Here is a 63,481-nt window from a genome sequence, read left to right on the forward strand (position 1 = left end):
AAGAAAATACTAGAATGCAACGCAATATAATCGCTACAAATAAATGGTTTGAGTCAAATTCAGTACACAATAAAATAACTTATTATTGAGTCTACAGTTACGGCACGGGTTATATCCTATCTAAGTGATCTTTTTTTTTCTTTTTTATTCCGTATTATAAAACAAAGTTGGCCGAAGTTATTCAAAATAAAGAGCGATCTTGATTTGCCCTCCAACTGATAAATTCATGGTTTTGGTCGATTCTATAAATACACGCTTTATTTGAGAAATAATTTGTTACATGTTCTCTTTTTCCCATCTCAAAAGTCAGAAGCAAAGCGGAGAATTTGATCGACCGAAAATAATAAACCTACATTCCCATAAAACTAAAAATTTGATTCTCTCACTCACATCCGGTAGGAAAAGTGGATTAAAAAACTCTAATTCCACTTTTGTACAAACCTAAATCAGAAATAAATTTGGGAAGGAGATATAGAACAAAAAAACTTAGATCCAAGAACATACTTCCGCTTAACCTTCTTTCCTTGATGATTTGGTATCATCCTCCAAATATTTGATATTTATCTTAATTTATTAAATTTTTTTTTTGTGTTATCCTCGAGATTTGTTTAGGGAGAATATAAATCAATGGTTCTTAATGCAAGTGTCTATAAGTGATTGTATGATTGGAAGTTAAAAATTCACCTCATAATAAATGTCTTATTAATTATCATAGTAAATATATACTCCCACTAAACAACTTTGTTAATAATACCATCAACAATATTAGGGATCTATGGTCAGTGGTATTTGTGAGTGGTGATGCATGGAGCTAGTAGCGATAATGATACTGGTGGAATAAGTAGTGGTAATTGGTGGTACCGCAGTTGGTCAATGTAGTAGGGTGCAATGTTTATTCAATGTCGCTATGATATAAGAAACACTATATTATGAAAGTTGTGCTTGAGTTTTTTAGTGTTAAAATAATCTCGGTTATTATAAAGTGTAATTGTGACTTTATAGGGTAACAACAAAGTTGATATAAATTTTCTTACTTATTTTCGAAACCGTGTCGTTACGGCACGGGTCAAGTTCTAGTTTACTACATGACAAAAATAAATAAAGGTAAGACTCTTTACCTAAATTTCATCTCCAATCCCTAAGGTATTATCTAACACCTTTTGTTTAAATTTAGAGACAAAAAATGATGTGGATTTAAGACCCAAGGTCATGAAGAAAGTCTTATTTAGACTTTTCTCCTTTACCTCCACTTAGGCATGTCATCTTTATTTATGACCTCCACCCTTGCATTGGAGATGAAAATTTGATGGACAGAGTCCTAAATCCTAAATGTCATTGCAATTTTTAGACCTTGACCCCTTTGCATTGGAGATGCTCTAACAACTTTTAGATTAACATAGAGACAAATTGATGATGTGGACTTAGACCCAAAGTTATGGAAAAGGTTTTATTTAGACTTTCTCTTTCACCACCATATAACCATGTCACGTTTCACAAGGGCCTTAACCCTAGCATTGAAGATGGAATTTTGGTGGAAAAAATCTTAAATCTTAGGTGGCATGCTTTTTTATGACCTCCACCCCTAACATTGGAGATACTCTTTTTTTTTTTTTTTTTTTTTTTTTTTTGCTTCCAAAGAATGTGATTTATTGTTAATTTGAAACTGAAGCGCTGTCTGCTAATAAAAGACTCTCAATAATACTTGGGGGTTTATCAGACCACACCCTAGCGACTCCATTTCTCCTGTTGTGTTTAGCTAATTTATTAGCAGGTTTATTACAACTTCTAGGAACAAAATGACACTCCCATTGTGGGATACTTTTAAGACAATCAATGGCATCAAGCAAAATATCCCCATTCTCCCAGGCTATCACTGGTGCAGAGTTATTGATGTAGCTTTCAATTCCTTTCAGGTATGTTTCGAGTACTATGTGTGTATGCTGCATCTCACTACTCCATTTAACAGCTTGATGAAACGCCAAACATTCTACTTGCTCGGAACTTCTTACTCCTGCATAGCATTTTATAGAGCATCCCCTCCAATTTCCTGTAAAATCATGCAAGACAAGAGCAATCCCTGTCGGTCCAGAAACTACATCATAAGAAGCATAGCAGTTGATAACATAAAATGGTGACGCATGTGGTTTCTAATACAGAGATGATGTTTTATAATATGCATCAACTGAACTATGTTCACTTTTCTCATTCAGCTTTTTTATGTAGAGTGCAAATTTTATGGCTTTTCTGGCAACTGTCTGAGGAATGGCTTACTTTTGTTGAAACTTAACCTCGCATCTTTCATTCCAAATGGACCATGAGACAATCATGGCAGTGGTTAACCATCCTGTTGGCATGTTGTGTTGTCTACTAAGATGCATCCAGTGTTCAAAGATGTCTGCTACGTTTATGTCACTTCCTGCAGGAATACATGGGCCGCCTGGAATGAGCATCCAAACAGCTCTGGAAAAAGATCATGTGAATAAAACATGTAGTACATCTTCATCATGTTGGTTGCATAATGGACATTGTCGACTGATGTAACCACATGATCTGGATAGTCTTTCATTTGTAGGCAGTATGTGTGCAACACATTTTCCACCAGAAATGTTTAACACGCGGCCATGTTTTAATCTCCTAGAAGCTCTTCCAAGTTATTTCCGTGACTTGAATATTTAAAGAAACTTCAGTATCTCCTAAACTGAGCTCATGAAGTTTATTATATGCTGATTTCAAAGTAAAGCCTCCATTGTTTGTAAGTGTCCATACGAGCTTATCTTCTGCGGCTGCAGAGATTCTCATATGCAAGGTTAGACTTGTGATATTTAGTTCAAATAGCTGATGTACAAGTGATACATTCCACTGCTTTTCATCTTGATCTAATAATTCATTAACCCAAATAAAGTCTTCACTGTTTGTTATATCATGTTTTGGAATTGATGGCTCATTCATACCTGTTACCTCCAACCAAATTTTGATTTTATCTCCTTTGCCAAATCTCCATCTACTATTAGCTTTAATAAATAGAATTTGTTTTTGTACTCCCCTCCAAGCTCAAGAACAACTTTTTTTAGAGCTTGCATGTATCATGTTGGTGGAAGGAAAATATTTCGCTTGGATGGCTTTAACCCATTCCTCATCTGGATTGCTACATATTCTCCATGCCGCACGAACTAGTAATGCCTGATTAAGAGACTCCAAATCTCTGAAACCTTATCCTCCAAGATTCTTGTGCAAGCCTAGTCTTTTCCAAGAAGTTATATAGGTACCTCTTTTTTCAGTAAAGCCCCACCAGAAATACCTTTGTAAAGAATTAATCTGTTTGATTGTATCACATGGAAGTTGAAGGCAGCTCATAGTATAAGATGGAATAGTGTTTGTCACGATCCTTATCATTAAGGATTTGCAAGTCTGGGACATAGAATCCCCATTTCACTTAGAGAGTCTTCCCTTAACTTTGTCAACCAATCCTTCCAGACAGTCAATCTTCTTTTTACCAATAAGCAATGGTAATCCTAAATACCTTTCATTAGATTTCATTTTTGGGACCTTCAACCTTCTTGTAAGAAGTCTGCAAAATCTATGTGGAACATGCACATTGTAGTAGATGCTTGATTTGTTAAAGTTTACTGATTTACCAGAAACTTCACCAAATTCTTTAATAATGTCAAGAAGATTGTTTACATTATGCATATCAGTACTTGTAAACAGCAGGCAGTCGTCCGCGAAAAATAAATGGGAAATAGAGGGTGCACCAGTCGAAATTTTTATACCTTGTATTTTGTTATTCTGCTTCGCATGAATTAATTGTCGAGAGAAAGCATTCATGACGATAATGAACAAATATGGTGATCGCCTTGTCTAACCCCTCGAGATGGCTTATAAGCATGGCAAGGACTGCCATTAAGAAGAATGGATATTTGAGTGGTGCTAATGCACTGCATTATTAGATTACAAGACTCTTGGCTAAATCCCGTCTGTGTCATAACATCCATAAGAAAAGACCATTTGATCCTATCGAATGCTTTTGACATGTCAAGTTTCAATGCCAAATGTTTTTATGTCTCTTTATTATTGTTCATAGTGTGAACAATTTCTTGTGCAAGGTGGATATTATCATATATTTGGCGCCCTGGAACATTAGTTGCTTGTAGGGGAGAAATAACTTTCTTCGTGACTTTCTTCATTCTTGTAGATAGAATCTTGGAGATGAGTTTGTATGAAGTGTTGCATAATGCTATGGGACGAAGATCAGCTGGGAACTGTTGTTTTTTTTTGGTATAAGAGTAACATTTGTGGCATTAAGACTTTTGAGGATGTACCCAGTTCGAAAAAACTGCTTCACCATTTCAATCAAGTCTTGACCAACAATCTCCCAATGAGATTTAAAAAATCCGGGTGGGAATCCATCCGGACATGGTGCTTTCTAGGGTTTCATGTCCTTTAGTGCTTTAAGAATTTATACATCTTCAGGAACTCGTGTCAGTTCAATGTTTTCTTCTGTTGTAATTACTTTGGGAATGCACCACAGAATGTTCTCATTCTTTTCTGGAGAGGTAGTGGTGTGAAGTTTACTATAATGGTTAACCATAAGGTCTTCAAGATCATTCCTAGTGGTGCACCAGTTCCCATTTTTATCTTTCAATGCTGCAATATTATTTCTTGAACGTCTTCTATTCGCATTCGCATGATGATATTTAGTGTTTCTATCCATTTCAAGAAAATACTCATCTCTAGATTTTTGACCCCAAAACTCGCTTTGAATTTGATGCCATTGTTCTATCTGATTTTCTACTTCTTGAAGTTGAGAACTAGTATTCTGGTTTGGAATAGTTGCTTGAACGGCCTCCAATTATTGATGCAGTAAAGCAATGTTACTATGGATGTTCCCAAACTTCTCTCGGTTCCATTTTGAAACATACTTTCTAGTAATAGTGAGTTTTTTTGAAAATTTGAAGGCATGAGATCCATCAACAGGTTGTTCCCAAGCAGCAGCAACTTCATTCTTTAGTGTGTTATCTTTCTCATAACATTGGAAATACTTCCAATTTCTTTTAGTATCACCATTAGAAGAAGAAGAAACCCACATGATTGGACAGTGATCTGATCCCAACTGTGGAAGATGAATAAACTTTGCATCTGGATAATGAATGATCCATTCACTATTAATTAAAGCTCTGTCAATCCTCGATCTTCTAACTCCCGTACCGTGGACATTACTTGACCAAGTAAAGGATATACCTGTGTAACCAAGATCCTCTAAACCGGCTTCATATATTAATTTGACGAAAGGTAAATCTCGTGAAGAAGAAGTAACTGCAGAAGAAGTATTTAAACTCCTCATGGAAGGATAAGAAGTATGTATTCTGTCTTCATCTTTGAAAACCAAATTTAAATCCCCAATGATTACCCACGGTTGCTGGACAGTGTCACTTAAGATCTTGATATAATTCCACTCCTCGTTATTTATGTAAGAAGAACCGTACATACACGTGAGTAGAAACTCCGGCTTTGATGGATCACCCTGCACTTTACAATTGATAATCCAAGACTCTGCATTTACAATTTTAAAGTGGAAACCATCCTTCCAAAGTAATATTATTCCTCCAGCACGACCAATGGAGGATATGAGTTTATTGTTAGGATACTTAAAGGGTTTAATAATTTTCCTCATTTTATCATCAGCTAATTTGGTTTCTGATATAAAAATAATATACGGGTTATAATAATAAATTAAATCCTTTAAATGGTTTCTGGTGGTTTTGATGTTAAAGGCTTGGCAGTTCCAGGCTAGAACTCTCATGGTTATTTCTAGGAAGGGTTTGCTATGTAAGACTAAACAAATTTTAATAATATGAAAAGGCCAATATGAACAAATTTTTTCAGAACAAAGTTTGTAATGGACAGAGTATAGACAGATAAAAGTTTGGAAATAGTGATTTATTACCCCAATTGCGTGGTCCTCCAGGTTTAGCACATGATTTTTAGTTGCATCAGCACTAGTCTTATCCTTTTCTCCAGTTTCCACCCCAACCATAGTTTCAACATTTGAGTTTATGGTTGTATCATTCATAACCCCACCATGTTGAGCTAGTATTGGTCCTTGAATAGAAGGAAGTGATCTATTATCTTGCAGAGTTTGGTTTCGAACTCTTTTAGCAGTTTTCTCTTCCTCGGCTTCACTCATGTTCACGCTTTCTGGCTCAGTGCAATTTTGAACAGTTTCCAAATCTGCACTTGATTTTTCCGTGTTCTTACAATGCTCTTCGTATTCTTCAACTGTCATTTCCCTTTCTTTTAACAGCTCAGCTACTTCTTCACAGATAATATCATCATGATCAATAATATAACACTTATCACAAAGGCTATGAGGTTTCTTTAGCTAATGGTATCTCATCCAAACAGGTTCACCATGGTTTGAATTCCACCATTCTCCTCTCTTTAATGGTTCCGTTAGGTCAATCTCGATTCTAGCAGTAATCCTGTTACCTGATCTTGGCCTGCAGTTTGTTGGATCAGTTGATATCTTTTTCCCCAAATCCTCAATAGCCTCATTAACTACTGCTACATGATGGTTTTCTAGCAATAGCCCTTTGAACGGCACTACTCAACGCCTGTTTTCTGAAAACATAATTTGTGTACGCAACTCCAGTTATGTAATCTTGTAATGCAAGCAAGCATCTCTGAACATTCCATGGTGACTTATTCAAGACATCATTTTTATCTTTTTCAGAGTGAAACTTAAACACAAACAGATATTTTCCAACGATCATTGTTTCTCTCTTCTTGTAATTTTTCCATAGGGTATTCAACTCTTCCTTTATATCAACAGTTTCAATCTTATCATTTTTAGTGACTAACTTTCCAATAAGACTGTTTGACCAAAAAGTAGCAGCCTCATTTAGATTCTTTGCAGAACCTATAGCACCCCTTCCCACTTTGATGGATGTGTTTTTCATCTTTGCAGTGATAATTTTGACACAATTATTATCAGCATTGTTGTTGTTACTTGCCTCCATTTTTTCCTTGAGGAACTCTCTTCTAGGGTTTGAAGGGTTTTTTGCTATGTATCGACTAACCCGTTTAGCACTTTTTATATTTGAGTAGTTTCCTAAAGATAAAAAGTAGAAAATATTATGTTTCCTTACAAAGTGAACAGAATTTTTTTGAAGAATAAATGAGTACTTTCTGTTATTTGTTTGTTGCATGAGCAAGATAGTCAATATCGGTTGTACATGCCGATATTACAGGTTTTTATCGGATATCGGAAAATACCTATACGATATCAAAAATATCGGCGATACAAAGACGAAATGATATTATCGGTTGTACAGGCCGGTACAGACCGATATATCGGTTTTACTTGTACACAGATAATATCGGTTTCGTGAATAAATTTTTCATCAACATGCATCTAGTCTTTACGGACAAGTACAATGTCAATTGGAGAGGGTAAAAATCCCTAATATATTTATAATATAAAATCAATGAATATATGGTAAGATATAATATGAAAACCATATTTTGATTGCAAGGCAGAGAAATATAAAAGATAAATATGAAGGATAATAGAAAAGATTTACCGACATAATGGGACAACACAACGTTGGCTAATAAACCATCTTGTATTTTGGAAATTTGATATATGTGTATGATTCTTATTATTTTTTACTTTGGTTTTATAATTATTTGAAATTCTATATTAAATGATGTATCGCCTGTATAAACAGATATTATCACTTGTATAGGTGTATAGGACCCTACCGATACGATACCGATACGCGATATTAACTACCTTGTGCATGAGATCCGAAGAATGTTGATGACTCCACAAGTCACGGGTTTGAATAAGAGGAAACATTGGTGTTTGAATTTTTTGTGTATGGATCGGTAGGTGAACCCAGTAAGGGGACTGAAAGATCATGGCTTCAAAAATTTGAATTGGGGGAGAATGATAGCTCTCATATTGAGGAATGCTCAAAGCTGAAACATGTTGAGATTGCAATATAGAAATATAGGGTGGAACTGTGATAGGCAATATAGCCAGTGGTGACAATACTGTCTTGAGAATCAAGAAAGTGCTAAGTACAAAGATCCAATATAGGAAAAAATTCATTAGCAAACTGGAGGTACCTGCAAAAATCAGTATACCATTCTAAAATACATAAAAAAAAAGGATAGAAGAGTAATCTGTGGAGTATAGCTAAAAACTAATCACAAGAGTTTAAACTCTATCAACCATTAGTGATTTTATTTGAAAGAGAAGAAGAGATAGAGAAAAAATGCCAGAAAATGATAAATAAAGGTCAAAATTTAAGTAGAACAAACCATCTAAAATCATAAGAAAACATGAAGGATAAGATTAAACTGATCAAAACTTAATAGATTACGATGCAAAGATTCAAAAATGAATTTTTCTTAAAAAACTGGGTTGTCTCATTTTTCGCCGATTTGCAGAGCTCCTATGTTACCATTACACTGGAGATACTTTTACGTGTGTTTTTTCTTCCTTCACTATTCACTATATAATAAAGCTCCCTCTCAATTTCTTATTTTTATCTCTTTATTCCGTGGAAACAACGGATTCTTCCCAAAATTGAAGAATCATAGAATTTCTATCTCTTAGTCACTATAAATCCTAAGAGAAAGGGCTATGAGTAGTGTCACCCTTTCAAATGAAATAGTGCACTACCAATTTGAGCAAATTAGGCTCTCCTATGGGTAGGTTTCAACCCACTTTTCCCCCAAATCCTTCCACGGGGGAACGAGTGGTTGGGAGTTTCACACTGGACGAGGGACTATCCCCGTAAGAAAAAATAGCAACAAACGGGAGACAGTCTCCCGTAAGGTTTTTTTTTCTTTACGGGGGACACTCTCCCGTTTATTTTTTTTTTTCTTTACGGGTGATTGTCCCCTGTTTCATGAGTTTTTAAGATAAAAACGGGAGACTGTCTCCCGTTTGGTATTTGAATTTTTTTCCCCCAACGGCTACATTTGAGCCTATAAAACTAACCCATAAAACTCTTTTCTCTTCATTCCACTTCAACTCCAACTCAATTTCATTCTACTCCATTTTAGTTTTGAAGTTCTCTTCTTCTCTTTATCCATGTCTTCTTCATCAACACCGACCCCTTCAACTCAAAAAGCTCAAAAAACTCGTAGGAAACAACAAATTAAATTTACCACGGAGGAAGATGTAGCTCTTTGCGAAGCACATATAGCAATAACGGGTGATGGTAGTGTTGGTGTGCATCAAGGAAAAACCAAATATTGGGATCGTATTATTCCATTATTTATCGAGAAGATGAAAGGTAATCCAAATTATAGAGACAAAACTAGTTTAGAAAACCGAATATATGCTATAAATAAAGACATTAAGCTATTTGTCTCCATTCTTGAAAAATTATTTCGAGGAGGACGAATAAGTGGTTACGGAGCCGAGCACACAGTAAGTATTTTTGTTTCGTACGTGTTGCTCGTTATGTTTGTAAAAATGAATACTCATATGATAAGTTTACATTGTGGATGATAGGTGGTCGGTGTGACTTCCACAAGCTACATGGGATACCCTTCATCCTTGATGAGTGCTACGAGTTATACAAGAATGAACCCGGTTACGATTACACCAAGTATGTTGAAGTACCCCAGCTACCCCCACCACCCATGGTCCAAGTTGTTGATGATGATGGTGCCGAGGGTGTCGATGGTGTCGAGGAGGAATGGTGTTGAGGAGGAAGATACGGGAGTCGATTGTAATCTAGCTTTACTCCTTTTCCTACTTCTAAACCCGTCAACCAAGAGAAGTCATTGGGTGTGAGCCCTATTTCAAATGTAGGAAAATGAAAAGTATATGTATATTTCCAAAACCGCTCAACAATTACGTGTGTGAGTTGTTGATCATCTTTTGAAACATTTATCTCAAGTAATCGACCCAATCCACATTGGTCTACAAACAACTTACATTTTTCATTTTTACATACAATTTCATACAAATTATGCATATTGCTCCATCCACCTCTAAATCTAATTAAAGGTTCACCATCTACAATGTCAAGAGTGTTGCACATTGCATATATGATTTTCTTCGCCTTTAGAAGACAAAATAGTATAATCCATTGTTCTCTATATGAACCTTAAAACAAGTGTCATTAACCATCTATCAAAATTAAGTTATAAATCAATCAAATCAAAATAATAAAACAAGAGGTAAACAAAATTAATTCGCTCAACATTAAGATTAAGCTAAGAATCATACCTTTAATTCGCTCAATTATCCCAATTAGCTCAACACCTTCAAGAATTTAGAAAAAAATCAAATTAGGGTAACTTTTAACCAAAACCTAAATAAGATGATGAAATTAATATCAATAAACGATTTTTTTGTTAGAATAAGATTTACCTCTACTCGTTAATCAATGGGATACATTTATTTTTGCAAGAAATCGGATTGCTTATCGTTTTTGAAGATTATAGTGAAGGAGAAGATGAAAAAACCATGAAAATGTTGAAGAATAATGAAAACATCCAGGAGAATTGCTCCTGATATCGACTTCCTACACAAACGGGGGACCGTCCCCCGTTTAGATTTTTTTTCTTCTAGACGGGAGACTGAGCCCGTCAAGAATTCTTTTTATTTCTTACGGGAGACTGTCCCCCGTAAGGTTTCAAAAAAACTATTAAACGGGGGACGGTCCTCCGGCTAGTCCTTCTTTTATATTTGCCCATGGTGGCCATACTCGTTCATATGGGCGAGTTAGTCTCCAAATGGAGACTACCCATAACCTTTGCTCTAACTGAAATAAAACAGCGAAATTTCAGAAATTTCAGAGATCATAATCCAAAACTTTAAGAACACTTGAGCTCACGTTTTTTTTCAAAACCCAATTTTAAGTTTCAGAATTTGTTTGTGTTTTCCAATTATGCACAAGACTTTTTTTTTTTTTTTTTTTTTTTGACATTGTAAGTTTGGTGGGATTCTTTGACTGAGGTGGAGATCCAACTCCATTATAAAAACCTACTCCTATCAACGTATATATTATAGGTTCACTAATCTCTTTCAATTTAATTTGAAAAAAAATACATGAATCCATCCAGAGACCATTATTAAGAACTAAATCTTTTTATGGTGATTGGTGATTAGTCAGTAGCACCAAAATCAAACCCTCTTGATATCCTATATAAATCCCAAGTCTAAAGAACACATGAAACGTAAATCATATCATAAATTTAAACAAAAACAGAACAAGCATTATAACCATTAAGAAAAAGAAAGAACAATTCACAATTAGGATATTTGGATCTTAAATTTCAATTAGGATTATGCTTTTTCATGGATGATCAATCAATTTACAGTGTTGGCTGAAAAAATTTGAAATTTTTAAGGTTCTAGCATATTTAATATATGTTTCACCAAGGGAAAATAGAGAGGAAAGGGGAGGGATAGAGTTTTTCTTTTTCAGTCGTTACAAAAAAATAAAATATATTACAAAAGAGAGCAAGATAATCACGTGATTTATGACAGCTAAGCTTGCCACATCGGTTTGGGAGCAGACTTGGACAGAGAGTGGGGTACGGAATAGCATTGCAGATTCAGTAAATATTTCGATATATTTTTTTTTGTTTTCGAAACAAATCGAGAGCTTTGTAAATTCAACAAACTTACATGGTAAAAAACTGTAAAGTATCGTTCAACACATTTTAATAGAAAATACCAAGTGATGGTATATATTTCTATCAATTTCCAAATGAGAATCTAAAGTTTTTTTTTATAATCAAAAACGATTTTAATGGTAATTCGAGGTTACAATAAGTTTAAGAGTGAAAATAAGAGGATACAAAAAAACAAGTTCATACCGTAAAAGTATAACACCCGGAAATCCGGTTAGAGAAAGAGAAAAGATTACTGAAGTTAGACCAATAAAAGTATGACAACATCTGGAAAAAGAAAAAAAAAATTCGGAGGAAGAATGGTTCTTCCCGGAATTATTATCCAACAATTTTGGTTGCTTTTCTTCTTTAGAAAGATGTGTTTCTAAATAGGAGTGATTTGCTAAAATCTCTTGTAATTAGGGATAAATATTCAGTCGTCAAAAAATCATCGATGGAGATTTCATCGTCGGATAAATTAGTGATGAAGATTTCTCGAAAATGGGGAAATAAATTAACTTACAACTGGGAAAACCGAACTGTTACATAATTACAAATTGTAGAAAGGATACAAAAAAAATGGTATTTCACTAACTTAGAAAAGAAAATGGAGAAGAATGGGGATTCTTGGCTTCGTCTGCTCGATCCTCACACCTCTCCTTGGGAAGTAAATTAATTCACAGCTGGGAACACCAAACTGTAACATAATTACAAATCGTGGAAAGGATACCAAAAAAATGGTATTTCACTAACTTAGAAGAGAAGAATGGGGCTTCTTGGCTTCGTGTGCTCGATCCTCATACCTCTCTCATGTTAAGGGAGTGTTGTACCATCTGACGTGCATCCCTTTTCCATCATGACTTAATTGGTGAAACAGAGGTCAATCAACGATATCAAACTCACACGAGGAATTTCTTGTCTGTACATGTAAGAATGTAACCCCTGGAGAAAGTAACACAGGTGTCACTATAACATAGTGATAAAGTTATTAGCTGGTAATACGAACTATAACAAAAAAAAATACTACAAAAGAGAGAGCAAGATAATCACGTGATTTATGACAGCTAAGCTTGCCACATCGGTTTGGGCGCAGACTAGGAAAAAGAGTGCGGTGCAGAATACCATTACCGGTTCAGTAAATATTTCATTATAATTTTTTTTGTTTGCGAAACTAACAGAGAGCTTTGTAAATTCAACAATTTATATGGTAAAAAACTACGAAGTATTGTTCGTCACATTTTAATAGAAAATATTAATTGATAGTATGTATTTCTATCAATTTCCAAATGAGAATCTAAAGTTCCTTTTTTTTTTTGATAATCAAAGAACGTATTCATTAATGGTAATTCGAGGTTACAATAAGTTTAAGACTGAAAATAAAAGAATACAAAGAAACAAGTTTATACCGTAAAAGTACAACATCGTAAAATCTGGAAAGAGAAAGATAAAAGATTACTGGAGTTAGACAAATATAAGTATGACAACATCTGATTAATTCGGAGGAAGAATGCTTCTCCTAGGAATTATTATCCAACCATTTTGTTTGTTTTTATTCTTTAGAAAGATGTGCTTCTAAAATATGAGTGATTTGATAAAATCTCTTGTAGCTAGGGATAAATATTCAGTCGTCAAGAAAATCACCGATGGAGATTTCGTCGCCGGATAAATTAATGATGAAGGTTCCGATGAAGATTTCCCGAAAATGGAGAAAAAATGGGGAAGTAAATTAATCACAGCTGGGAAAACTGATCTGTTACATAATTACAAATCGTGAAAAGGATGCCAAAAAAATAAAATATGGTAATTCACAAAGATATTAAGGTTCCAACATGTTAAATTTCTGTTTCACCAAGAGAAAAGAGAAGAAAGAGAAGGGATGGAGTTTCTTTTTTCAGTCGTTACAAACAAAAAAAAAACTATAAAGAGAGAGCAAAATAATCACGTGATTTATGACAACTAAGCTTGCCACATCGGTTTGGGCGCTGACTAGGACGGAGAGTGGGGTGCAGAATAGCATTGTCGATTCAGTAAATATTTCCTTATATATTTTTTTGTTTGCGAAGCAAACAGAGAGCTTTGTAAATTCAACAATTTACATGGTAAGAAACTACGAAGTATTGTTCAACACATTTTAATAGAAAATATTAAGTGATGGTATATATTTCTATCAATTTCCAAATGATAATCTAAATTTCTTTTGTATGTTAATCAAAGAACGTTTTCATTAATGGTAATTCGAGGTTACAATAAGTTTAAGACTGAAAATAAGAGAATACAAAGAAACAAGTTTATACCGTAAAAGTACAACACTTGGAAAATCCGACAAAAGAAAGAGAAAAGGTTACTGGAGTTAGAAAAATATAAGTACGAAAACATATGATTAATTCGGAGGAAGAATGGTTCTTCTCGGAATTATTATCCAACCATTTTGTTTGTTTTTCTTCTTTAAAAAGATGTGCTTCAAAAATAGGAGTGATTTGCTAAAATCTCTTGTAACTAGGGATAAATGTTCAGTCGTCAAAAAAATCACCAATAGAGATTTCGTCGCCGGATAAATTAATGATGAAGATTCCGATGAAGATTTCCCGAAAATGGGGAAGTAAATTAATTCACAGCTGGGAAAACCAAACTGTCACATAATCACAAATCATGAAAAGGATACCAAAAAAATATGGTATTTCAATAACTTAGAAGAGAAAATGGAGAAGAATGGGGCTTCTTGGATTCGGTTGCTCGATCCTCATACCTCTCCCATGCTAAGGGAGCGTTGTACCATCTGACTTGCAACCCCTTTACATCATGACTTAATTGGAAACAGCAGTCAGTCAACGATGTCAAACTCACGCGACGAATTTCTTGGCTATACATGTAAGTATGTAACCCCAGGGGAAAGTAATACATGTATCACTGTAATATACTGATAAAGTGATTAGCTGGTGATACAAACTACTTGAGTTTGAAATTCGTCATCATTGGGGTGGGAGGTATAAAAATCAGTATAATTTAAATGGTTGTCTAGTTGGCCTTAATATTGGTGAATCTAATTAAATCAGTAAGTAATATTTCAGATTTTGAAATAATGATTAAGATTTTTTGTTTTTTCAAATGCCTATATTGTTAATAGTCGATATGGGATGGTGAACTTTTGAAAATAACAATTGCAGAAAAGATAGATCATATTGATGAATCTAATCATATAAATAAAATACTGGATCAGATCTAAAACAATGACTATGATTTTATATATATTCAAACTCTTTTTCTTTTCAATATTTAAATTTAGCTGCTACTCGACGCTCGAAGAACTTTGATAACTCATGGTCAAATTAGAAACTCATAAAATATGTCTATGTCGATAAAAAAAATGTGATATCCTGATTCGGCGGTAGGTTCGCTGATTGAAATATAGGTAATGGTTTTTATTTTTCCAACACCAAGTGTTAGAGCACTGCTCGGTCGAACTCGCAAGCGTTGCTATCTCAATCTTGTTTGTCAAGTTTAGTTGATCAAAACTATAGTCTTGATTTCTAGTCTACTTATAGGAGTTTCACACTAAAATAGATTGTGTAGTTGAGCTTTAGACTTCACGACGCTTACAACTGAAGACGAAGATCTACTGAAAAACTCGGGGGAACTTCATCAACAAAAGGTATGTGGCTACTAAAACTTATCTATCACTCAGAAGTCTATTTTATTCTATCCTATCTCCTATTGAGACAAAAATCGTATAGTCGTATAGACTTTCATATCATACACATTTGTTATTTCGAGCTGAGTATAACTCGCTTATCTATTTCTCGAAGTATGTGTTGGTAGATTTTTGCTTTAGCTACATTTATCATTACTCTTTATGAGTTTAGTTGGAAACAATTTATTTGTTGGAAACTAAATAATAAGTCAAAAGATGATCATGTGGAAATTGCCGAATTGGAAACAATGAAACATCTTACATGATTTGTGTGAGACAATCATTTGATGTCGACTTGGAAAGTTCGTATTGATCATTCGATCACTTGGAAATTTCTTATAAGCTTATGGTTTTTGTAAGACATCCATTGACGTCTTCTAAGAATGTTTCAATGATTGAAATGGGAGTTTGGAACTAAAACCCTTGTTTGGAAAACATCACAGTATGCGTACTTAGTGTACAAACTGTGTTGGTATGATTTAGGTCCGGAAACTAAGTTTGCATACCAGTATACGAACGATTTTAATTGAGAAGTCCAGGAACCAAGTTTGCATACCAGTATGCGAACGGTTCTGTCTGAGTTAGGTCCGGGACGACAGTTTGCATACCCGTTTGCGAACTGTTGGGCAAGACCATAGTACAGAACTTTAATCTGCATACCCGTTTGCAAACTGAGTGGTTAAAATTCTAAAATCGGATAAGTATGTTCACATACTCATGAACAAATACATTTATGAAATAAAGAATGCAATCTTTGCAAACCGTGGCTTATGTTCATATTCTGATTCTTGTATTTTGTACATTACGAATCAATCCGACTTTGCTTCAATTGGATCATATATACTTCTATGTGATTGCCAACAATTGAACAACTCTATGTAACACAAATATATTCATTTGATTATTTTTCATGATTTATTGATCATCATAATTGATCTAGATGTGTTAGATGAATGTGGTTAAGACAAAAGTGTTCATATAGGTAACTCTGGTTAACTATTATTGAGCCAACTCAATATACAAGTTTAGGTACAGTTACCCATATCTAAATGAAAGTATATTTTATTTGTGTGCGACAAGATAAGACTATCTAACAGTGTAGAGATATTGCTTTGGTTTCAAGCAAACTTAGCTTGTATCTTAAATCAGATTTTCATCTAACAGTGAATATGAAATGCTTTGTTTCTAAGTTAACTTAGCAAACCCTGATTTGAAAGGTTATACAAATAAGAACTCTAGAAACTGGGAAACCTAATCCGCGCACCTCCTTTGTGATACTAGTTTCGACTAGAGTCGATTCTCCTTTAACCTAGGTTTTTCCTAAAACCATTATAGGTTAACGACTTGAAGACTTCATTGGGATTCTGAAGCCAGATCCAACTATTTTCTATGTAGTTGCATATTTTGATCTTACTTTTTCTATCGTATTGAAAACTATCTTCTCTAAGATTTGCACGAGATTTATCTCTGATAGGTAAGATATAAAAAGTAATCACAAAGCTCTTCATCTCATTCTTTGTGATTCCACAATAACTTTTTCTACTACCATATAGTTAAGTTAATTGTGAGGTGATTGATATTTCTAGGATGTTCTTCGGGAATATAAGACCGTATTATCAGTTGGTTCATGTGCACCTTGATTTATCATAAGACGGAACAAAACTTCATAGGTATTTCTGTGGTAGGAAGATTTATCTATCAGAATAGACATTTCTGTGGGAGACAGATTCTTTTAAAAGTCTTTGACTTTGGGTCGTAGAAACTCTTCGTTGTGGGTTAGAGCATCTAAGGGAATCAAGTGCGTAGAGTCCTTCTTGGATTCAGAGGCATAAGGAACGCGATTGTACCTTGATCAGTGTGAGATTGGTTATGGCTCAACTACATTCCAGTCCGAAGTTAATTTGTAGTAGGCTAGTGTCTGTAGCGGCTTAATATAGTATGGTGTTCAAATCTGGACTAGGTCCCGTGGTCTGCATTTTCGGTTTCCTCATTAACAAAATTTATGGTGTCTATGTTATTTAATTTTTTGCATTATATTTGTTTATATAATTGAAATATCACAGGTTGTGCGTAGTTCAATCAATTTGGAAATCCGACCTTGTTTATTGGGTAGTAATTGATTAACACTTGAACATTGGTTTTTGACACTGTTCAAGTTATTTATCATATATCAATCGGGCTCACAGATTCCTATCTGTTCGATTGCATATTATATTGTGAAATAGAGATACAACTCTTGGATATACTTCCTTGATTGAGTCTGACTGTCTAGTTGATTCTCACGGAATTATATTGGAATTAGTCCATACAGATTTCCGAACGAAATATTGGGTGTGGTTGTTAGACCCCCGCTTTTTCACCAAGGCCTTTTAAGAATTGGCCTCAGAGTTGGAAAAAAAACTCTGCAGTAATACCTGCTCGAACTGGAAGCAGTCCAGGGAGGGGTGATATCCTGGAAAGTTTTTGTTGGATGACCGCATTGGCTAAGTATGGACAATATCGGTGGAGGGTCAGTCATTACGACAAAATTAGATATAAAATAGAAATTGTTAATCAATCAGGACAATTGTCTTTTCGTAGTTTACCCTTATTTATTTGTTTTAATCGAAGATCATAACTTAATAAATAATTAGGAGGACAGAAATATAAACTAATTTTAAAGTCTTATTTTTATTACATTATTTTATTTTTTTTATTTTTATACGAGATTTTTTTTATTGATTATGATGATGAATTTCATTCATTTCAGTTCTAAGTTTAAAACTGATGTCTTACTAATTTAGAAAGAATGTCTGTAATGTTTTTTTTTCTTTTATAATATAGTGATATATCCAAGTTTTTTATTGATGGAAAATCAAAATAATATCCCTAATAAAATTGTTGAGCCTCAAAGTGGTATCGTGGTATCCTCTAGTAACCGCTTTTAGCCACCGACACAAGATTGTTGTCCAACTTAAAGTTCATTACCTACAACCTGAGATCCCTTGCCCATTTAACTACCTCCCGTAATCCAAGACCTTTAACATGGTTTGGACTCACTATTGCATCGATATGGATACACCTTGATCCTCGACAGTTACCTGAAAAATTATTAATTATTAGTACAATGCATTTGTTCGTGCTCAAGTGATCAAAGCTATTGTTGTCCAACTTAAAGTTCACTACCTACAACATGAGATCCCTTGCCCATTTTACTACCTCCCGTAATCCAAGACCTTTAACATGGTTTGGACTCACTACTGCATTGATGTGGATACACCTTGCTCCTCGACAGTTACCTGAAAAATTACTAATTATTAGTACAATGCATTTATTCGTATTCAAGTGATCAAAGCTAGCATCATAATTCATATTTAAAGCTTTAGTGGCATCCATCTTGGATGATGTCTATTCTGGGAGATTTTTAATGCATTATGAACTGCTGCATTCTGATCATAGTCATAATTTTCCCAGCCAAATTTTATGGAGTAATATTATGATTTTGAAAGACTCTTTTTCACATCTATAGTTCTATATGGACCAGGAAATAATAACTCCGTGACCAACTTCTCAAGAGGTTTTGACCGCATCTAAAAAATTAAATTCAACCAGTGATGCATTGCTGCAAAGTTAGTTGGGGACTAAAAGAGATGCTCTTCAGACCAAACCATACTGCTCTAGAGTAGTTGCACTGTAAGAAAACATGGGATGAGAATTCATGATCATAAGAGCAAAAAAGACAAGCATCCATGAGAACATGAGCTAGCTTGTCTCATGGGAAGGTAGTTGTTAAAACATTTCCACAAGAAATGCTTAACACCATGAAATATTAATAGCTTTCTATATTTTTCTCATTTCTTGTTGTATATTATCTATGTTATACTTTTCTTCATACATTTTCATGTAAATCGATTTAACAGAGAAAAAGATCATTCTTCTCTAATAGCTAAACCGGAATATCATCTTGAATAATGTAAATTCTAATAGTAGAAATATGACAACTTCCAAATAGAACATGTTTTGAAGAAGACCTATACCCCAACCATCTCCGTTATGATTAAAAAGATGTTTAACTTTTGTATAAGGACAAATAACATCATACTTAAGTTCAGGAGGATGAAACAACTTTGATATCTGTTTATCATGTCAGTTTCCTATGAATTCCCAATTACCTAGCTACTAGTATATATTTTCCTATATAAAGTTCATTTCAGAGCTGAATATTCTTCCAAGACCATCAATGTGACGGATCGGGAAATTTCACCTCCACTGCTATGCTCAGCAGACTAAAACTCCCCGATGTATCACTCAACTACATAACCTGAATGTAAAATTACACTTTTGCTAGGAAAATGCATGTCGATTTGCCCTTACACACATGATTTGCAAGCATGATACTTTAAACATAGTTCCACACCATTTCAACTTACTGTAATTGGAAATGGTAGCATATTTGGCAGGCACCACTGACTTGTAAGTATTGTTCAGGCCTTGGTCATTCCTTGAAGTAGCACATAGATTCTTGTAACCTACTTGTCATGTACTTACTACGCTTCGTCCATGCGTTGGGTGCATACATTGATCCTGATCTTGCTAAGGGTTCATCAGCCAAGCACATGTCATCCTTGCCTTGCGCCATCCTTGTGATGCAAATAACTTACGCAGTATCCCGTAACTTGTATTCTGGTGAGCTTCATTTTTCATGATCATGCCTAATTCGCAACTGGTGCATGCCAACATCGTATAACTTGATAACAAGCATGAATACCCAGTGAATAAGTAGACAACAAATAATAGAATTGAAGACATTAATGACCATTTGGTGGATTTTAAAAGGGTTTACAGAGCGCTCAAACTTAATGCTTGTAGTAAAGAGGCAAATCATGTCGCAATTACATTGCTAAATTTTCACAGTGGAAATGCATCCTGTAACTTTACAACTATCTCCTGGTACAATTTTCATTTTTTTAATTGTTGACAAACAATGGCCAACATTGGATATCTTTTTCGTTCACGTGCTGCTCGCGCATCCTTTTACCTAACAGCGTCGCAATCAACCATGAAAAAATTTGAACGGTATTTAATGAATTCATTTAGTTTAGACAAGTTTTTTACTTATTACTAAATGAATTAAAAAAACTCAATTTCCAGTTATTAAATGTCAAATACATCATCAGACGACAAGAAACTAGTTGGAATCCTAGCGACGAGCTGGACTCCGACACCTTTCTGAATCACAAACCCTAATCTGTGAAGAAAGAAATAACATTTCTTTCCACCAACATTAAACCTAGACAAATGATTATGCAGCCTCTTAAGCAAACCAACCGTATCCTCACCAAGCCCACCAAACGTCGTGAAAGCCAGGGTACCAAAGCCATAATTTTGAGCCAAACACTTATCGAAGTATTTTTTCTTTTTGCTAAGTCGGAACGAAAATTCCGGACCCCCCACCAGAAAAAGGCGAGACCCCAGTCACATCCAAGCACATATCTCGACCACTTTCCCAGTTGCAGACAAAAATATCCGCAGGACGTAATGCGCTACCATCATTATCCGTAAGCCCCAAAGTATTTTAGCAAGTACCATCACAACCATACATATGTCTAGTAGTTAGTTCTGATGTTTCTAGATCAAAAAATGTTTAAATAGTGTGCGAGCATAAAAGTTTTCAATGCGCTGGGGCAAGACGAAATCTCAGACAGGCTATGTCATATGTGAATGCTAGTCTTTTGGTTACCATAATAGTCTTTTGGGTGAACTTGGTATTGAAACTATTGAGTTTTTGAAAAAGTTGAAGACCTACATAGCTAGGCATGATGTAAATATAAAAGTTGGTAATTTTTTTTCGTTCGAATAGTTTAGCTATTCAACAAGGTGTCGGAGCCCAACTTATTGTTAGGCTTCCTACAAATTTCTTGTAAAAACTTTTTCTTTTCATCAAATAAAGTGCTTTGTTTTTATGGATTAAGGAAAAAAAAAAAAAAACCTATGTATCAACCAAAAAAAGAAGGAAACGGGACAAAAACTCGTCGTTGTTGTTCAAACTTCAAATAAACAAGGCAAAATCATTTCTTGGGGTAACTGTTACGTTACAATTTCTCAACCGCTACTCGCCAAAATAACAGGTACATGTTTTAAATGCTCACGACCACCTTCTTCCCACTTCTCCTTCTTCGTCGTCGTCCTTGTTCTCCTCTCCCAATATTGTGGCGCACGTTAAATCACATACCTATTGTCTGCACGTTAACTATTTCCATTCAAAATATCACTCTCTCTGTATCTCTTCCAGAAGGTCGGAGAAATCTAGAGAGAGAAAAAGAAAGAAAGGAAGAAAGAAAGAAATAATGGAGGGTCTCTGTTTCAAACCAGGGATGATTCATGGAATCCATTCCTTCGGTGGTGTAGGAAGTGTAGAGAATCGAACGCATGCGGCGCACATTAGTGCATTAGGCCGTTCATCCTCTTCTTCTACTTCTTCGATTTCTTCTGATTCTACGACCACTAATGGGTTTCTATTTACAAAACCCTTGAAGTCTTTATGGACCAGAGAAAGAGGAGGGAATGAAAGCGGAGCTGATCATGAAAACCTGGATGATAAAAATGGAGTTAATTTGATTAGAGAAGAAGAAGCAGAAGAAGAAATTGAAGGGGAAAACGAACCAATACGTACAGAGGAGCAACGTGGAAACTGGGGTTTAAAGATTTTACAAATTAGGTCTTTATGGAGATCTAAAACTGAAAAGGAGTACAAAAAGGATGAAGATTTATCTACAAATGATGAAGAAATTGGGGATTGTCCTTGTTCTGAAGACGAAAGATCTGAAATTGGTCAAGGAAGTAGTGATGAAATTGTTGAGTTTGATAGGGATTCCTTCTCGAAATTGCTAAGGAAAGTTACATTATCTGAAGCTAAATTATACGCTAAAACGTCCTATTTGGGGAAATTAGCGTATTCTATACCTAAAATTAAGGTACCCTCTCTGGAAAAATAGTCTATCTTGTCATCAAACTTTTGATATTGATCTGAATAAAACTAAATTAGGGAAAATTATCATCAGCACTTCAAATTTAGTTGGTGATCTGCATTGTATATATGCAAATATCTTTTAGTTCTCCCTGCGCTATTGGTGCAGTGCAATATACCCAGGCATGGGCACTGATTGGTGATCTGCATTGTATAAGATTTGCTTACCCTGCTTGAAACTTTACACATTTGCTAGTGACTGTTGTTTCTGCATTAGTTGTTGTTTCACGGAGAAAATTTTGTTGTGTCAGCCAGAGAATCTCTTGAGACGACAAGGATTGCGTTTCGTTACTTCTTCGGTAGAGATTAAAGCAAATTCTATTGAAGCTATTGGAAAGCCAAATCCAGTGGATGTTCAAGATGCAGAACAGACAATAGAAAATGAGGTAAAGGAGGAGGAGGATGAAAATAAGAAGAGTGGCTACAGGGTAAGCCCATCTATTGCTTATCATATTGCTGCTTCTGCTGCTTCCTATCTGCAATCTCGTATTCCGGTTAAATCCTCTAAATCGGAGACAAAGGAGGAGCAATCTGAAGGAAGTAATGAAACTGACGAAGAAGCTGAATTAACAAGTGCAGAAGTTGCTTCTTTTGTAGCCACGACTAATTCTTTGACAGCAGTAGTTGCTGCGAAAGAGGAAATGAAACAAGCTGTAGCAAAGGACTTGAGTTCACTGCATACATCACCATGCGAATGGTTCGTATGTGACGACGATCAGAGTGGGACAAGATTTTTCGTAATTCAGGTAAAAATATACTCACAAAGTCAAAATTATATCTCATATGTATAGGCTGATTATAAAATTTAGGTACCTCTGATGCGTATGATGATCACCTAACATATGATATTGAATGTCTTGTTGTTCAGGGTTCCGAGTCCCTGGCTTCTTGGCAAGCAAATCTACTATTTGAGCCTGTTCAGTTTGAGGTAACTTTACAGTGTACTTGCCAAATCTATCATTTCCTCTTTAGCCTGCCAGAGTAAATTTCACTCTTTCTCATTCAGGGATTAGATGTATTAGTGCATAGAGGTATCTATGAGGCTGCAAAAGGGATCTATGAGCAGATTTGCCAGAAGTCTGTGCCCATCTGAAGACTTGTGGTGACTCTGCAACTTTTCGTTTCACTGGTCACTCTCTTGGGGGAAGCTTGTCGCTGCTTATAAATATCATGTTACTGTTACGTGGTGAAGTGCCGCTTTCATCTTTACTTCCTGTTATAACCTTTGGTGCACCATCAATTATGTGTGGAGGTGACCAGCTTCTCCGTAGGTTGGGATTGCCTCGGAGTCATCTCCAAGCCATTACCTTACACAAAGACATAGTACCGCGAGCCTTCTCATGCAGTTACCCTGATCATGTGGTTAAGCTTCTCAAAGCTGTCAATCGCAACTTTCGAAATCATCCCTGTCTCACGAACCAGGTATAAGTCTCTCTCTCTCCACCCTTGCCTTTAAACAAGCAGCAATATGATTGATGATTTTTAAACCAATATAGGTTGCTAACATTTTACTTATTTTCTAGAAATTACTATATGCGCCAATGGGTGAGATGTTAATCCTACAACCAGATGAGAAACACTCCCCACACCATCATCTTCTCCCATCTGGGAGCGGCTTATACCTTTTGAGCTGTCCCTTATTAGATTCTAAAGATTCAGAAAAGCAACTCCAGGCAGCAAAAAACGTATTCATAAATTCGCCGCATCCACTTGAGATCCTCAGTGATCCATCTGCATATGGTTCTGACGGTGCTATTTACAGAGACCATGACATGAACTCCTACCTAGGGTCAGTGCGCAATGTAATCCGACAAGAACTAAACCAATTAAGAAAATCCAGGAGGGAGCGACGTCGCCAATCTTGGTGGACACTGATTTCACCATCAGGTAACCACAAAGGAATCTTTGAGAGTGGAGAGGTGGCACAGAGCAATTTTTCTAATCACCAAGTTCGGTTTTCAGTCATCTTCAGAACTGGAAGAGAGTCATTGAAAAGGCTAAGTAGATTTGTTGCATCACAAAACATACACCTGCTTGTCGTGCTCTTATTCCCTGCTCGTTTATTGACTTATGCCGTTGTATATTTCTGCTGAAAATCTGGAGGTCGTATTTTGTTCTTGTGGTATACAAAAGACATGTAGTGGGAAGCTCTACAGGCAAACTAGACTGCCTGCCTGGAAGATGAGCTGGTGATTCTTTTATTCCTTAGTTTAACTGGTTACACATACCTCCAAGTTTGAGGTTTGGAAAACGTCAAACTACTGTATAGAAAGAAAAGTAGTCTAGGAAAGAAAAAACACCCTCTATTATGGGGGAATGGCAAATTACTTTCTTTTAAATGTTTCAGAGCTGTTGTAGCTAAACTACTCTGCATAAATCTGTATGTGATTGTATTCGTTTTAAGAATTGGAGACTGTGCTACTGAACTCTAAAAGATTGTAAGTAAGTTCAGAGGTGTAAGTCCTGTATTAAGGAGAAGCAGTGATTACAAGAAAATGTGTTCATTTCACCTTGTAAGATGCGCAACCAAATATAGCTTGCTCCATTTTAGGATTGTCCAGTTGTTTTAATTTACACCTCTTTTTTTTTCAGCTTCTAATGTTAGCAGAACACTTTCAGTTTTGAGGAATCTAAAAGGTATAGTGATCCTCTGTAGCGTTGCGTCCAAGAGGATCGAAACACTGTGCTTGTGTCTCTTGGATCTGTATAGCAACAGAAAAGCACTGAAACACTGTATCGGAGAAATTGGAATTACAGGTTCTCTGATCTTAAAGAATCAGAATGAGAAGAAAATAAGAGTTGGATGGTAACTCTCAGAGGACCTGTAACCAATGGGAACCCTGTGAACATATTCTAACACATTGCTCTTATAATCAATGTTCAATATTAATATACTACTCCCTCCGTTCCATTTTAGACGATGTTATAAGAGTTTTCACGTAGATTAAGAAATAGAGAGAGGTATTAAAATTTTCCATCAATGTCCTTGAGAAAAGTCTTTAAACATTAAATGTTATTAGTGCATTTGAAAATAAATTTATAGTTCCAAGATAAAAAGTAAGAGTGTTGTTGGTAGCTTTTTGGAAAAATATGAAAACCTTAAGTATTGTGGAACAAAAATATAACCCTAAAACATCACCTGAAGTGGAACGGAGGGAGTACTATTTTATTAGTTCGCCCAATAGCGATTTGGCAAACTGCAAATATTCAGGAATAAGTCGTAATAACGTGCTTTGCAAAATTGTCTTTTTGGGCTTTCAACCTTTTTTATCTGGCATTTTCCGGGGTGACCCAAAAAAATTTAGGGGCGGCTAATAAAACAAAAGATAGGGCTACTAGAGCCGACCCTTTATCCACACATTTTTCGTAATAACTAATTTAGCGTTGACTTAATTAGTGTTATTTGGTGTTGACCGGTGGTTATAGATTATATAATTAGTGTTAGGAAATCATTTGAGTTAATGAGATTTAAGATTTTAGAGAAGTATAAGAAGTGGAAGAAAACTAGGGTTACCTAAAATCAAATCAAAAACGAGTGAGTACGGAGAAGAAGGTGGGAAATATCAAGAAGAATGTCTTTTAAAGGTTCAGTTTAGAGACACGATTAAATGCATTCTACGCCTTTAACGTCCCAAAATCGGTAGATAATAAAGTACTATATCTATCGATTATGCACAATCGGTAGTTTATCATGTTCATTATCTACCTATTGTACAATCGGTAGCCTCGTAATGTTCATTATCATAGTCGCTCCAATTTTAATTTTTTCAAAACTAATAAAATTTTGAATTTCTCTACTTTCACAATATGTAGTTTAGTGATGTTCATTATCCGAATGTACAATCGGTAGCTCATGATGTTCATTATCTACCGATTGTGATAGTCGCCCAAATTCTAGTGTTTTTATAAAACTAATGAAATTTTGAATTTCTCCACTTTCACAATCAATGATGTTCATTATCTACTGATTGTACAATCCATAGTCTCGTGATTTTTATTATCTACCGATTGTGATAGTCGCCCTAAATTCTAATTTTTTCAAAACTGATGAAATTTCGAATTTCTCTACTTTCACAATCGGTTCATTATCAATCGATTATACAATCGGTAGTTTCGTGATGTTCATTATCTATCGATTGTGATAGTCGTCCCAAATTCTAATTTTTTCAGAACTAAAGGAATTTCGAATTTCTCTACTTTCACAATCGGTAGTTTGGTGATGTTCATTATCTACTGATTGTGATAGTAGCCCGATATTCAATTTTTTCAAAACAAATGAAACTTCGAATTTCTCTACTTTTACAATCGGTAGTTTAGTGATGTTCATTATCTACTGATTGTGTTAGTAGCCCCAAATTCAATTTTTTCAAAACAAATGAAACTTCAAATTTATCTACTTTCACAATTTGTAGTTTTTTGATGTTCATTATCTACCGATTGTGATATTGTAGTAGGGTAAAAATTGACTCCGTAGAAAAGAGTAAAAATTGGGTAGCTTGACGAGAAATGAGCCTATACCCTAAATAAATGTACTGCACAGGAGTACCCTAAAGCCCGCAGACTATGTATTTACACAAAATTAATCAATTTTAAGTAAATTTTGTATATTAAACAACATTACTAATTTTTCACTCTTACGAGTAGCGTGGCGCTGGTCTCATTGACACGGCCTGTGGGCTTATGATCGGGCACCTTCATGCATTCCTTAATTCAGACACTTCGGGAGATTCATGCTACTTGGCTAAGTGAATCATTAATTGTCATGTCAATATTATGAGTTCAGCTGGGAACACGTCATAAAATAGATACTCAACAGGTTCTGCATTAGTGAATAATGCAACTAGGAGCTTAATAAATTTACAGAATACTCGGGATTGTTGAAACAATGTACTAATATTATTCCAATAAAATTCATACATGTGGATATTGAATTACTCAGTAAATACAAATTATATGTTCATATATATATATATATATAATCCTGAATTCGGCCGGGCAAAGTTCATAAATATAATTATATACATGTAAGCCAAAAGGCAGGCACTCATTGGATTTAAACGTCTCTACTTCTTTACAGAATGAAGTCACATAAATATGGAGTTTTACGGTTTTAGCCCCGAACTAAAAACTACCATCAACATTGTGTCCCCTGCTTAGTACGTAACAGTGACATTGTTGTGGGGTAAGCACTAGATGGGGACAGTCGAAAATAAAATTAATATGACGAAGTAGATAGATGTTACCAGGGAAATAATAGTTGACTTGAATTTGAAACAGTGAGTCGAGCCACCAGTCGAAGGAATCTAGAAATTATTCTTTTTCTGGTACGTCGATGCTGACCGAATCATAAGATGCAACAACGAGCATGGACGTCCAGGATCCTGAGCTAGACCGGGCGTTTCCAAGCCAACGTACATGGGTATTGAAGGGAAACCCTTATTTTCCTGTTGGCTGAGAACCACCTTTCGTTTGAATATCTAAACGATCTTCTTTCAGTCTTGGCTAGGGTTTCAACAAGAAACATGATTCGGTCGACGTTGAATCCCCATTCATCGGATAAGTCCCATTGAGATTGTTCAGCATTTAAAGCGCTTTCTCCTAGGATTTTCTTATCTTGGAACATGTATATACAAATACAGTAGAAACTCTTTTAATTAATACTCGATTATTTAATAAACTCTCTTAAATAATATTTTTGGCCGGTCCCGAGTAGGGGACAACGTGCCAAATTAATAATTCGCTAAAATTATAAGATAATACATTTTTGATTACCTATGTAGACCCCATATGAAATATAAATTACTAACCCATTATATATATATATACTTAATACATTAATGATTTACTAAGACTTTTTGAAAAATGATTCAATTGTCTTCAGTTTTTTGCTAAAACCAATATCGCATTGAATTTCATCTTTAACTTTTCTTATCATTGTAAGAATTTTTGGTGGTGTTTTCTCATAGCTTAGCAAGAAATTATTCAATGTGATTGCTGCTTTAATAGCCTCGTTTCGTGAAGGGGGCTATATTGTAGAACTTTCATCTTCTTCTTCCACATCTTTATCAGTTCCCATAATGCTCTCGTTTATTTTTTCATCGTTCAACAAATGTGTAACTTCATTTTCTTTCGGATATATTTGGAAATTGTCGACATTGCATAGCCCAACTTCTTGATCAAATTTTGCAAGTCTCGAGTGATTGCACTGTCTGTATGTTCATCCAAATTGTCTAAACTTGTGTTATCCGTTGATCGAAGTTTACAATGACTAAAGAAGTTCGCTAGTGTACTTGTACGAACATCTATAGTCCATGCTGAAATTGCACGGTTCATTACATCTAACACATTTATTTTTTCTGGATTTGACGACCCTAATTCATAGCCTTCCAAAAGACCTCTATAAAATCGGCGACAGTAATGCATTTTTAATGCCCGTATAATCCCTGCGTCACAACGTTGAATTTCTAAAGTTGTCTTTGGTGGCAAAAAAAATAATTCACCATTTTGCAGTCCTTCAATAGTTTTTGGATGAGCTAGAAAATTATCCACAATCAGGAGAACTTTTTTTGCAGCCATCAATATATAAATTAATAATTATTAATTTATCGGTTAATTAATATCTCGCTTAATTAATAAATTTTGATGGTCCCGTCAACATTAGTTTATAGAGTTTCTACTGTAGGATTAAATCGAACCATCATCTTTTATTCTTAAATTAGTATTTGTAGCCGTGCTCCTTCTTCCAAAACTGTATTCTTTCACCATGTTAGACAATAGTGGGTCATCTTCAACTCAGCCAGATCCTTTAACCACGCATCGGCGATCTGTGTCCAGAGTAATAATTAATCGTCTCTTGATTGGAGCAATAGATTTTTTTTCTTCTTTTTAACGCTGACACTGAGTCTTTCAGAGTGGGTGAAGCTTTGGATCTCGTGATAACTCCCCTATCAGGATCATCAGAGTCAAAAAGGTCACATCGGTATGCTTTCTCAGCTAGCTGATACCTGTGCGCATGTCACGACCGGAAAAATAACCCTTTTTTTTGTTTTTTTTGTAGAGGTATCCCGCTGGGAGGTGTGTAACAGTAGTTGATGATGATGATCTTGCGACTCCTCTTCCTTCCAACTCAAACACGCCCACTGCTGCAACTTTGGAAGACGTTGACTTGGGTCTCTCCACTTGTGAGTATCCTAATGCAGGTTTGCCATTTGACATCCATATGAAGTGCATGTCTTCTAGTTATCGAACTGTTGGTGAATTCCTAGTGCGCAAAGAGTTTGTTCCCTTGTACACCAAGATATGGAGAAAGTATGTCCATATTGCCACAAGGATTTGGTGCAACATTGTTCGTCTGCCTTGGTTACCACAGTGAACTGTCTTCTTCCTATGATCGTGTAAATGGAAAGCAGGTCTATTCGCGATGTTGCTGAATCATCCGTTGAAAAGTGGGAAAATATGATATCCACCTGTGAATCCATGAAGTTTAATGTAAGCTGGCTTCGGCAATGACTTGACATCATTAAAGTTGATCGAGTAGGTATTATTGCTAACGTCGTTCCCGCTGCAAAGGCTATACTGGAGAAAGAAAAGGCTTTGGCTGACTAATGTGAGAGAGTGGAGCAGGCAATCCGAGATTTGAAGAGCAAGACTGAAAGGTTTCAGGATAGGCTAAAGAAGATGCTTTTAAGGGACAATAACTTGCTAGATGGTCTGCTCCGAGCCGCAAATTTTCTTCAGGCATTTTGTTGCTTCCTCTTTCTTTTGAATAAGTAGGTTTGAGAATGATTGATTGTTTTGGAAAATGAATTGCATTTAATTTTTGGTAAGGAAATAAAATTTACATTGACATGTCTTAACTAGTATAAAATCTAGATAAGTCGGATATGAGAGAAATGCCTGATTGATCGAGCTGCTAGGTTATGAGAGATGGAACAATGATTAGCCGCAGTATGCCTTGAGCCACATGTCATTGATGACTGCCTCCATTTCCCCCCATCCACTTTGAAAATCTTATAGTACCCACTGTTGTATGTTTTGGTGACCACGTAGGGGCCCTCTCATTTGGAGGAAAACTTTGGAGATGACGTGTCATGTTGAATATGCTTGGTTGTTTTCAGTACCAGATCTCTCATTTGAAAAACTCGAGGCTTTACATCCCTGTCGTATGCCCTGGAAATCCTTCTTTTGGTAAGCCTAAGCATGCTCTCTGCCTTAGTTCTTGTAAAATCCTGAGTGTCCAACTCTGTTATTCTGTAGCTTGACACTTCATTCTCATTCCACTGAACTCCACTTGCTGCTGCAATCCTGGCTGACGGGATTTTGATTTCTGTTGGGAGAATGACATCAGCGTCATAGACAAGCGAGTAAGGGGAGACTGCGGTGGAGCTCCTATGTGAAATTTGATATGCCCACAGCGCCATAGGTAATTTCTCGTGCCATGTTCTAGGGTTATCATGCACCGTTCGACTATCGAATTAAGGTCTTGTTGGTGCTTTCGGCTTGTCCATTTCCCTGAGGATAATAAAGAGTAGAGAAAACTTTCCTGGCACCGTATTCTTCAAGTAAATGGACCCATAACAAAGATAACACACTAGTGAAACCTCCTTAATGCCCTGATGACCTTATTACTGTCAATTAACTGATAAATCCTAGTGGAGAGTGGGATACCAACTCTATGGCACTTTAGTTATCTCGTGCAGATCAGTTAGTTATCCAAGATACTCCTTTTTGATTTACAAGAGAAAGATACCATAAGATGGACTTTAAATAGCAAAGGGGAGTTTACAATGAAATCTCTTTATGACAAGAAAATCTTTAAGAAATATGAAGGAGACAGTCCCACCCTGGCAACCCAGCTTGGAAAAAGATTTGAAAGTTGGATACTTCACTAACCATCTAACTGTTTATTTGGAAATATGCTTATGGAATCATTTATACTAGCGCTAAAAATGTAAGTATCCTCAGCTACATTGATCAAATTTTCTCCTTTTGCAAAAGTACTAAAGAAGATACTACTCATGTGTTAATGTCTTGTCCTATTGCTTCTTCTGTTTGAACCCAATTATTTGGATCTAACCACCAGATGTTTGGAAATCCCAACTCATTATAGGATTGGCTAAACAATTGGTTCACCCCAAAATACAATCTCAGTAGTTGGAGCTACCTTTGCCACTACCTGCTGGTTCATTTAAAATCCAGATGTAACCTCATATTTAAAAGATCTCTTACTCAACTGATTATATTGCTAACAGTGTCAGACAACACCTTTGCTCTTTTTACAGGGTTATGCACAATCAGAGCCACATTCTAAATAATATGTATTACCAAAGGGATACTCAGGATATCAGGGAAAAAATAATTAGGCAGCACATAAAAAAGTTTGGTGTTACATTTTACCAATGTACTAACTTTGCTCTGGTTGCTATGCCTTCTCAGGGAACTGTGTGAGCGCAATAAACTACAAAGACCGTATCTCTGGGGACTGCAGAGCAAGAATAGGAAAACCTAGTGCTGAACTGGGGACCGTATTTGAAGCACTTGATTTTGTTCTGAGCAACCCGATCAAGGTTGGGCAGGAATATAATAGTATTACAACTAGTTTAGCTAAATTAGCAGTTAACTCTTTAGTTTTAAGTAGTTTAAACTGGAAAGGTCCTGATTTATCGCAATTATTCCAAATTCTTTGGTCGATAGATATCAGTGACATTAACATCATCTTTTTGAATGCTGAGACTGTGCATGGTGCTAGCCTTGTAGTCCAAACTGATGTAATTGAATAACTATTTTTTATGTAACAATTTATTCTTTTTTCTTATAAAAAATAAATGTAAAATGGAGTTTATAAAAATAAATAAATAAATATAATTATTATTATTATTGGATAAAAAATATTACATTAACTAGTTGGAAACCTAACAAGCCAAGCTCCAACGACATACTACTACATTATTTGAACATGTTACGGTGCTAACCTATCAATAAGTAACTACATTTATATATATATATATATATGAAAATAATTCATAAATCTTACCAAATACGCTGCGTTGTATTGTAATTGTGATTGTGACTGTGAAGCTTCCAATAGCTTCCTCGGAACGCTAGTGGTACATGGTCCGATCCTCCGCGGTTTACAACATTAATCTACAGAATAACACGAGCTTATTACTTACAGACCCACATCATTCCCAATCTAACGCTCACCAACGTCAGACGTAACGCAACAATTTATCACTAGCAACGCGCAATCTTTCTTTACACGTGACGTGTTTATATTTTTACTCGTGTATACATTTATTTTCGCCATTATTTCCCTTTTCCCGCCACTACACCAAAAAAATAAATCAAAAATCAAAATATTTTAATTGTCGGGGGAAATTCCCACCATTTTCTATTTCACTCAACCTATTTCTAGGGTTTCATATTCGAAAACCTTGAAAATAATTAATAAATAGATAATCCGAGAAACCTCTTTTCGATAATTTCAGATCGATGGGAGAAGACTATGGAGGTGCACGAGGTAGTGATTCGAAAATATTCGATGGAGTTCGTTTCATTCTTCTTGGATTCAATCCATCAGAAGAGGCTAAAGTACAATCTAAACTTATTAATGGTGGTGGAGTTAACGTCGGTGAATATGGTTCTATTTGTACACATGTTATTGTCGACAAAATTGTTTATGTAAGTAGTAAGACTTGATTGTTGCCCTAATTTTTGTATTTTCTAATTTTGAAAATTGATTTTAGTTGTGAACTGAAATTGGTTATACGGGGTTTGTCTGATTGATTAATTGGTTCTGTAGGATGACCAACGTTGTGCTATTGCTAGAAAAGATGGTAAAACGGTTGTGAACTCGCTCTGGGTGGATCATAGTTTCGATGTTGGAATGCCAGTGGATTCTAGCTTGGTATGTTAGTTTCTAATTATCTCTCTTTTTTTTATATATATATATATTGCTGTGAAGTTTGAACATTGTTTTCAGTACTTAGGGTTTTAGAATATTGCACCGTGGTGGTGCTAGCATGTGTAGTGGGGGTGTGTTTGATAGTAGGAAGTACATAAAGGATTTTGTTTTCTGTTGGCTCCTCTGCAGATTTTGTACAGACCTGTAAAGGATTTGAGTGGAATTGTGGGTGCAAAATCTTTTATTGTATGCCTGACAGGATACCAAAGGCAAGATCGTGAAGATATAATGGTAAATTGCCAACTTTTAGATATTTTAATGTATTCTCTTTGAATTAGTTTATGGAATAAGAACATTACAGGAGGAAGTTCAATACCATTTTGGCTGCCACAGCCACATAGGTTGTCTTACTATGTTGTTTGTTGATTTGCTTTTCAGAGGATGGTAAGCATGATGGGGGCAAACTTCTCTAAGCCTTTGGTAGCAAACAAAGTCACTCATCTCATTTGCTACAAATTTGAGGGTATGTTTTCTAATCGAGAAAAAATAAATATTTTAAGCTCCTTTTGAAGTTTTATTGGATATCTCTGTATCAGCATCAAGTCATTGATTTGAATGTGGGTGAACATCTTAAACAGGTGAGAAGTACGATCTTGCAAAGAAAATGCAGAGAATAAAGCTTGTCAATCATCGATGGTTGGAGGACTGGTATGAATAAAAGTTGTTCATCTAGTTTTTCCAAATTTTCTAGATTATGCCCTTGAATCTTGAATACAGAAGTTATAATATCTGTTTGTGGGAAACCCGTTACATGGTGACGATTGAAATTTTCAAAAACTTGTTTTGTGTTTCTCCTTTTAGCATTGGTTGTTAATAGAAGTATTATTTTCTACAGTTTAAAAGCTTGGGAGATACTTCCAGAATCTGACTACAACAAGAGGTGGGAGTGTTGATCGATTGTTCCATTTCTTATTGCCTTAATTGTTTGTGGGCATTATATGTTCTTAGGAACAAATTGATTTGATGAAAGGTTTGGTCATGATCATTCTTATTCTGACACCATTTTATTTATTTATCTCCTCATCATAGTGGTCATGAAATAGAGATAATGGAGGCTGAAGCTAAGGATTCTGAAGATGAAACTGAAGAATATAGAGATAGGGCGCAGTTAGGAGTGGAAAATGTCACAGGCAGTTCATTTAAGTTGCAAACTGGAAGTGGTATTTTAACTTCAAAGGGTTCTGATTTGTCCACACCAGTAAGAGAAAGGCCCATCAGCAAGCAGACATCTGCAGCTAAAGGCTTGTTAGATACCACCGAAAATATTACTTCAAAAATCAGTAAAAAGGGATCAAGCGTGGGAGATGTTGCAGAAAGTTCATCTAAGCTGCCAGGGGGAAGTGATGGTCCGAATTTAGTGGGTTTTGGCTTGACCACACCAGTGAGGAAAACATCTAGTGTGCACCTACATGGATCCACTGCTAAAGGCTTGATTGGTACCAGTGAGAATTTTGATACAGAAAGTAGATTCTCAATAAATGCTGGAAAATCTATAGGAGCTGAGAAAACTCCAAATCCACTTGTTGCAAATCAGCAGGACTTTGGTTCTCTCAGCAGTGGAGCTTATCGTAATGATGATACTGGTAGCAGGGGCAACAACACCCCAAGCTCTAAGACTGGACCATTAAGTTCTGATGCTACAAATACTGTTACTATAAGTCATACGAAAAAAATGCAGAAGACCTCTCCAGTTCCATATTTCTCTGGAGAGCATTCAAGTCATTTACGCAGCTCTCCCCTAGGGGGTTCGGAAACAAATAACAATGGTTTCAGAATCTCACCCCTAAAGTCTGACCAAGTCAAGAACAAACTGGATTTTGGGGAAGTTGAAGATCAAAGCAATGAATCAAAATTACATCACTCCAAACTGAAAGATGGTGCAGTTACCCCAAAGAGAAAAAAGGGTCTTTCCTGTTCAAGCCCCAAGTCTTCAAACACAGGCAAAGACGGTTTTGGAATTTCGCCACTAAAAGCAGATCAAGTCAAGGATAACTTGGATTTTGGCCATATCGAAGATCAGAAGAATGGGTCAGAGTTACATCACTCGAAACTAGAAGGAAGGGCAGGGACTCCAAAGAAAAAGAAATCCCTTTCTAGTCCGAGCCATGAATCCTTAAAAAAAGGGAGTCCTAATTTCAGAACTTTTGCGGCAACAGGTACAGTAGCAAGTACTGCACTTGAAAGGGGGATTGTTCGACCGGAGATGGAATCAAGTTCTACCCCGAGCAATAGAAGCCATCAAATGGATGTGGACATCAACTCTACAGAAAATCAGTCGGTTACTCTAAAAAGAAAGCTGGGTCTTTCTGGTACGAGCTCAGGATCTATAAAGAGAAGAAGTCCATATTCAGTAACTTCTGGTACAGGAAGTACAGTAGCTGGGACTACACCAGAAGGAGACATTAGTATTTCACTGGAAAGAAAACCAAGTCCTGGTCTTGCCAATAGTAGCCATGCATCTGAAGCTATTGCGAATTCTTCAGCAAATGAACCTGTTAAACTGGCAAAAAATAAGTCTTCAAGTGTCCAAAAAAAATCCAAGAAATGTGGATTGCCTGTTTCAAGAAATATGATTTCTGATGATTTGAAATCTCCTTTGCAGCAGAATGTGTCAGTCCCATCTGCAGCAAAGACACCTGAGACATCATTAAAGGAATTGGGACAGACTGACTTGGTTTCTTCTCCTGGCTTCGGTGATTTCAGAGCTAGCAGATCAGCAGGCCTGGATACCAAGACCTCATCACCCGTTTCTCGAACGCCAGAGACACAGGCTGATAAATCTGGAGGTTCTGTCAACATAGGTTTAAATAACGGGAAAAAGAACGGACCATCTTCGAGATCAGGGACAAAAAAGAAAAGTTTGGGCACTAGACTGCTTAGTGCAGCTAGTGCTAAGGAACGGAAAGGTACTCTTAAATTGGATCAGGCAACCACCACACGTGAAGATTCGTTGATTTCAGAAGAAGGCACAAATAAAGCAGTGCAGGAGAAGCTGTCTAATGTACAAACAGAGACGATTGGGCTGCCGCGAGATGTGGACAAAGTTATGGACCAAAACTCCAATCAGTTCCCTTCATCTGTGAATACGGGTGATGCTTTGGATGATGAAACTGAAGCTCCAGAGGAAGAGAATGCTGTGAAATCATTTAGTCAGGAGGTGGCTCAGCTATCCTCTAAAGCTGATGTAGGCATAAAAGAGAATTCAGAAACGATTCAGCAGTCAGCAAGTAAAGTACATAGCCATCACTCACTGATGGATGGTGAGAAAATGATTTCAGAAGTGGATAGGGAGGATGTTAAGAAAAATAAGGAGGATCAAGCGAAGAAAGTTACAGGAGGAGTGCATTCTTCGAACCGGGCGAACAAAGTTACAGTGTCTTCCTCGAAAGATGTAGTCAATGATGAGAATTTGGAAATGGAGAAGACAAATGAAGTTTCAAATCCTAAAAGTAGAGTTCAGAGGAGAACTGTATCTGTGAAGACAGCAGAAGAAGCCATTTCTGTGGAGGAGAATAAGACCATTGAAACCGAAGGTCCTACTGTACGTTCAGCAACATATGTGAGGAAAAAGGTTGTATCGAAGTCGTTAACAAAACCAAAGCAGGCTAATAAAATGGTTACTGAAGCCAGTGAAGAAGAAATCCCTGTGAGTGAGGTGAAACCTCCGTCAAGCGAGGATCAGAGAAATGGTATTTCAGCCGTGAAAGAAGTAGTTGTACCTCGGGAGATCAAGGACAGTGTAGACAATGAGATCAATAAAACGAGGGCAGAGATGGTTGCAACCAAAAGAAGGGCAAGTCTTGCGAGCAAAACCAAGAAGAGCAAGAAAGAGAAACCCATAAATGACTTGAACGAAACCAAGTCAGCAAAAAAACGTTCCACTGTCGACGCAGGAGAACATGAAAATGAAACTGTGGTTGAAGCAAAAAGGAGGGCAAGTCATGCAAGTAAAACCAAAGAGAGTAATACTGAGATGCCCTTAGATGGCGAGAAGGAGACCAAGACAGCTAAAAAACGTCCCAGCGTCAAGTCAGGAGAACATGAAAATGTAGTTCCTAATCCTGATATTAAGTGTAACCAGAGTAATAAAAAGGCAGAATCTAGTACTGATTCAAATATAATTCAGGCAGGAAGGGTTTCAAAGCCCCTAAACTCTCAACCTATGTTGTTTATACTTAGTGGGCACCGTCTACAGAGAAAGGAGTTTCAGCAACTTATTAAGCGTTTAAAAGGACGATGTTGCAGAGATTCTCACAATTGGTCATATCAAGCTACCCACTTTATCGTCCCAGATCCAGTTAGAAGAACAGAGAAATTCTTTGCCGCTGCAGCATCAGGCAGGTATGAAATCAACATTTTTCCTACAGAAAATGTTGCAGCCAATGTCTCAAGTTCACTAGCGCTTTTATCTTGAATTTACCATGAACTCTCTTTATCTATAATCAAATGCTGTGGGTACTGATATATTGGATGAGTTTCTACAATGTAGGTGGATATTAAAGACAGATTACTTAACTGCTTGTAACCAGGCTGGGAAGTTTGTGGAGGAAGAGCCATACGAGTGGTCTAAAACTGGCCTTAATGAGGAAGGTACAATTAGCTTTGAGGCTCCCAGAAAGTGGCGCCAGTTAAAGGAAAGGACTGGTCATGGTGCTTTTCATGGAATGCGAATTATTGTCTATGGAGAATGCATTGCTCCACCGTTGGTATTGATCAATTCCTTTTTAAATTTTGATTTATCTTTTTCTAACAGCATCCTTGCATTTGTTTTTGATTTACTTTTGTTTCCTCCTATATTGTGAAATAGGATACCCTGAAACGTGTGGTGAAAGCAGGCGATGGTACCATTCTTGCAACTTCGCCTCCTTACACCAAGTTCCTCAAATCCGGAATTGATTTCGCGGTTATAACTCAGGGAATGCCAAAGGCTGATTTGTGGGTTCAAGAATTCATAAGAAATGAGATCCCATGCGTAGTGGCTGATTACTTGGTTGAGTACGTATGCAGACCTGATTATGCACTTGATAAGCATGTTCTATACAACACCAATGAATGGGCAGATAAGTCATTAGCAAACCTCGAAATGCGGTCTAAAGAGATTGTCGAACCGTCTTCGCCATCTGCTGTTAACGATGAGCCCAGTGACAGTGGTGATGTTCCTTGCCAAGTTTGTGGATCTCGTGACCGTGAAGAGGTAATGCTTATATGTGGTGATGAAAGTGGATCTATAGGGTGTGGAATTGGTACTCATATTGATTGCTGCAATCCTCCTTTGAAATCTATTCCAGTGGAGGATTGGTTTTGTCCAAACTGTAGCATAACATTAAACTGCAAAAAGGATCCTCCAAAGACTTCTAAGAAGAAAGTGTCTAGTAGTATGCGGGGTAAGAAGTAATGTTTGCGTTGTTTAGAATTGAGATATACTTGTAAAAATATCACTGTTGATTGGGTAGATTTTTTTTTACTGTTGAGTAGGTAAATTTGTTGTTTTTTTTTTTTTTTAACCAAGGTTTATGGTGTTTACTTGTGGTCGGTTTCCTTAATTGACTTGTTCAAAGAGCTTTTAAAATGCCCTTTTCTGTAGTCAGTGTTCCCATTGCTCATCCTGTGTATTTTTACTAGGTTATTTGATTATCATTTGCGTATTCTGAATGTGATTCTACTATTTGGATGACAAGAGGAACAAGGGTATCACACAGGCCGGAGAATCTTATTCAACCTGATCATGAGTTCAGTACAGATGTATGCATCCAAGGCAAGTCTCTACCTACCAACCAACACCACCAGCCGATTCATTTAAAACTAAGATTCACTGGACTTTGAGTAGCGTCAGTCTTCACATACAATACAAAACAGTACAACCTATCTCTGTTTGAATATTCTAAAACAATGTGGTGAGGACTGAGTGGTACAAGAAAGAAAGTGGAGCAGAAATTGCTTACCTAATCCGGATCTAAGTCTCTTTATTTTATGAGCCTATTGCTACTGATTACTGCTACCCCTAGGCTGTTGGAGCTGACATTGCTGACCAAAATGCATCATGCTTTGAAAAATAATCAACAAACTCTTTCTCACTACCCATTCTCCCACCCAAGCACTACCCACATTTTAAAAACACAAGAAAACAGAAGAGTGAAAATTGGCCAATCCCATTGACAGCCTGTGTCTTGCTCAGTAGAGAGAATCCCTCTTACAACAAACAAAAAAACAAAATGTGTGTTTTCATCCTTGACTTAACACTAACTTGCTTATGTTTAAGGGGATAGATACATCAATCTATCCATCTTGGTATCAACGGTATTGTCTGACCAATGAAAACTTTCAAAACCATATCATATTTTGGTATCTACTCTATAAACACGACACGACCGATGATTTTTGTAATTAAGTAATTACACATGAAATCCAATCAAATTCTTTTTTTCTTTTATCTCTAAAATATTCTAATCTTTTGAGAAAGATGATGATGATTCGAAAGTCACATGGCCAAAAAAGAAAAGAAAAGTGACATCGTTATCATCATCTCTGGCTGGCCACGACCCTCTCCTCTTTACGATGTTCCCAACATTCAGACATCACATGCCATTCCCCGCCCCTTTTTCCTTCTCCCTTTTCCCCTATTTGGATCTAAAGGATATTATTAGTTCGCTGACACTGCCATACCAGAGTAACCAACAAGGGCTTATGGCTCATTTTGTGATCATTGGCTAAGAGATATGCCATATGCACAAAATTAAAAAAGACTTGGGTGGTTTTAACGTTTGCTGATTTCTATCCTCCCCAAATTAGGGTATATCGAGATTAATTACGGTATACCCGATTTTAAGTGGACTCTTTTTAAAGGTTAGGAGAAAATTCTGATGGGTGAAGTTACAAAATTACCTTTACCCTTTATGATTCTTATTACCCTAAATCAGTTTTTATTTTTTCGTTTCATCTTCTCTTCTTCTTCTCCTCCACTTCTACTTTAAATGAAGATAACCGTTTTTACCAATAATGGAGACTGAGTTTGGTGATGTTTTCCCTTATTTCCCTACCAACGTAATTTTCGTTATAGATGGGAAAAATATTTTTCGCCCATTCTGAACGACAAAATCCGAGTTGTATAAATGTGGATTTCTGTATCTAGAGTAGGATCTTAGGCGCAAACTAAAACCATGACATAAGTAACCAGTATTCTTAGATGGGATGTGAAGAAATGCTTTTGTTTTTCCAAGGCAATGATTAAATATAACCTCCACTTTAAATAAATGCAACCCTCACTTAACAAGCACATATATAGGTAACCTACACTAATGTGAGGAATCTAGACCCGCTGTTGGACTTCGCATAAATTAGACGAATATGACAGTATGTCGTCCATATTTCCCCTCTATTCCTTCCACAATATCGATGATAACAGCACCATGAACATCATCAAAGATTAACTGTATAATTAATCTCTTTTCTGAAAATAAACACTATATTAATCATATTGTCGTAAAGCACTCCGAACATAAATTTTAGTTTTTTATCTTTTAAAATTAAAACTATTATCATTTTAGGGTTTCTTGAACGATCCCTTTCGATAACTTCCACTTCAATTTAGGAGAACTTAGAAAGATTAAAGTTTGTAAAGGGATTAGCTTACAATCTCAAATCTCAAACTGCTGTAATTCTTTGCATATGGAAACGAGTTAGATTAGTAGATTAATAATAAGATCATAATTACCCGATTAAGCTAATCAATAATTAGTATGAATTCATTTTCTACCTGTTTTTTTTTTAATGTTGTGATCTTGAGAATTTTTTTTAACGTTGTGATCTTGGGAACAAGGAAAATAATCTTGAAGAAAAGAAAAATCTCATGGAAGGTTGAATGAATCAAATCCGAAATGAAAAAGTTTGCATGAAACAAAGAGGGTAATGGAACCTATTTTAGATTTGGTTTATAAATATTTTTTATTTCTGATGAAGGTTGTATTTAACCAAAAAGAGGATTACATTTAGTCACTTCCTTTTCCAGAAGTAAGTCAATCATGAAAATTAGAAGTAAATTTTCTTGCTTCATAAAATGTTCTGAAACTCATTCTCAAATTATGTTACGAGATTAACTTATGTTAATTTATTTCTAAAAATCAAAAAACACGCTCTTAATCATCCTAATGGCATGAGATCGAAATAGACATCTCGGCAATGAGAGATTAGGATTTAGTTCAAAGTTATAAGATAATTTTATTCTTTTGTGCAGGAATTACTTGTTATATCTATGGCTATTATCAGTTTCCTTTATACACAGTGTTCACTAAGGGAAATATATATTAGTTTTGACATATTAATGGTCTCTAGGTTTTGGAACCAAATTTCGGAGTGCAGAGGCTAGATCATAAAATTGCTGAATAAATTGGTCTATTGGACGAGATGTCGGGGGTTGTATGTATCCCAAGCCATATGTTTGATTCACACTATTACAAGAATGTAATACTTGAAGGAACTATAAATTTCATTTTATCTTAACGGGTTATAGACCCCCGATCCCTCATCATGGACGCAATACAGTAGCTTAATAAAATATGGGAATGAAATCAGATTTTGTTTGTATCCCAACCTGAAAATCAGTTAATTTTTATTTTCATTATTTATTCCTTTAATTATCCAAACTTCAATTTCCATATAACTATTGTTATTATTCATTTTATGGCTCGACAAAATCCTCAGTGCTACTCCAACTCCTCTGAGAAGGATGTCGAAGATCTTTCTCGAATAAATGAGCAACTTGTCTTACCCAATACTCTGCCTTCCCGTCTCTTAGAAGATGATAATCCTTGGAAATTGTGTATGACTGGTCATGTTTGTAGTGAGAAGATTGTCTCAACGGCTTCTATTCACACTTTTATATGCACTCAGTGGGATTTGGTTCGTTCTCCTATTGTCACCAACTTCAGTTGTCTTCGTAACAAGGTGCTTATTCATTTATGACTGAAGTCGACTTTATCATCGTGGATAAACAAAGGTCATGGCATGTATGTGGTTTTTTTAATGTGTTTCGGGTTATTCACCATTTCTAGATGGCCTAACAAATGATCTTTCACTTTTACAAAGGAGATTATGTGGCTTGTTTATGCAAGTGTTCTAAATAAGTGCACTAAATTTGAAGATTTAAGGATGTTAACCTTAAGCTACGAGAACTTCTTAAATCCAATATTCATATGGTAACCATTCTCTCAAGAAGAATGTCAAAGTTTGTTCTCGAATTTCGGTTCAGAAATCCCTACCTACTGGTATTCCACTTGTCACTAAGAGAATAATTACTTCATTCATGATTAAATATCATTATTAGTTGTTCCTCATGTCGTATTATTGATAATAGATAGGCTTTGTTCCCTAAATAAAGATCTAAGAAATTTCAAAAGATAGAGAGTCGATTCAATCCCCGTGTACGAGGCATACTCCTCCTCGAATCATCATGGTCCCGATGATGCTACCACAACCTAAATCTAATTTTTTTGATTCTGTTCAGTTGAAGAGACTACTAATCCTACCAACCTATCTTTTGATGTGATAATTGTTCATAATAAAGATAAATTTATTCCTAATGGTAATATAAAGGGGAAGAATATTGTTATTGTTAATCACCCTAATGATAACGAATCTGATTCTCAATGCAAGAAGCTTAACACGGGCTATTTTTCGAGTCATTCTCCAATTCTTAATATTTTGGATATGGGCCATGTTCAAGCCCAAAATCTGCTGTTATAGATAAAGGGTTAAAGGACCATCTCCAAACAATATGACTCCTTCCTTTAACTGTGCTACCCCTGAAAATGTGGGGGGTACCAAAATGCACCATCAACTTTTTCTTAGGCAACCTGTATGGACTAAACCCGAATACAATTCTAAGAGTTCAACTTAATGAATCTCAATCAGGAATTATATGAAGAGATTATATCTCTTTCTCTCACGATCAGAATATAAACAAAGACTAGTCCGTGAACCTGATTATACCGTGAGAGTACTTGGACGATTCCAAAGATCAATATCCAAGAATCAATCAAGTCGTATCCAACAATTACGATGGACTTATCTACTTGAATTGATTTTAACGTACAACCTGTGATATTTCAATTATAAAGATAAACAATATAATGCGAAAAATAAATAACACAGGTATCAAAATTGTTGCTAACTAGGAAACCTCAAATGCAGAAAAATCCTGGGACCTAGTCCATATTGAACACCAAACTGTATTAAGCCGCTACAAACAGTAGCCTACTATCAGAACTTCAGTCTGGAATGTAGTTGAGACCAAATCTACCTTCACAACGATTCAGTTACAGTCGCGCTCCTTACGCCTCTTGAATCCCAACAGGACTCCACGCAATTGATTCCCTTAGCTGACGTCCTTTACATCCTAAGAGTTTCTTCAACTTAATTGAATACTTTAAACCAATCTGCCTCCCACAGATAATCCTATATGTAGGCTGTTCATGGTCGGTTTCGGCTTGGTTTCCATCCAAGCCAAACCAACACCAATACTATCGGTTTCTAAAAAATATTACCATCACCGAACCATTAACCATTGGTTCGGTTTCTTAATGGTTTTAGCTGGTTTCGGTTTGATCCATTGGGTTAATGGAAAACCGACTGTATGTCAGTTTTCTGAAACTGACAATTCAAATCTTTAAAAAAAAAATCACAGTAGAATTTTAATCTACCTGCAGAGTGTAATTAACACAACCATAGTTCATATTTCAAGTTTAGAAGCACAGTTCAAAACATAAACATTACAAATTCAAAAAACATAAACCTAACCAATCTTAGGTGTAGATATCTAGTACTAGGGTTAAGAAAAACGAAGGGTGTATATCAAATCTTAGGTTTTAATCTAACGGTTGAACATAATCGGTTTTCCATTGGTTTTTGGTTCGGTTTTTGGGGTCAAACCAAAACCGAACCAGTAATGTCGGTTTTCATTTTTTTTACCATAACCAATCCGTTAATAAATGGTTCGGTTCAGTTTCTTCCTAATCGGTCTGGTTTGGTCCGGTTCCGGCGGAAAACCGAAACCATGTTCAGCCCTACCTATATGTGATTTCCTTTCTGATCAAAGATCAAGGTGAGGTAGGAGATCGATTGCAATAGACAAAGTATAGCAAACCTAAAAATCTGGTCTTATGACTCCCGAAGAGCAGCCTAGATTATTATTCACCACACAAGTATAAACTTGTGAAATCACAAAGTCTGAGACGAAGAAACTTTGTGATTTCTATCTATATTATTTGTTGGAGCAAGCTCAAAAATCAAAGCAAGATCAGGATACACGAACTATCAAGATAAAGATAGTTGGACCTAACTTCACGAATCCCTGAGTGAAGTCTTTTTAGTTGCTAAACCTAAAAAGGTTCAAAGGAGAGGACGATCCTAGTTTACAACTAGGAAACACAAGAATAGTTTTAGGGATTCAAAGATCCCAGTTGTTTGAGGTTATTCTTATATAGACTTTCAAGATCAAGGTTGCTTTAGATTTAAACTAAGATAGCGTTGGAATCAAGCAATCAATAATCACGTTGGATGAAAAACTTGAATTGAGATTAACATATTAAAATATACACTCTGGTTAGGATGAACCGTAATCAAACCGTGCATAGTGACTTGTTCATGAAAGTTAGCCGAAACTAGTCAATTGAACAATAAGCTTAACCATTGACATATAACACTTTAAGAATTTAACCTTGAATCACAAATGTGATCAAACATGTCTAGATAGTGTTTTTAGAAAGTTATTGAAATGTCGATGATATCATAGAAATAATTCTGATGCATTTGAAGATATTCGACAGAGTAAGTACGTGTACTGTACCTGTTTGTGAATTTTTTTGTCATGGTATGTGTACCGGGTATGTATACCATTAAGACAAAAATGGATTTAGGAATTCATAGATCTTTTATGGTTTGCATACTGGGTACACGTACCTTTTTGGTTTGGAAACCAACATATTTTTTCTGATTTGCATACTAGGTATGCGTACCTTCCTGGTTCACGAGTCCACAGACTTTTTATGGTACGAATACCAGGTATGCGTACCAAAAAGTCGTTGTCGAACTATAGCTACGCCGGTATATGTACTGCGACTCTGGACTTATAACAGTTCTCCAGTATGTGAACTGGTATGCATATTGTCCTGTATCCAGATTTACAGTAGTTTTATATCTCTCTTATAATTAAAATGAAACATTCCCGAATAATATCAATGACACATGTCACTGTTCCAGGATATTTTCAAATGATTAAATCTTGAATCATATTTAGGTCATAAACAATAAATTATTCTTAACCAAATTCATCAAGTATGAACAAATGTTCTTAAGCTTAGCGTATTTTGAGAATGAATTCAAGATAAACTTGACTCAAAATTTATGTTATGCGTATACTGTTTAATTTAGTCATGGGACAATGTCTCATAGATAGAAAGGTGAAAACTTGAGAAATAGGTGGTTCAGTCTTCACTTACCTTTTATTGAAGAAGTTCTCCATAGCTCCTGTTGATCTTCGCCCTTAAATGGTAAAACGCAGTGATATCCGATACTGAGCTACACACTTTTATCCTAATCCGAGACTTGACTAAATGTATATTAGAAATCAAGATATAGTTTTGACAACTAAATTTGACAACAATCTTTAGATAGAAACACTTGTGAGTTCGACCGAGCAATGCTCCAACAACCCCAACTCTGAATCTGCCATTATCTAAAACAAGTGGTTCGACAATAACTTCTTCTTTTTAAAAAAAGTTTAACATTGTTCCTACTTCTATTTACCTTCTTATTTAACTTGTGAATAGGTCATTTCTCTTGTTGGATAGCAGGATGAAATGATTACTCTTAAACATAAGGTTAATCCATGATTTGATACTCGTAAAAGAAATCGTGCCACTAAACCTACTCAAACTAGTATTCTTTTCATTCCTCCTGAAGTCCGTGAACCTTCTCAGCCTGAATATAATAACCTTTACCCTCATATCAGTCATCTTGGTCATTTTCCTCATCATTTTTTTAATTTCACCTAATCTTGTTGATCATCCAGCTTGTTAATCCTTATGAAAATGGGGGTGATCATACTTCCTTGCCAAGTATGTTGTCTGCAATAATTCTTCTCATGAGGCCGCCCCTATGGACTTAAGTACCTCTCACAACATGCAGAATAGTGGTGAATCAACTAATGATCGTACTAATGGTAATGCTGACTCTACTAATCAGGTAACACCCTCTTCCAACAATTTGTCGATCAGTAGCTACAAACCATAATAGTGTTTCCCTATTTTTCTCTTCCCTTTCAATGATGTGAATACGCTATGTTGGGATGTGCTTGGTTTGGGGAAAAAACTGCTAATAAGGAACTTAACCTTCTTTTTACAGGTGAACTTAATAATGAAGAATCTTTTAGACATTGAAATGAAATGTGCCTTTCATTAACCTAAATTTAATTGATACTCTAAACTCTTATTTATGTCAATAAACTTCAAATTAGTAAAATCCATCCTACCAATTAAACTGAACATCCTAAGATCACAAGCCTCTTCGTACAGATCTTGTGGAATAACCATGTATATCTCATCCGAAATATTTGATTCAGGGTTTTGAGAGAGATGCGATATTCACTTCTACAGTGACAAATTTTTTTTTTTTTGCCTTTCATGACATAAATATTTTTTTTAGTAGATTTTTGCATTTCATCCCCATGATTAGGGTTAGAAGAAGAAGGAGTTGGATTCACCATCCTGGATCATTAAAAGTTCATCACGTAGGATGGAAAATCTAGGACTTCACAACATAAACTTCGCTTGCTTCGAAAGCTCCAACTTTCTTTTCTTCATAATATTGGAATTAGAGATATGCTAACCTCTTGGATTTGGTAAGCATATAATTCGATACCATAAATCATACTGAAAAATCGGATTCCAGGAACTTGCCTTGAATATCAAAGGAATATACTTGAAAAATAAGATATTAAAGTTTAATATATGTTCAAATATTATGTCCACACTTTAAACATTCCTAGAATAACTTTTGTACATCTTGATATCTGCACAAATCTGAAGAAAACAGAATCATCGAAAGTGTAAAAATGAAATTGACATAGTTAAGATCAATCCTGGGATCAATCCTTACCTGAGATCAGTCACGGGATTGATCCTTATCATAAGAGATTGGCCATCCAGGGAATGGTCTTACTAATAGGATCGGTCCTGGGATCGGTATCGGATCTCTTTTTCAACTATAAAAATAACTTAGCAAGTCAACTTCCTTAAATTGTGTCTCTGAAATTGCTTTCAAATATCACCAAGGTACGAATTCACTCGGAAGTTGAACACAAGTTACGAATTAGTGCAATGTCGAGAGTACGAAGTCCACAGATAAGCTATACTTCGTAACTTTATATACTTAAGTTGTAGAAACAACTGTTGTATCTAATTTCTTAAGATACTTTGGACATAAAATAATAGCCAACTCACTAGTACTAAAGTTACTGTAACGAACGTAAGTTTGCATGTTATGTGTCAATGTATAAAAACTTGAATGAACAAAATAAAACAATATACTTTTGTAGTTACGAAATTTGAACTTAAGGATGATGTCTTCGTGGTCTTTGATATGTCTTCAGGTCTTGATGAGTATCTAAAGTGAGCCTCGGCATTTCTATGGTCCGAGTCTAACCTAACAAAGTTGACTTTAGTGATTGACTCAAGCGACTTGATTTTTGGAGTTAAACTTGACAACCAAATTTGACACACCAACACTTGGTGGGTTCAACGAGCAATTATCTAATGATGATATTTTTATGCCTAAACCTTTTTATTTGATGACTATGTAGATTGATCCTACATGTAGAGATATCATTGCTAACTCTTGGTTAATGTTGTTGGTTCTAATGCTTATAAATTGAGACCAGACTTTGAACACTAAGAAAGGTCTTATGAAGTGGCATAAAATATTTTTTTGCAATATCCAAACCGATATTTCCAGTACTATAGTTGCTTTGTCAGAAGTCCAGTTCTATGATCTTTGTGAATTTGTTGTTATTACTAGACTTAATGCGGCTTGGATTTATGTATACTTTAAAGATAAGTCTGGTTAGCTGAAGAAGATATAAATTCTACGAATTACTCTTTTCAAAAGGAAGAAAAATGCTATTAGTTGTATGAGGGCAATATTAGTGCTATTCTAACTTATATAGGTTGCAGTAGTACTTCCTTCGTTGATTATTATAAAACCCATTATTATTATTGTCGCAATAATTGCAGGATGATATTCTTTAGTATCTCCTTTCCAATTTCTCTCATACTTATAGTAATGCTCTCAATATTCCTCTCGCTGCTGGGGAAATCAAAAAGATGTTTCATGATGGTTATACAGGCCATTTCTACCAAAAGCACATGGATATTTTTGGAGATTCTTTATTAAGATGATTAGAAAATTTAATGCTCGGCTAAACCTTCAAGCATTGGATTAACCCGATAACTCAAGATCTCTCCATTGTTTCTTATTCTGGCTTATTTAATGGTGTTCAAACTAGCTTCATCAAGCATAAGAGAAGTTTAAGGAAAAAAATTCTCTATTTTTTTTCTTCTATATATTATATGTTTTGTGGATTTATCTGCAATTGATAAACTTATTAGACTGGCCTTATTCAAGGTATCATGATATTTAGAAATGCTCATGGTATTTCCCATTTGTTATACGCTGATGATTGTTTACTCTTTCTAGTGTTACTATCGAAGGTTTTCAAACCATAAAGCATTATCTTCCAAAATAGTGTTTCGCCTCTTGACAGGAAATCAAATTTGCCAAGTCTGGCATCTTGTTTAGTAAGGGAGTACCAGATTATCCGCCATTTGATATTCATAATCGCGATTTTCGTGAGAAATATCTTGGTACTCCTATGAATTTTCAGGGCTCTACAATTCAAACTCATATGAGGTGTTTACAGTCCATTGATGTTATAATTATCTTGGTACTATAAACTCTTATCTCAGGCTATTAAGACCTCTCTTATTAACCATGTCGGCTAAGCTATTTTATTTATCAGATGATTGTTGTTCTTATTCCTAAGCACCTCTGTAGGAAATTGACTCCACCTTTCTAAGTTCTGGTGGGTAGAAACTTTACACCCCAAGGATAAAAAAATTCCATCTATTTGGATAGGATATTCTTTGTTCCTCTAAGACTGAAGCGGGTTAACGTTTTAGAAAAACCGATTTAAACGATCTTGTTATACCCGCTAAAAATGTCTAGAAGTTATGGAATTTTCAAAGTAGTGGTATTAAAATCCAAATACTTTTCTAATTTTTATTTCTTTTATATTAAGTGTTCAAAGTTATGTTCTTGGACCTGAAAATGTCTTTACACCATTAAAGTGCTTATTATTAAGTCTTTTATTTCTTAGATTCTGGAGGATATATAGACAGTTTATTGACCCTTGATGTGGCAAGTGTTTCCCTCTTTCGTATTTGCCATGCCTAACCCTAGGGTGCATTTGCATATGACAATTAAGATATCTTACTTTATTAACCAAGATGCCAGATCTTGCAATATTACCAGATTATGAAACTGTTTTACAATGCTCATTTTGAGAAAATTGTTATTATCCCCTTAAGTCAAATATGTACTCCTGACATAGGGCTTGAGAGATTTCAAAGAATGGTAGATTTGTTCTAAATCTTCTTATTTGGGTCTTCGAGGTCTGAAACCATCCTCAAATACGAACCTTTGGAAGTACATTTGGAAATTCAAAGTCCCTCATAGGATCCAATTGTTCCTTTCTAACACGAGCACAAATATTATTCATGTTGGATTGGTCTTACAGTCTAAACCATCCATTGGTTCTATCGTTTACCCTAAATGCTCTCTAGGTGAAGAATCTGTTATGCATGCCTTTTTTATTTGCTCTTTTGCCAGCCAAATTTGGTTTATTTCTCATTTCGGCTTTCATACTCATATTTTCTCTGAAAATTCTTGAAAAGGAGAGGGTAACTACCACACCACCAAATTTTAGTTTGGGAACCAATATGGACAATTCTTGCACAATTTACACGTTCAGTTATGAAAATGTACACAAGATTATTTTAATAAGAAAAAACCTAGTATGTGATAAGTGTTATTGATCATTATGTTTCTAGTAAAGAGTTGAGCGATCCTTAATTGTCGAGCATCTCTTACACAAGTAGAAAACATGAGATTTTGCAGAGGGATTCTGTGGAGCAATCGTATGTGAAGACAACACTAGTAAATGGACCTTGCGCTAAGAGTCCAACTGTTAGGATCAACCAAAGTTCCAAACCTTATAGCGCGCTTGGATGCACACTTAAAAGTTACTTTTTGACTTCTGGAAGTCGAAAATTCAGAAGTCAGTTTCACAATAATTTTTCAGAATGACTTCTAGAAGCAGAAAAGTCAGAAGCTATTTGTATCCAAACACACTATTAAAGCTTTCGATTGGGTTACACCTTGAGTACGCCACTTCTCGGTGGTTCAGTTGGATAAAATCTGATATTCGAGCGTTGCAGTATCCGGTTACACGAGGGACTTTGAGGATAGCACTGCACTAGCTGCTATTCTACGGTTGGTGATATATGATTTTAGCGAAAGGTAAACATGTATGTTAATTGAGTTAATGTATAGTAACGAAGAATGATTCTGTAATCATCTCTTTCTTCTTATTACCTTAATCAATCTAATTCCCACTTTTAGTATTTACTTTATTTTAGTTTTTCAATCCAAATAACCTATCAATTACACAGCTCTCTGTGGGAACGATCTTTCCTACCCTTAGATTACTAGTTGATTAGTGGGAAATATCTATATTAATTTGTTGTGCCTACAACAACCCATTATTATGTACCCGAACTGTATACAAACCAGATTCCAACGAGAACAAGTCTTCTAATCTATATTTCAAAACACAAATTCAACAAGAGCGAGTCTTATAGGTTCTTTACAGCTGAGTTAATACTATTTAGGTTTAATGAAGTACAGCCTATGATGTTTCAATTGTAAAGATAAAACAATATAATGCATAAAAGAAATAACACGGAGACAATCGATATTCATTAACGAGGAAACTACAATCTTGTAGAAAAGCCCAGGGACCTAGTCCACATTGAAAACATACTGATTTAAGTTGTTACGCGATTACCTAATATTAAATTTTTTACTAGATGTAATACCCGCTTCAACTGTATTTGGCACGAGTAAAAATTCCTATCAAAACACCGATTCTCTTTTGGATTTTCTCTTGTAATTCTTCTAGCAGAGTGCCAATTCTCTTTAGAAGATGCTTTTAAAAATCTTCTAGCATAACGTTAATTCTCTTTAGAAGATGGTCCTCAATAATTAAGCTTTACATGTTCCGTAACCTAATTCATTCTCCCTCACAAGATCACCTAGAAATAATGCAGAGATATATTGACATACCAAATCTAGAGTTTATAAAAAACACCTATATATACAAGTTTCAAAACTATCCATGAAGATAACTTGCATATGCTTTATGATCCCCAAGTAAAATCTTTAGAATTTCACTCTTGTTCGTGAAGAACAAAGATGTCAAAAATAACCTCATGTTACGCATACACAATTTTCCAAGAGAGAGTTTATGTGGTTACATGAAACCTCTACTTATAGGAAATGATCAAGGCTAGATTGCTTAAAAAATAAAGCTACCCTATATAGGAAATGAAATACCAAGTACTATACTACAATATTTTGGTCTAGACCTTCAATATGGATCAAGCCAAATGTTAAGGCAGGACGGTAATTTTTTTCAGGGCCTTCGTTTAAAAAAACAAAAGAAATAACTTGGAAGGGGAATCGAGATCCCGATATTCAAAGATTTTCAAACTTCAAATTGTTAAATAGAGAATTAAGCTCGCAGTAAAAAATGCTGAAGAGATATGTTGTTACAAACTTTTTCCATCGTGGAAATTAAAAATATTTTATATGATTTGTAACGGAAAAAAAATATTAACAAGAATTGAACAAAGTTGTTAAAATGAAGGAACAATTTGCAAGACATGCAGAAGATCATGTTAAGCAAGACATGCAGAAGATCATGTTAAGCACGACATTTTTTCACTAATATATCATAAGGTGTGCAACATAAGTTCGGTCCTCAAAATTGACGAAGGATGACAGTAATTATGTTGTTTTGCAATTATGTGATTTTCTTCAGTTTCTTTATTTTTCTCATTTTGCGTTTTTGAGTTTTTTAATCTAAGTCTTATGGATAGTTCTCGTAGAGATTTGAACAGTTGTGCCAGGAAAATGCCTGTGTCTTATGATGTAGGAGGGAATAAAGATTTGAGCGAGGTAACCCCGGCTCATTTTTTTTAATTTATATAAAATATTAAAAGTAGGGTCAAAGTATATTTTGTGAAATTCTTTTGGGTGTTTTATCTAAAAAAAATATATTTTACTAGCCGATGTCATTGTAATACGGTGATAAAGTTATTGGGTGATGATACCGGTGACTTGAGTTCGAAACTTGCCAATACCAAATTCTTTTCCGATCAAAAAGAATTTACATATATTTTATTAGATTTTATTTAATAAAAAATGAATAAATGAGGATTAAAATCCACTTTCCAACTTTTTAACGAGGATTGAAACCTTGCTTATTTTAGGTCCCTTAAACGGTCCTCATATTCGAGGAAAGGAAAGGAAAACATAATCAAAAAATAATTTTATACCTCGATTTTATGTCACTATCTTTCTATATAATCTCTCCGGGAGACTTAACCTTAAGCGCTTGCCTTAAAATGCCTGTACATTCTGCCATTTCTTTAGTCTGTTCATATTCCAAAAAGAAAGAAAAAAGAAAAAAATTCGGTTGCTCTTGATAGCAGTAGGCAATAGGCAACGGCAGCATGCTATAGAAGTAGAGAGACCATTAAGAATGGATCCAGTCAAGTCTAAACCAAAAATCCAAGGGCAGAGTATATTAATATTTTTTTAGTTACATACTGTATTCTAAAATATGAAATGAAAACACTTTTGATAGCTGGACGGTGAAGGTACACTTTATAATAACGGCTTGACTCATTTTGCTTGCGACGTGGCCACCCTCCGACTCTACTTTCCCTTAAGAATTATTAGAAAATACATAATTTTCAAAAAATATAAATTAATAATTAATAATATTCGAGATTGAAGGGCTGTGAGTGGTGAGGGTATGTTTCTTCTCACATCCGCCACCCTCTTCTTTGATAGTTATTTTATTAATTTTTCTTTTTGAACATTGTTATTTTATTAATTAAAAGAATATGAAATAACATTTGTCAGATTTTCAGAGCTACTTCAGTTTATATTAAAAAAAGAAAAAGAGCTACTCCAGCTTTTACTGATTCTTCATCTGAGGAAACACATTACCGATCGCTGGATGTGTCTTTTGAGCCGTCGCCAAAAGAATGCTTGAGCAACCAACTTAGGGTAGACAAACTCCCTGTTTATCCAAAACATGATAGTATAACAGTTATCTTGCTGTTTTCGTGAGTTTCAATGTCTTCTCTCCGAGAATTACGTATACAGAATCATGGAGTTGCAGAGGTAACCCACAACTTTGACTTGCGTATCCAAGGCCGGTGTGTCTTCTTGCGCCGGTCCCTCTAAAATACTAACTTCTCAGGTTTTGAAATAAACGGACTTTAAACATGCAGTGAGATTCACGAGGTGTGAACACAAAGATCTGGTGTCATCTGAGTATTTACAAATAATGCGCGCAGACTCATGACAATACAGTAAATAAGCTGCGCCTGAGGAGAATTGATAAATTATGTCGAATCCTTGACTCAGATTTCTAATACTCTTCCTCGTCTCATCAACTACAATCATTGTTTTTGGCTCATACAATAAGATAAATAGTGGATGAAATATAAAGTGTACGAACATGATATACCATAAGTATCGAATTGAACATATAAAGTATAAATGCATGAATATAGATGAAACGATTAACTTATATGATTCATCACTCAGATCTCTGTCTACGGGTTTGGGTTTTTCATTGTATGTATGAAGGTTACAGAAATAGTCGAATGAATTTGAGACCAATATAAGCCTGCGTAGCAGGAGGAACTTCACTTACACTTTCTCTATCTCTCTGTCTCTCTCCTATTCTCCTCTCAATGTTTTTTTGGCCTCCTCCTTCACTTGGGAGAGAGGGGTATTTATAGGGAGGTTACGTGGGGTCCACTTCTGAAGCCCGTTATAACCTTATCCTCTTGTGTTTTTTGCCACTCACACAGAAGTCTTCGTGTTCTCGGCTGCATCTGCGTGTTCTGTTTGGATACGCAGTATTATCTGCGCTTCCAATACAGGCTGACTGACACGTATGCTGTTTGAGGGTATTTAATGCGGGTAGTTGAGATGTCTGTCCGCGGTAGACAGCTGTCCTCTGCCCCTGTCTTGTCTGCGTCAGTCTGACTATCCCCAGCCGTAGATCTTAGATCTTTTTAGGGATAAGATAAAGTGACTCTTGGCTGTCCACGCGTGATATCATATCTTGATGCCCTTAGCCGCATGTCCTCCACGTGTGTCTTTGTGGGCACGTGGCGGAAGATGAAATGTGTACCTACAATTTGCCCCTTTTCCTCCTACTGTGCGGTTAGTCGAAGTGGGAAGAAAAAACGTGTTACCCTCTTCATCTTCTCTTTACTATTTTCCTAGATTTTAGGGCACGTTCCCCACTATTTGTAATAACTTCTTCTTGGGTAGTGAAAAACGTATTACTCTCTTCATCTTCTCTTTATTATTTTCCTAGATTTTAGGGCACAGTCTCCACTATTTGCAATAACTTCTTCTTGGACGGTTTTTATTTCTCTTTGCATATATATATGAGAAGGAATGTGAAAATTCTCTAATCATAAATTTCATTCCTTCTCTTTCCTCGGAAGTTTCATTCTTTGTTCTCTGCTTTTGTATCCTTATTATTAACTGCTGCTGCTGCTACTGTTGCTCCTCAAAGTTTTCTGCTGCTGTTGCTACTGTTGTTCGTCGAGGTTTTCTGCTGCTGCTACTGTTGTTCGTCGAGGTTTTATGCTGCTGCTACTGTTCGTCGAGGCTTTCTGCTTAATTTTTTGTTTATAGGTAGGTGGTTTTACTGTGTCTTGATTATATTTTGATAAACTGTTGCTATATGTGTTTGTGATGAAGAACATATATATAAGTGTGTGTATGATTTCCCCTGTTCGTTATTACAAACAGTAATGATTTCTTCCTTCGTATATGCTTGCCCCTATTTGTTATTTCCCCTTTTATTTAGGGTTTGTTCTTATTTTCCATCTGGTTCATGATTATGAAGAACTGGATGAAATTGGGTTTTTTTTTATTACTGTTTTGTCTTCGCGGAAATCTGAAACTTGTTTGTGTACTACGCAGACATGGCTGACCGTCCGCGGGTTTCTTATCAAACTCCACCGCTTAGTCCGCGTAGATCTCCTCCGCGTAGGGATCCTGATGTTTCTCCGCCTGGTGGAGGTTCGTCTAAATCTTCCCAAGGTGATGCCCGCGTTCATAGGGTTTCGTCTTCTTCTGGTCAGAGGCACTTATCTTCTAAGAGGGGTGAGTCGCATATAGGGAATACGCAGAAGGGGGACCGGCCAAAAGAGGCTCCTGGCTCCCGGTATGCTGTTTCTCGCCCTTAGTTAATCCGCATGATGATCCTAAGAGAACGCGGGATGTCCTACCTCTTCGGTCAGTGGCGCCTCCTTCCGCGTCTCATCAACATCCTCTACCTCTCCCTCCAGTGTCTCAACCCAAGGGGAGGTCTTCGAAAGAAGTGGTTTCGAAGACTGATGTATCTAAGGTTCATCCTAAGAGGAAAGCTTCCGAGAGAAACCCTTCGAAGGGTTCTGCGCCTGATCCCGTGGAGGAGGAAGATATTTCTCAGGAAATACGTAGCATCACTGTTGGGGAGAAGAAAGTGACCTTCAAACATATTGATCTAGAGGTTTTCAAGGAAAAACATGGTTTTCAGCTATTCGATGTTCGTTTTTACGCTGCTGATGATGATATTACTTATGAGATGATATCGACATATAAGTCTGATGAAGTTCATCTGCTGACCATGGTGGGGGCCTTTGAAGCGGGTCGTACGTTGCATTTGTACAAGTGTGTGGATTCTTTTTATTATGATGTGCTGGCTGGTCGAGAGGGTTCTTCGAAGAACACACACTGTCGCTCTATTTCCCAACTTCATGGGAATTATCTTCGTGCACTGAGGGAGTGTTATCTTAGGAGCAAAGGAGAGACAATGATGACTCTTTATGTTCCAAATCCTGAGGAAAGGGAGTGGTATACGCCTAAGAATTTTAACAAGTCTTTCAGTGACTATGTTAACAGTAGGAATCGTTAACAGTGGAGTGCGAGTCTTCGGAATATTGCCGCTCCTCGTGGTGAGATCCGCCTTATGAGTGAAGTAAGTGGTGCTAAGGTGAAGTACGTCCCGGGTACAGAGAATTCTACTAACAAACTGGTGTTTCCTACTCGTGAGCGGATCAAGCGTGATCATGACTATGAATGGCACACAACTGTTATTGAGGTTGTTGGTCCCTGGGCTTGGGGGTGGGTTCCAGGTCCGCAAGGATGGCGTCCTACCGCAGATAGCCAGATACGCGCGGCTCCTCCTGCTCGTTATGGGAATTTTCCGTCCTTAGCATTTGAATTTTTAGGGCATGAATTTCCAATATGCCCTCGATGTTGTTGATGGAGATGACGAAGAGAGTTCCGATGCTGATCTTCAGGCGAAGAATGCTGCGCTTATCAAGGTAAGATTTCCATATGCCTTGTCCTTTAGTTGAGGCAGTTTTAATTCTTTTCAAAGTCAAGGATTTTTATTCTTGTGCCTTGTCTTTTTAGGCTACGAAGAAGAGGATGATAAATCCCAAGCAGTCCACCACCGCAACAATCGAGGAGGCGGAGGTTTATGAAGAAGTTAACAGTCCCGTGACTGAGCTTGGAGAGGATGAAGATATGTCTGATATGGAAGAGCGTACTGATACATCCCCTCCATGTCATGATGATGAAGAATTTGTTGAAGGGAATACTACCGCTGGTGGCAGCGGTATTGGTGGTGAAATTAATCCCGCAGGTTGTCATGATGCTGGTGCCGAAGCTAATCCTGCGGGTTGCAGTGATGCTGGTGATGATAACACTGGCCTTGGTGATGAGGGTGTTGGTGGTGAAATTCCTGCTATGTCTCAGGAGTTTTCCTTTGGTCGGATTTATTCTGCGGAGGATAGTTTTGACATAAACGCTGCCCTGGGCCTGGCTTCTGAGTTCAACCTGCTTTCCCCAAACGATGATTGGGATGGTCTTGGTAACTCTAGCAAGGCGGATGGAAAGGGCAAGGGAGTCGTGGATGCTAGTGATGTTCCATAGGGGAGCGGTGCTAGAGACCTTCCAAATTTGGATGCGGGAGTAGCCTCGAACACTCTACGGGTGCTAAATTGACAGACATGGGTAAGGCCTCGGTTGGGTCTTCTGGAGATGATTTTCCTCAGTCACTGATCCTTGAGGGTGATGATGCCATCTTAGCTTGGTTTAAAAAGAAGAACTTGATGTTCGTACCCAATCCAGCTCCTGTGGTGGAGGGTGAGAAGAAATATGATGCCTATACCCGTAAGATGATGCAATTGTCTCCCGAGGACCAGGTTGCAGAAGCGTGGGATAAGAATCTTCGGGCCTTGGAGGCTGCTTTAGTAGTCGACGCTCCCTCGACTGTTGCTGATATGATGGCGTTGGCTGATGGGTATCAGTATGGATTTCCCCAACAACGGATGTTAGAGGTGAGTTCTCTTATCATTTTGCCTTGTATCAATTTTTAGCAATTTTTAGAGTCAGGGTGTTCTAATCTTCTGATTCGCAGACGATGAGGAGTGAGCATTTCAATCACATGTTGTACCAGTTTTTTAAGGCCAAATCCCTTAAGTTGGAGGCTAAGCTTCGTCTTCGGGAAGAGGAGATTACTGCGGCTGAGACTGTCATTGCTGATAGGGATAGGGAGATATGTGAGTTGAAGAGTCTCCTCAAGGCTAAGGAGCAACAAGGCAAGGAGGAGGAGAAGCTTCGCTTGGATCTTGCTATGACTCGTAGTGAGTTGGAGGAGGCCAAGAAGAATTCTTCGGCTGTTACAAGTTTGATTATCTGTTCTCTTCCTTGCTGTTGTCCTTTAATGTAATTACTGTTCTGTGTGAGTCTCCCTCCCCCACCCTATCTTCAGTGGGTGGAGTTCCTGAGTTAGTATGGCTTCGGAGAGAGCGGCAGCGTCAGAAATCTCACATCGTAGAGTTGGTAGAGAAGATAAAGAGCGAGGCTGATAAGTGGAATGCTCGTGCCGATGAACATAATGCTCTGGCAGAGGAGTGGCGGGTCAGACGAGTCCAAATGATTGATATGCAGAACAAATATAACAATGATCGTCGTTTTTTTAATGAAACGTTGTTGTGGACGCGTGATAATCTTCGTGAATCCCGAGAACAGGTCTCATCATTGGAAGCTAAAATCAATCTCTTGGAAGAAGAATTGCGTCAAGCTCGTTCTTCTCAGTCTTATGATGTTAAAGATTACATTCAACGTCTTGCTAGGGAGAGAGATGACGCTAGGGTTGAGGCTGGTGCTCTTAGCAAAGCTTTAGCTGCGTCTAGGGCTGATGTGGTACGCCAAGCTGAGTCTGAGAGAAATCTTGAAGTAAATATGTATCGGCTCAAAAAGGGTCTGGAGGGTTTAAACAATGAGGTCAACCATCTCCGTCACTTGGATTCAATGAAACAGGTAGAATTAGATGCGAGTCAGTACGCCATTTCAACCCTTCAAGCGGATTATAAGAAGTTGTCAGATGAGTATGATTTTATTGATGAAGCCCGTGATGCTGTTGTTAATGAATATGAAATAGCTTCGGCGAGAGTCGAAGGTATATGCTTATATTATCGAGTGTGATTCTGTAATTTCCTGGACCTAACCATCTGCATTTTTTTTTCCTTGCAGAGCTCCAGGGACATCTTCGCACTGCAAATGAAGATCTTGCGGAGGCTCAATCTCAATTAGTGCATCAGGAAAGCCAGATTAATTATCACAAAGGTTTAGCTACATCAAGGGACGAGGCTGCCCAAACCGCTTCGAAGGAAGTGAGTCGCCTTTCCTCGTTGTTGTCAAAGGCTGAGATGATGAATATTGTTATTGCGTACAAGGCTCGGTGTCAACTAGTGGAAGAGACTAACAAAATTCTGGATAGCATCGAGTATGATCTTAAGACCGAGCATGGCCTTATCAAGAGCTATTCGCGCCGTGAGAAACCCCCGCCCCCTACATCTGATTCTTCAGGGCCTTCCTCGGGTGGGAGCGTACCTTCAACGCAGAAGGGGAAGATTGCTAAACCTGCTGGTGGGGTTGAACCATCCAAGTAGATTTTTGTAGAGAGTTGATCTTTGTTGATTATGAGGCTTCGTGAGATTCCTTTTGTATTTTCTTGTTTCCGCGTATCATTGCCAAGCCTGTAATCAACTTTTAATGAATTGATCATTGTTTTAACCCTTTTTTTTTTTAAAAAAATATTGTTATGGTTAATTTGGAATATAACTGAATGTAATCAGGGACAACGAAGTGTTTGAGTGCGAACCCGAAGATATGTGTATCTTCGTGAACGTCTTGAGACCCGTCACCCCGCTGGCTAATCCTGGGCCAGAGGATTCCCAGACGGTGGGGGTCGGGGGAGCGTTCTAGGATATGAGTTGTTTGGAATGTACATTCATTCCGTCAACCCACTGCCATAAGATTGGTTGGGTATCTCTTTCTGCTGGATGCCTTCCCCATGGTCCTACACTTATAGACGCTGATAGGGGAGTCCCGAGAGATTGTAGGTGACTACTTTCCCCAAGTAAAATAGAATAACAATTAACACTAGTGTTTACGTGGTTCGACAGCAGAGTTTCTACGTCCATGGGTGAAAGAGGGTTAAAGTGTCTATTCAGTTTGTTGAGTTACATTTAGAAGAATTCCATTGATGGAACCTCTGAGGTAGTAAATAGTAAAAAACAAGAGGATGAAGTATTGACGCGGAGGCTGTATTTACAGGTGTAGGGTTCTTGTGAGGTGTTATATTTACACGCAGTCATCTTGTTACTATGTTGCTCCATGTATTGTGACTATTTTTTGCCAAAAGTTTGCTTGATTAATAGGTTGAGGTTTGATATTCCTCTCTCAGAGATAGAAACATGTCGATCGCAAGCGTCGTTTTCTTCTTCTGGCGCTCTTCACGCAGATGCAGGTCTGTGTTGCCCTCTACGGGTAGTATGGCTTGAGATATTTTGCATTCCATGGGTGTTTGAGGATCTCCCCTTTTAGGTTGCGCAGATAATAAGACCCATTTCCTGCAACATCATGTATGACGAAGGGTCCCCCCCATGTTGGTGCTAATTTGCCCCACTTCTTTTCTCGTTGGTATTGGGGAATGGTCCTCAGCACATACTGCCCTTCTACGAAATTTCTAAGCTTAACCCTCTTATTATACTCCCTTGATAGTTTCCTTTGATAGTTTTCCATTTTTTGTAGTGCTTCCTCCCTCCTCTCTTCTAGATCATCCAACCTTTCCAACATCATGTCCGATGTGAGGTTCTTCTCCCATGCTTCAGTCTTCGTAGTTGGCATGATTATTTCTGTTGGGATAATAGCTTCGACTCCATAGGTGAGTAAGAATGGGGATTCTCCCGTGGCTGATCTTCGAGTTGTCCTATAAGCCCGCAAAACATTGTGTAGTTGCTCACACCAACACTTCTTGTATTCGTCCAACTGCTTTTTGAGGATGAGTGCGAGGGTTTTGTTTGTGGATTCTGCCTGACCATTGCTTTGAGGGTAAATTTGTGTTGACTTGTTCTTTCGAATTTTGAAAGAATCGAAGAGTAAGTCGATGTTTTTTCCCTGGAATTGCTTGCCATTGTCAGATACAATCTCAGCTGGTATGCCAAACCTGCAAATGATGTTTTGAAAAATGAATGTGAAGACATCTGCGTCTCGGATCCTTGCCAGGGCTTTAGCCTCTACCCATTTGCTGAAATAGTCTGTGGCCACTATCAAAAATCTTCTCTTCCCTGATCCTTCGATTAGGGGACCCACGATGTCTATGCTCCATTTTGAGAATGTCCAAGGGATGTCTACTGGGTTCAACATTGTTGCGGGTGCGTGGATTTTTTTGGCGAAACGCTGGCATTCTTCGCATCTTCGTGACATTCTTGCAGCGTCTCGTATCATTGTTGGCCAGTAATATCCTTGAGTTTTCTCCTTATCTGCTAGGGATCTCATTCCGCTGTGATTTCCTGCGTCGCCGCGGTGTATGTCTTTCAAAATCAAATGTCCTTCAGATCTGGATAGGCAACGTAATAATGGTCCGAGAAAAGATTTTTTGTACAAAATTTCTTTTCTCTGATCATATCTTCCTGCCTTTGACTGTATTTTTCTGGCTTGCTTTAGATCCGAGGGTAGTATTCTTTATTTTAGGAAAAGATGAATCTCAGATCTCCAATCTTCTTCTTTGCTGAAGTCTTCATCTTTATCTGCCTTAGCCATGATGTCGTCTTCTTGGAAATCATCCGCGATGAATTCTCCCACGTCATCATCTGCAATATCTTCTTCTGCGTGGTTCCTCTGCTGTGCAGCGCAGAGTTCTTGAATATCAATTGAAGGCTCGTAAATCCTGGTTACTTTGATTGCTTTGACGTCCTCGTTTCTGAGAATCGATGATATGTAGGCCAGGGCATCCGCGTGCCTGAGTTCCTTCCTTGCCAGGTGTCGAAATTTGATGTTTGGGATTTGTGATGCCAGTGTTTGCACCAATTCCACGTACGCTGACAATGTTCTGTCATAAACATTATATTGCAACCCTATTTGTCGTATGACCAGCTGTGAATCGCTTGTCAGACGCACGCCAGTTATGCCCATTTCTATTATCAATTGAAGGGCATGCACCACTGCTTCATATTCAACTATGTTGTTGGTATGCCCCTTGAATTCTAACCTGAAAGCATGTATGATCCTGTCTCCTGTTGGGGTGGTGATTACGATGCCTATCCCCGCCCCTTCTTTATTTTTCGACCCATCTACGAAGACTTCCCATTGCCTAGGATTTTTTGGTTCCAAGATGTCTATAGGGTCTTTACCTTCGTCCATTTCTGGTAGTCCTGCTGCCTTTCATCCTTCGATGATGACTTCTTCGCAGTTATCCAATGGTAAGTCTGCTAGGAAATCTGCTAATACTTGTGACTTCTGAGAGTGATGTAGATCATGGATGATATTGAATTGATCTAGGTGAGTATTCCATTTTGCAATTTTGCCTACTTTTCCTGCGTTTTTAAGGACTGCTTCTAGCAGAGCTTTGCATGGGACGCGGACGTAGTGAGTCAAAAAGTAAGTTCTGAGTTTCAGGGTTGCCCATACTAATGCCAAGATGAGATGATCGATCTTCGTGTAGTTCCTTTCTGCTGCGTTCAGAGTCTTGCTGATGTAATAGATGGGATGCTCTATCTTCGTGTTGGTTTTAACCAATACTGCGCTGACTGCATCTTCTGTTGCTGTTATGTATAGTGCTAACACTTCACCAGGGTCTGGTTTTTGTAATATAGGGATCTCAGCCAGGTATTCTTTGATATTTCGAAAAGCTTCCTCGCACTCTGTCGTTGGTGTGCCAATGGAAAACACACAGAAACTTGCAAGTATACAAGGCCAAGTTTATAGAATAGAAGGAAAGCAGGGGAAAGTCCACAGGGAGTGGGAGCACTATAAGAGAAACCTAAGCTAACAATGGAGACAGTGAGCAAGACAAAGTAATATGGCATACAAAGTGGCAGAAGTAAAGAACCAAAGCAGCAAGGTAAAGCAAAGCAGCAAAGAAAACAGCTAAGAACCAAGGCTTGGAAGCCAAGGGCAGAGGTGAGTTTGTGCACTGACTTCAGTGCACAATAGGCTTCAAAATGCAAGAACTAAGCAAAACAGTAAAGGAATGTAACTAAGCAGTGAATAAAAGCAGAGCAGGAATTGTAAATGACTGAAGAAAGGAATTGTGGCTAAGCTAAGGCTTAGATTCCACCTTGTGTCCTAATCAAATAGCATATTCCTAGGTTGAGTTGAGTCCTATGCATACAATAGAAAGGAAAGAAAAACA

The 63,481-nt window shown here is 36.8% G+C and overlaps 1 protein-coding gene and 1 pseudogene across 2 annotated transcripts; both read left to right on the forward strand.

Moving 5' to 3' along the window:
• The first annotated feature begins 21,512 nt into the window (after positions 1–21,512).
• On the forward strand, positions 21,513–24,872 carry LOC113334347 (annotated as a pseudogene).
• Positions 24,873–32,756: 7,884 nt separating this feature from the next.
• On the forward strand, positions 32,757–39,060 carry LOC113334970 (BRCT domain-containing protein At4g02110-like). Of its 2 annotated transcripts, XM_026581194.1 has the most exons (10): positions 32,757–33,017; positions 33,139–33,243; positions 33,430–33,531; positions 33,679–33,763; positions 33,879–33,948; positions 34,136–34,180; positions 34,330–37,641; positions 37,790–38,006; positions 38,108–38,684; positions 38,923–39,060. In XM_026581194.1, the coding sequence occupies exons 1-10, from the start codon at positions 32,829–32,831 to the stop codon at positions 38,949–38,951; spliced, it is 4,731 nt and encodes a 1,576-aa protein (XP_026436979.1). In that variant the 5' UTR covers positions 32,757–32,828; the 3' UTR covers positions 38,952–39,060. The 2 variants fall into 2 exon arrangements, 1 of the variants encoding a protein (XP_026436979.1); XR_003353066.1 differs by lacking the exon at positions 38,923–39,060 and having other exon boundaries at positions 37,830–38,006; positions 38,108–38,537.
• The last annotated feature ends 24,421 nt before the right edge of the window (positions 39,061–63,481 follow it).

This window comes from Papaver somniferum, unplaced genomic scaffold, assembly GCF_003573695.1.
Source record: "Papaver somniferum cultivar HN1 unplaced genomic scaffold, ASM357369v1 unplaced-scaffold_137, whole genome shotgun sequence".
Classification (NCBI taxonomy): domain Eukaryota; kingdom Viridiplantae; phylum Streptophyta; class Magnoliopsida; order Ranunculales; family Papaveraceae; genus Papaver; species Papaver somniferum.

Excerpts from the sequence above, each read along its gene's own strand:
- LOC113334970 (XM_026581194.1), top strand. The coding sequence starts at position 32,829 with ATGGGAGAAGACTATGGAGGTGCACGAGGTAGTGATTCGAAAATATTC. Across the intron at positions 33,018-33,138 it reads TTGTCGACAAAATTGTTTAT|GATGACCAACGTTGTGCTAT; the intron begins GTAAGTAGTAAG and ends TTGGTTCTGTAG. Across the intron at positions 33,949-34,135 it reads CATCGATGGTTGGAGGACTG|TTTAAAAGCTTGGGAGATAC; the intron begins GTATGAATAAAA and ends TATTTTCTACAG.